Source organism: Humulus lupulus, chromosome X (genome assembly GCF_963169125.1).
Source record: "Humulus lupulus chromosome X, drHumLupu1.1, whole genome shotgun sequence".
Classification (NCBI taxonomy): domain Eukaryota; kingdom Viridiplantae; phylum Streptophyta; class Magnoliopsida; order Rosales; family Cannabaceae; genus Humulus; species Humulus lupulus.
In genome coordinates this window covers 31,431,923-31,504,011 of record NC_084802.1, presented here as the reverse complement: position 1 = coordinate 31,504,011, position 72,089 = coordinate 31,431,923, and the positions used below count along the sequence as shown (strand labels likewise).

Below are 72,089 nucleotides of genomic sequence, written 5' to 3'. Positions count from 1 at the left end.
AGAACACAAATGGTTCTCCGTCGAGGGGGAATCAAGGGAATTCAAATACATCTTCGAGTTCTAATCATGTGCAGGATTTTGGAAAGGTTGAGGAGGCGGGCGGGCCAAATCACGTTGCCATGATCCCAATAAAAAAACATGCAAAACTTTTGGGGTTTAGGATAATCCTAGGCAGAGCCTTAGTAAAACTGAGGAAATTTATGAGTTTAGTGTGTGGTGTGGTGTCGACGAAGTTTTGCTAATGTTGAAGAGGTGTGTGCTCTGGGGAACTCTGAAGGGCTTAGTTTACTCTATAAAATGGGGATTGGTTTTGGTGGTAAATTCGTCTAAAAGGTCTTACATCCTTCCAAAAGGTCCAGCAATCTTCCAAAGCAGACATGTTTTGGAGAGTTCTTACAGAGGATGCACAAATGAAGGGAGGGTGGGACTTGCCTTGGCAAAACTGACTCGTAGAAATTTTCTTTTCTGATATTTTCAAATATAGGATAATCTGTCAAAATTTAACAAAATACAGAATTTATGCCTACCCTTAAACTTTTGCATAGTTATTTTCAACTTTATTTAGTAATTATACGCTTCTAGTCTAATAGTTTGGTTACAATATTTCAGTTTGATCAGTAATCCTTTCACCTACGGAAAAGAAAAGAAGTGTGCCTTTTATATTTTTTCTACTAACAAATTAGTGAGATGAGAATATTTGATATCATCCCAAAGAAAAGATCTATGCTTGCCTTGAAGGCAACTTATCTTGTGTGTTACTACACTTGATATTTGATTTAGAGAAAAAGAACATGATCTTGAAAAGAGAACAAAACAAATATTAGCATTTATATATTTATACACACACCCTAACATATTTCCCTTTTCAGCATGAATCTCTCCCAACTCATGAGAAAGAAAAGAAAGATGATTATATCTTAAGAATAGAATAATTTGAAATCATTCCAATCTTTACACCAAAAAGAAGAGAAAAAAAGGTAAAGAATCATTTCAATTTGACCCTTTTGGAATTGTGAAAAGAGACTTGGATTTTAATATTAGAAAAATCTTAGACAAGAATATTTTGAAGAAAATCTTTATATGTATATTAAAATCCATAAAAAAAGGTGGAAAGAATTTTTTTTAAATTATACTCTCAAGGTAAATGCAAATTTGACACTAGATTGAGATTGTGATGAATATTTAAAATTAATCTCATTTGTGTGTGATTACTGATACGACACAGTTTCAATTCTAGATCATACTGGATCCCATGTATATTTTAATCATTCTTTTTATAAAATTAAAAAACATTGTCGTAACAACAAGATATCTAAAATTAAAAATAAAGAACCAAAGTGGTAAAATGTAAACATTCAAGAGGTGTAGATGTTTTGCAATATATGGGTTGGAAAAATGTAAAAATCACAAGAACCCAACTGAAAATGACTATTAATTTTACAAGAAAGTTGGGGGGGGGGGGGGGGGGGGGGGGGGTTATGGAAGGATCTCATCATTAGATCAATCCTAATATTATCAAATTAGTAAACACAGAACAATACACAAAACTTTCATTGCCAACTTTATTGACTGTTAATGATCATGAATTTCATGATAACAAGCTGAAGATATTAAAACCAGAATGCTTATTCTTTGAGGAAAATTACTCGAGTTCAAAGGGCTGGTAATGAAAGACTGAATAGAGAGCCTACGATTTTAAACATAAAAAGTTTCTATTGACAGCAAGTGTTCTTGTCAACCAGATTTATCATGTACTTTCCAAATCAAAGTTCGAAATAATCTAATCATGCACAAAATATAAATCCTGAAGCTCTTTCTGTATGCTTATTACATAGAAGAATTTTAACATATTTGTGAGAAAACTAGGAGGGAGCAAATAATGAAAAAAATTGACAGCACAAGATTCAACACTACTTAAAACCAAACTAAATAGTACGATTTGTCATTAGATTTAATGAAAAATGCATTAGAGGTCTTTGGTTATGCTCAAACTTTTTTTATGGTTAGAAAAACCAGGTCCTATTTTTTTTACTAGGGAAGCTTTACATTTTCTTTATTTCTTTTAAAGTTTCAACTCAAAAGTCATTATTCTAATAATGGTACTCCTCCTGCTTAAGTCCCTACAATCCTTGAGAAGCAGAGAACTCTAGCACGCTCTTAAGCAATTCTCATTGTATCATTCTGAAAAATTAACCATGGACTAAAATATATACATACATATTTCCCATAATATATCATCACCAATAAAATAACAACTATCCCATCTGTAGAGTCTGAAAATGATTCCTTATTCCCATATTTTCTCAGCTACCAAGCATGTCAACAAGTTGTTCTCTATCAAGAACAACACAAAATCCCCCATTTATAGATTTCAAGACACACATAATATCTAAGTATATGTATATAGCTGGAGGGTTACCTCAAGTTTTCAGGTTCATGATTTACTCCTACAAGATTTGAGAATCGAGATTTCGATTCATACTTAGAGAGCTACTAAGCAATTTAGCTAGCTCCCATAATATTCCAGATTTGGAATTCAAGTTTTTCTTTTCTTTTTTTACCGAAAATGGCAGGGAGCAACTTATGGAAAAGAATAATGTACACACCATTGTGTAAGCCTATATATGATTATAGGCATATAGAAAGAAAGAGTGAACATAAAAATTCAATTTTTATAATCCAAATATATACATACAGGCCTACAAACATTAACATTTCCAATTACACCATATCAAATACAGAATTATACCCAATAGAGAAAAACAGTCTATCGAATGAACTGACCTCACTACGAATCTGATACTTCCCGGCCCATGATTTCTTCTCTGTCGATGAATTAGTCGAGCATTTCCTTCTCTTGCAGAACCAAACAATCGTTCTCCTTCCCGAACCAGTCAAAGCGGTGTTTCGCAACATAATCATACACGGAATCTCTGATCGGAGTCGGAACAACCCCAAAAACGCTCAAAGCAGAGTACGGGAATGGCAAGTAGGAGGCCACTCTGAGCGCAGCCGCGAAGACTTGGTGGACACACCAGGACCCTCGACAAAGAGAAATCGACGAAGAACATCGTCTCGATCAAGACTGGAGAGGCGCAAATAAGGCTCGGCAGTCTCGGATTGAAGGCAGTAGAACTTGATTTTCCTGTACTTGTCTTCAGAAAATTGCAGAAAATTGTTTCTGGTTTGTGCATGGGTTTCAGAATAATGGTTGATTGTAGATCCTGATTTTGTGGCTGATTGTGTATGGGTCTATAGATTTTGTGGTTGATTGGTGTACTGAAATGGGTTTGAGTTTTGAACTGGGTTGTGTTCCACCAGTTTTCTAATAGGGAGAGACTAGAGGGTTTTTTTTTGTGTGAAAGAGTTAAATGAGAAAAAATATATTATAATGATTTTGTTTTTATAGAATTAATTTAATTTTAATTTTTGTTTGTGTAATGTTTGTTTTTAAGATGTGTACCATTTGTTAAAAATAATATGAATTGTTAAAAATAAGTAAGATGACATGTAGGATATTTTTAACACATCATCACACAACTCAACATCATTTTTAATAAAAAGTTAAAATGATAAAAGGGAAACATAGGCGCCAAATGAAAAAAAAATTTCCCTCCAATATATGTGTAGGGTAACACTCTTTACTTACCCATATTATTAGTAAATAATCATCCTTCCAAAATGTTATAATATTGGCAATATTTACCTACCAATAAATCTTAGGAATAAATATTGGTTGGTAAAGGTTTCCTTTACCTACCAATATATATTGGTAGGTAAAATATTGGTAGGTAAAGATCAGATTTCTTGTAGTGTGATGGCTTGATAAAATTTCTCATGCCATTCCTTAGGAGCTTATTTCAATCCATATAAGGATTTTACAAGTCTACATACTTTATGTTCATATTTTGGTAGGACGAACCCTTCGGGTTGTTCCATATAGACCTCCTCATTGAGGTCACAATTAAGGAATGCCGTTTTGACATCCATTTGATGAACATACAAGTTTTGTATAAAAGCTAAAGCGAACAAAATTCTTATAGAAGTTGCTCTTGCAACAGGCGCATAGGTATCGAAATAATCGATACCCTTTTTTTGCCTAAACCCTTTAGCTACTAATCTAGCTTTAAAGGTTTGGATAGTGCCGTCAGTGTGGTATTTTCTCCTAAATACCCACCTACACCGAATTAGCTTAGACCCCGGTGGGAGGTCTACCAATTCCCAAGTGTTATTGGAAAGAATGGAATCCATCTCATCATTGATGGCTTCTTTCCAAAATGTACTATCTCTCAATTGCATAGCTTCTCTATAAGTCTTAGGATCATCCTCAACGAGAAGTACAATAGGAATTTTCCTAATAACTTCCTCTCTATTGCCTTCTACCATGTAGAATGAAATTCGTTGAGAATCTATCTCATCCACTACTAGACTTTTATGATTTTTAAGCCTTTGACTTCTTCTAGGTTCAAATGGTTACTTTACGTCCTTTTGAGAATTCTCCTCTTGAGAATAAACTTTGGATGTAGAAGCTTGAGAATTGTTCTCATATAACAAATTCTCCTTTAGAGATGTTGAAGCTTGAGAATTGTTGTCACATAACATATTCTCAAAAAATTCAACTTCTCTAGATTCAATCACAATATTAGACTCTAAGTCTAATAGCCTATAAGCTTTACTATTGTTGGCATAACCAACAAAAGCACACTTTATGGCTCTTGAACCTAACTTTGTTCTACTAGGTTCGTTTTTCTTGCAATATGCAAGACACCCCCACACTTTGAAGTACCCTATGTTGGGTTTTCTTCCTTTCCATAACTCATATGGAGATATCTCATTTTTCTTCAACGGTATTCATATAAGAATGTGACAAGCGGTTAAAAGTGCTTCACCCCATAAGTTGAAGTTCAACTTAGAAAACACCAACATAGAATTTATCATCTCTAGATAAGTCTTATTTTTCCTTTTGGCAACACCATTGTGTTGTGGTGTATAAGGTGTTGTGCACTCATGAATTATACCATTTTCTTCACAAAATGTATTGAATTCATTAGATAAGTACTCTCCTCATCTATCACTTCTTAGCACCTTAATCTTTTTATTTAGTTGATTTTCAACTTCTAATTTATACAATTTAAAAGCATCAAAAGTTTCATGTTTATGCTTTAAAAGAAACACATAGGTATATCTACTAAAATCATCTATAAAAGTAAGAAAATACCTTTTACCACCTCTAGTTAAAACACCATTTAATTCACAAAGATCACTATGGATTAAATCTAGTAAATTAGATGATCTTTCTACACTAGGAAATGGTTTCTTAATCATTTTCGCATTAACACATGTTTCACATTTACCATAATTTTTAATATTGCATGCAATCATACCACATTTTACTACTCTTTTCATGGTTGAAAAACCTATATGCGATAGTCTAAGATGCCACAAAAATAAAGAATCATACTCAACAATATAGGCAGAATTAGCATTTTTATTGATAACATTAAAAGTTACATCATTGGTGCACAATTTAACCATACCCTCACAAGAGTACCCCTTTCCCAAAAATACATTTGATTTGGTAAGTATAAGTTTACCGGACTCAAAAATGGCTTTAATGCCGGGCTTGCCAAGCAAATCACCACTTACCAAGTTTCTACTCATTTCAGGAACATAAAGTACATTCAATAATGTAACTTTCTTGCCGGAGGTGAAAAAGACTTCAATGGTACCTTTGCCAAGTACCTTGGATCTGCCCTCATTGCCCATTTAAATCTCATGGTTGCCCTTTTACTCTTCAAAGGTCTTGAACAATGATTTGTCATAGGTGACATGGACGGTGGCACATGTATCATACCACCACCCTTTCACCTTGCCTTGGACCGCATTCACCTCACTAAGGGTAGCAACTATGTTTTTCTCTTGAGTTGCATTCACCTTAGGTCCTTGTTGGTCTTTTCTATGCCTACACTCTCTAGCATAGTGATCCTTTTTCCCACACACAAAGCAAGGACATTTCTCGCCCTTAAACTTGTTTGGGTTGGTTTTGGACCCAAAGGTTTCTCGTTACCCTTTTTCCCTTTGTTTTTGGGATGTTTTGGTTGTGACACCGCATTTTCTTTGGAAGTCTCTCCATTAGACCCCTCCACAAGTTTATCTCTACATATTGATTCCTCTTCGATTCAAATATGTTTTTGGATTTCCTCCAAAGAATAATCCTCATTTTTATGAAGGATTCTTTTCCTATAGCTCTTCCAAGTTGGTGGTAATTTAGCCACTATAGCACCAACTCGAAAGGCCTCGGGAAGCTCAATCTTTAAAACTATCAGTTTGTTAACAATTATTTGCAATTCATGAATTTGAGGAAGAGTAGGTTTGTCACCAAAAATATTTGAAATCAAAGTATTGAGATATCAAAAACTTTTTGGTACCTTCCTCTTCTGCCTTGAACTTTTTCTCAAGTGCATCCCATATCTCCTTGGCCGATTTGGTCTCGGAGTAGAGGTCATAGAGCCTATCAGATAGGGCATTGAGGATATGACCCCTACAAAGGAGATTGTCCTCCTCCCTCTTCCTTCTTTTCTCCACCTCCTCGGGTGTGTCCTTGCCAGGTGGCGCTGGGAGAGGTTCTAGAGTGGATTCTAGAATGTAGGCGATATTGAGAGTGGTCAAAAAGAATCTCACCTTGTCTTGCCACCTAGTGAAATTGGACCCATCAAACCTATCCAACCTCACTAGGTCTTGATTCATGATTTTGACGGTCTCACCTTCCATTGAAACAAACAAGGATAAGCTTTTGAATGTTATGAAAATATGTATTTGCCTCAATAGAAATGGTAAGATAATACAGCTCTATGCAATAATATTACAAATAAATATAGATTGATTAAAAAGAGTGTTACAACTCTATAACTTAAAATACAAATAAAAGGAGAAGGAGATGTAAGATGATAGAAATAGAAAGTACAACTCTATTACAAAAATATACAAGTAAACTAGAAGTGTTTGAACAAAGGAAATAAAAGGATTACAACTCTTAAACAAAAGTACAAGTAAATAGAACAAGAACAAAAACAATAAACTCTCACTCACACAAACAAAGTGAAGAGTGTTGGGGATGACCAACTTGAACAATGTTTGAAACCTTTGTCCAAAAGATTATTTCCCCCTAACTCAAGCACTAAGGGATCTCTCACAGATTTTGGAAATGCTTTCTGGAATAATCAAGCCTCAAGGTGTTTCTAGCCAAGTGCTCTAATGGATAGAAATGTTGTGTCTTTCAAGTGAGCTATAGGCTCCTATTTATAGAGTTTAGAGACACCCTTTGAATTTCAAATTCCACCAACCCCCATGATAGTTACCAATGTTTAATTGGATTAATATGGAATAAAAATTGAGATTTGGGAGTTATTTGGGTCTTTGGAACCGTTCAATACATTTGGAAAAAACTAAAAAATTGGCCTGAAATGCACTTGTGGCTGCGGCCAGGGACATCAGTGGCCGCGGCCACTGCTCTCTATCCCCTAGGTCGCGGACACAGCCCAGTTTCAGCACTTGAAAATGTGCTATTTTTCCAAACGGTTCCAAACCCTCCCAAATGATTTTGTAACTCCCAAAACAAATTATTGGGGTTTAAATCATATCTCTAACAGCCATTTCACATATGGATTTATGAAATTCATCTCAATATTGTGTAACACCAAATTTACACAATAAAGGGTAATATTTGGAGGTTACAAATTTGTAACATCAAATATGTTACATTATTTGGATATATCTAAATATTGTAACTCTCTATTATATGTTACATTATGTGACACTCTTTGTCACATTTATTTAATCTAAAACATTATATTATAATATAATATAATATTACATTATATTATAAAATAATATAACAATAGATCATAGGTCATAAGTCATAAATCATAACTATAGGTCATAGGTCATAAGTCATAATAACATAATCATAACTATAGGTCATAATAACAAGTCAGATATAATAAAAAGATAAGTGTTTATACAGGGGTGGAAATTAAGCCCCGGACATAAGCTGTCATACACCGGACATCACTTAGGTCCATCATAAAGTTTTGGCAACCGAGCCTACCAGACATAGTCCGTCATACATCATTGGGCACCTAAGGTCCAGACACACTTACCCCTTTATTGTACCTGAAATGTTAGGTCATACAAACATAAACTATATCATAAACTACATAAATTAAGTCATAATACTAAACTACCTAATTTTCCTTACCAAAAACTGGAATAGTGGAGACAAGAGCGGGATTGAAACTCCTAAAACTAAACATAAAGAAACCATAAGTTTCCTAAAGAAAATAAGATGAAGAGAAGATCTAAACCATCGAAATAGAAACTTACCAAAAACTTTATGTTTCAAAGAAATTGAACACCTAACCATAAGTCACTATCACAAGTTAGGATTTGAAGAAAAATGATTGAATAATAAAAACTATAGTGAACTAAACCTGAAGATAAAGAATACCTTGGATAGCTTAAAACCTCAATCTATACCTCCAACACCGACAATCACACAAAAACTTACTTCCCAAGTGTTTATAAAAGCTTTAGATTTGAAAGCTTTAACCCCAAAACCCTAGTGTTTCTCTCTAGAACGAACTTAGCAGCTTGGAGGCTCTGAACTGTGCTTGAATGATGAATAGAATGGCTTAGTGATGGGTCCTATTTATAGAGTTCAAGGAGTGAAACTAACTCCTTTAAAATGAATAAATATATGATTAAAAATGAATAAATTTGAATTATCTGTTCAAAAGATGCCCAGAACTCGGTCAAAAACGTTCAGGAACGAGTCAAGGTTGTTGAGGGTGGTTTCTAGTTCAGAATTCTACGAAAATTCAAAAATTGGTCATTGGAGTCAATATATCACCTAAGGTAGGCGATATATCGCCCCTCCCATGATATGGAGGGTCTGTGGTTTCGTTCGTGCGAAGTCGACGTGCTTTCCGTATCAATTATAGGCAATATATCAGCCCTTATAGCTGCAATATATCAACATACACTGATATTTCAAACACGTTTTTGCACATTTCAGGATAATTTGAAATTGATTGAAACTACCTTGACTGAGTAAAACGTGATCCTAACAGATAATGAAAGGTTCTAGAGCTTCTAGATCTTTCTGTTAATTAAACTATTCATCAAAAATACTTAAATCCTTAATAAACATGCTTGCCACGCTCTTATTTATTCTATCTAAACCTTAGGTTATAATCAATAATATTTCTAGGACTATATTCATTAATCAAACCTTATGATAAAATTAATATTTCTAAACCATAGGTTAAACTTATAAAATCCATAACTTTTTCTACGAGTTTCAAACTAAATCCCAACTTTGACCAATATCCATGAAAACTAAAATTCAGCTTCTGCTGCTGCTGCTACTGCCAGTCTGTCTGTTTCCTCAAATCTCGGATGATTCAATATAATTGATTGATTATTTAAGGAAACATTTCCTAGTGAGTTGTCTGCATTCAGACCTAGTAAAGGCTGTCTTATGTGAGTATATTTGTGTATAAATACTTACCATAGCAGTCTTGTCTAGGTTAACTCTTTGGTCTATTCTTTTACATGTTTAGAAAAAGAATGTTTATTTTGTAGAGGTTAGTGGTTCGAGTATACCTCTGTTATTTTGTCTTTGTATGTGTTTTGTGTATTGAAACAATTCAACAAAGAAAAGAACAAAGAGAAAACCTTCAGGAGAATGTTCATCCTAGTCTTGCCTCGGGAGGAAGCAAGCACTCTTCAAGCAAATCGAAGGGAGTTCGAGTTCTTGAAGTTTTAGCAAGGCTCATTCATTAAGTGGAAAATACATCAAGCTTGCGGAGTGGCCCCGTGGACTACTAATATCTGAAAGGATATTGACACCACATAAAAAAAAACTCTGTGTGTTTTTTTATTTTTCTGTTTTATCTTTCTATTGTGTATTTATGTAGTTACAAAATCTCTATCTGTAGCTACAAAATATCTGTTCCAGTACCAACATTTTATTCCGTATTTAATTAATTAATTTAATTTAATATAAAGTTTGTAACATTAAAATACGGAATTTCAATTTTTAATGAAATGTTTCATTGTTCAAAAAAATAAAAAAATAAATCTTTTATTTCATTAACAATTTTGAGACACCAAAAGTGAGACCTTAATACGTTTTGAAGGCACCCAAAACGCGTCTTTAAAAGGGCCATTGGAATACCCATATTCTACCTCCACATTTTTCTCATTCTTTTTTTAGGACTTGCATAATTAATTAGGGCATTCATGTGTCCTTAAAGGATTTTTTTATGGACTCTCAATGTGAGTCCTTAAAACTTCAATGCTCTTTTTAAGGGCACACATTTAAACGAGTGTCCTTAAAAAGGTTTAAGTGTCCTAAAAATGATATTTTGTAGGAGTGCTCAAAATACTACTCCAATGAATTAGATAAAATACATATTTTTTACATAATGCTATTTTAACTTTTCCACATTTTACATGATACTATTCATTCCCTAAACATTCTTTTAAATAATATTATTAGATGTAAAATAGAATTAGTAGGATTTTGATCATGTATTTTAAAGAAAAGAATCGAGAAGTCGTTGGAAATAGGCATTGGGAGTGCTCTAAGCTCAGTATTCTCTTCTTGGTTATCTACTTTTAGCCTACTAGGATATACTAATTAGACCAAGTGTATATATACATAAAGCATAAATGAGCTTGCTGCCCAAGAATCAAAAAAGCAAACCTCCACCACGATGACTGAAGTTGACAAACACAGCACAATCACAGAATCAAGAACAAAGAAAGAAAGAGCAATAGACACCAAGTTTATACTACTGATTCGATCCAAATAGACCATGTCCAGTCCCTAAGTGAAAAAAAGAGTACAAGTATTTACAACACTTTTCTCTCTTTCACAAAACTCTTTACATAAATGGCAGAGCAAATAGTTTACAACCACGGTAAATTCTCAATTCTCAAACACTACTCACTCGTACTGAGCAACGCCTTTCAATTATTCTCCACAAAGTCTGAAAACACTACTTTCTCTTGAATCTTGCACACTCTCAAAGATCACGTTTAAACATAATGAAAACTTGGCTTTTTAAGAAGAGGACAGCGAATGTATATAGGACCAAGAGTTGGGTAATTCTGTTATAGACACTACACAAGAGTTCGGTGTCGTTTTGAAAAGGGCAGTAGAAACGACTTGTGGTAATGTTCTTTGCTATTAGGATTATATACAACAGAAACAGATAGTATATCCAAGTATAAAAATTTGTGTGATACGGTAAGACTTTATTGAATAATATTTACATTTTAAATGCCAATTTTTTTTAACAGAATTAGTTCATCAAATATTTGAACTAGAAACTACATTTAATATTATGGGTAAGAGCTAAGCTAAAATAATATACAAATCTTATGACTATTATATATGGCCAATAATGCATGCATAATAACACATTAGGTGGGAACACTAACAATTCAGAGTTGAGAGAAAATAAGAGGAGAATTTTAAGAAACAATCTCAAAAGTTGAATATGAATTGTTATGCAACAACAACACCAGATTACACAAAACCCAGAAATGCACCAACACAGCACTTACACAAAATCAGAAAACAGAACAAGAACACACTCTTACGTGGTTCAACTAGAATTGATTAGATTCTAGTCTAGTCCACGGGGATAACAGCTCTCACTTATTTTATTACTCTAAAAAAGTTTCTGAATGTTACATCTGAAATAAAGGAACAAGAGACCTATTTATAAGACATAGGTTCAAGCTCACGTGTACAAGAATTTAACTATAGAATTGGTCAAGACAAGAAATTTGACCAAGATAGCAAAACCAATAGGATAAGAGTAAATATACAGCAAGATTATTAGTCACCATATACAACATATCTCCACCTTGACTAATAATATCACCATAAAAAATTTGCATTGAGAGTGAAATCCACTGATCACTATGTTCATCCAGCAGTGATCTGTAGCAAATTTAGACAGTGTCCAAATTTTGCTTTTGGAAGCACTTTAGTAAGCATGTTAGCTGGGTTATCTTCAGTAGATACCTTGCTAAGCTTCACACTTCCTTCTGAGATTACATCTCTGATAAAATGAAGCCTCACATCTATGTGTTTAGTTCTTTCATGGAACACCTGATTTTTGCTAAGATGTAGAGCACTATGACTATCACAAAATACAGTCACTATTCTCTTATTCAGACCAAGTTCTCTAGTGATTCCTTTAAGCCATAGGGCCTCTTTTACTGCTTCAGTACAGGCCATATATTCAGCTTCAGTAGTTGATAAAGCAACAGTAGATTGAAGATCAGCTTTCCAACTTATAGTGCAGCCATTTAGTTGAAATACAAAACCAGTTTGAGATCTTCTTGAGTCTAATCCCCTGCATAGTCAGAATCAACAAAGCCAATCACACTTGATGTATCAGTTTGTGAACCATATACTAAACCTGTAGTAGAAGTACCCTTTAAATATCTCATTAGCCACTTGACAGCCTTAAAGTGCTCAATTCCTAGATTATTCATAAATTTGCTAACAATACTAACCCCATGACACAGGTCTGGCCGACTGCATACCATGAGGTACATGATACTTCCAACCATGCTGGTATAAGGTATCCTTTTCATATAGTCTATATCAGCTTTAGTGATAGGAACTTGAGAAACAGAAAGTTTAAATTGTTGCCCAATAGGTGTACTTACAGCCTTAACATCAGAAAAACCAAACCTCTTCAGTACCTTTGAGATATACCCTTCTTGAGATAGCTTGAGCTTCCTGTGATGCCTATCTCTAATGATTTCTATTCCCAATATTTTCTTAGCTGAACCGAGGTCTTTCATTTCAAATTCCCTATTCAACAACTTCTTGACTTTGTCTATTTCCCCAAGGTTCTTGTTGGAAATTAACATATCATCTACATACAAGTGTAGATAAACAATAGCCTTTGAATTCCTCACATATACACAACTGTCATATGAGCTTCTCTTAAAACCAAACTTGGTAACAAACTCATCAAACTTTCTATACCATTGTCTAGGAGACTGTTTTAAACCATACAAGGATCTTTTTAACAAACAAACTTTGTAACGACCCAAATTTACTAATAAGGCTTAAGGGCCTTAATTAGTGTGTCGGGAGGGCATAATCAGAATATATGTGATTTAATGATTAAAATCATGATGTATGGCTATTTGAATATTTGAGATGCATGACCATGTGTATTAGTATGCATGTAGGCCCGGATTAGTTTAGAAAGGGCATAATCGTAATCTTGGCCCGATGAGGGCATAAAAGTATATATATGTGTGATAAATTTTTGAGACCACATTATTATGTGGATATATGTGTGATCTGTGATTCGAGACGATCCTAGTGAGCAGATTAGCGAAAAAGTCACGGCAGGGATTTATACCCGGCTCGGGACGAGCCTGGGGGTATAAATGGGAATTTAGTTAATATATTGGGGTCTATTTTTGACATCAAGGAATATAATTGGTGATTAATTAGGTATTGGGAAGTTAGCGGGAAATATTAGAGACACTTGAGGAATTAGTGGGAATTGAGTAAAATGACCAAAATGCCCCTAAGTGGATTAAAATACTTAGGATTAAAGGGGAGGGCATTATGGTCATTTGTCTTTCAAGAGATAAGTATGATGAGGCTTTATACTTAGTGGAAATGGTAGAATGATATAGAAGTCTAAGGTAAGAAAGAAAAGAAGGAAAAGAAAGAAAAAGAAAGGGAAGAAAACAGAGCAGTTTTTTCTAAGGGTCGGTTGGTGATCTCCTTCACCATTTTCTTGTGTTTTTCTTGGAGCAAAACTCAGAGGGGAGCTAGGTTAGGCTGAGCAACAAGAATTCAGAGCTAAGCTTGAAGGGTTGGCAAGGGAATAGCAGGAACACACCAATACTTAAGGTAAGACTTTGGAGTTTTTAGTTTCTGGTTTGGATTGTTTATGCTATGGGGTCTAAGCTGAGCTGATGGGAACTTTAGGGGAATTCAAGCCAAGGAATTGAGGCAGAACAAGCTAAGGAGGGCTAGAGGCTAACTTGAAATCGAATTTCCATCAAAGGTATAAAATTCTAAGCATTAAACTTTGAAGTTTTGATTGTGTTTTGCTGAGTTCTGAAGTCCAGGAGCAACTATGGTGAATTTTGGGATTAGGGGTGCATATGGTTAGATTTTGTATGGTTATGATGCTTGGGATGAGTTAGACATGTTAGTGAGCTTGATTTTGAGTTTGGTGATAGTTTGGGGAAGTTTTGGTTAAGTTAGGCTCGGGAGAAATCGCAGGAAGAAATTGAGCAGTTTGGCAGTCTATGACTAGTGCTACAGCGCTAGCCTTTGGGCTCTGTAGTGCTAGGCCAAGTTTGCTGAGGGCATGTTGGTTCTGTTTGTAGCGCTGTAGCACCCTCCAATGAGTGTTGTAGCGCTACCCTATGTTCAGAAAGGGATTTTAGGGTTATTTTCAAGGGTTTTTTACCAAGGGTTCGGGGCTCGATTCCATCACCCTGTTTGGTGGAATTAGGACTTTCCGAGGGCTCGGGATTGGTCCCGAGGCTAGGTTATAGACTTGAGGGTTGGTAATGACTTTGGGTTTATGTTTGTGGCTAGGTTCACGCTAGGGCTCGGGAAGGATCGTGCTTGAGGATCACAGTGAACAAGGCTAGCAAACCCAAATGTAAGAAAACTGAACCCGGTTATATGTTTGTGATGGGACTAAGAGCTCCCGATATCTGTGTAATGTCAATGATGGTATTATGCCATGGGACATGTGATAGCAACCTAAGGGTGCCGTACACAATATTTTCACACAGGATGCGGCTTGGCCACTGGTAGCCAAGGACAGCTTTATATTCACTGAGCTCAGTTTAAGCGGGCCGGAGTCAGTGGGATAACGGAGGGTGCGGCCTGAGGGTGCTAACCCTAGTTATCATTTGTGAATTGATGAATGATATGAGTTGATATGTTTGGTATGTCAAATACTTGGTTATTCTAAATATTTAAATGGTTGAGAACATGTTTATGGAATATGTGATATTGAATTGTCTGTTGATTGCTTATGCTCTGTTATTGTGTTTTCTTGTTGGGCCTTGGCTCACGGGTGCTACTTGGTGCAGGTAAAGGCAAAGGCAAGTTAGACCAGTCCTGAGATGGAGAGCTGCGGGGATGAATGTGCATAGCCAGCTGTTCGGTCACCTTGGCCAAGGAGTGGATCAGGACAGGGATCGCTGAACTGTCTATTTTGCCTTAGTATGGCTAATATTGTATTTAGATCGTAAATCTTCTATAAATGGTTTTAATTCTATTGTTTTTGGGATCTCGTGTGAACAGGAAATAATATTTAAAAGAAATGCGACTTTTAAGACCAAAATCTTTTAACCCTAGTTCCATTATAGTTTCAATAACACGGTTTTAATTAAATGACTTGATTAGCAAGTCTAGCACTTTTATAACCACACAGTGTAACGGTCTTGGCTATCCAGGGCGTTACAAACTTGCTCTTCCTTTCCTTTCACTTCAAAGCCATTTGGTTGCCTTATTAGGATTTCCTCTTCTAAGTCTACATGTAGAAAAGTTGTTTTTACATCAAGCTGTTCTAATTCCAAGTATTCTGTAGCTACAAGACTTAAAAGCATTCTAATCGATGTGTGTTTCACAACAGGTGAAAAAATTTCATTGTAATCTATACCTTCCCTCTGAGTAAAACCTCTAGCTACTAACCTTGCCTTGAACCGAGACTTCTCTACACCAGGAACTCCTTCTTTGAATTTCTATATCCATTTGCAACTCACTACCTTTTTGCCAGCTGGTTTTTCAATGAGTATCCATGTCTTGTTTCTATGTAAGGAGTCTATTTCTTCCTTCATTGCCTTTTCACATTCCATTTTATTAGCTGAGAGCATTGCTTCCTCATAAGTCAATGGTTCATTAGCACTCATTTCAGCTACACTTAAAGCATAGTGAACAACATCAGCAAAACCAAATCTTTCAGGAGCCTTCACTGCTCTTCTTTTCCTGTCTCTGACCAGCTGATAATCTTCATTTTCTTCAGATGTATCTTCATCAAGTTCAACCTGTTCCTGATCTTCTTCTTCTTCAATTTTAACTTATGTTTTGATACCTAGTTTGCCTTGAATTTCAGTACTTGTTTCCTCTACCTCCACCTTGAATTGCATACTATCTTTACTGCTATCTTTAGCTGCTATTTCAACATCTTTATTCTTAATTTTCAGAGTGTCCTTGTACAGAATATCTTCCTTAAATACTACATCTCAACTGATGAAATACCTTTTATGATCACCAGATTCCATACTCCACATCTTGTACCTTTTTACTCCTTCAGGATAACCAAGGAAAATGCACTTCCTTGCTCTTGGTTCCAACTTATCCTGTCTAACGTGGGCATAAGCAACACACCCGAATACCTTGAGATGTTCATACTTAGCAACTTTTCCAGTCCAGACCTCAATGGGAGTTTTGAAATCAATAGCAGTAGAGGGACATCTATTGATCAAGTAACTGTTGGAAATGTGCCCTGAAAGCATATGTAGTAGACATTGTTTTTATGAAATAAATAAATAAATTGAATTTGTTATGCATATATTTTATGGACTATATTATTCTGTGATAATATTAAGTAAATATCAGGAAAATTCCTAAGTTCATATATGTGATCTCGAACACGTATTGGTACGAGAGGATTGTGTTTGAGATAAATGAACTTGAATAGTTCGCAGTAAAATAAAGTTATGGAATCTTTAGATTAATTACTGCAAGTACGGTCCACTAGTATTATGAATACATGTGATCTAGATCCGGATCACTAGTGTGGTAGGACACTTTAGTGGAGGTGCTTTATAAATTATAGAATATATAGAACTGGACCAGATATGTTTATTAATACTTAGTTAAATACCGTTTCGAAGTATTAATTAAATATATCAACTGATGATCATATGCAAATAGATCTTAATCCTGAAGTTACTATGAACTCCTGTTTATGTTATATGAGTTCTTTGATTCACTTGTTAGGGACTGTCAGAATGATCAGGCTAGAAACTTTTGTTTTGGGAACTCATTAATATAGATGGCTGGGGACATAGTATACAGATATGGAATCTATGCCTTCTCGCAAGAGATTGAATAATGGTTCTCTTAAGGGTTGACTTTTGGGACTGAAAGGTTATTGAGCTCAAATTCATAATTTAGTTATGAATTAACCTTCACTAGTAGAGTCAATGGTACTTAAGGAAACAAGAGATAATTAAAAGGGTAAAACGGTAATTTTATTCCCGATTGATTATGAACCATTATTAGAGGCTCAAATTGTATGTAATGATTATATCAATGGACGATTTATGATTATAAAGTACTCAGTAAATGAAATGTCTATAATTACAAGAATGCAGTCTCATATTTATAGTGGAATAATCATGAGATTAATAAATTAAGATTATTTAATTAAAGAGTTTAATTAATAATCTCAAATTTATTGGAGCTTAGAATTATAGGTCCATAGGTCCCCATAGCGGCTCTATCAACAATGTTCAAGGTAAGAGATAATATGAAGGGAAAATAGTTTAAAGACATATTTAAGACGAAATTTGTTATTTAGGCCAAATATGCAACTATATGATAATAGTGATTAATTAATTAATTACAAATTAGTTGTAGTTAACAAAATTAATTAATATTTAATTATTGTATAATTTTCGAAATTATATTAAATAATTAAATTAATGTCAAAATTTAATTAAATAATTAATTAATTATAATTTTTGAAATTATAATAAATTAAATATTTATTTTCGAAAATTTTGGATTTAATTAATTGGTAGAATTAATTAAATATCTTTATTTGAGTGGGAGATAATAATCTGATAAGTTCAAATTGGATTTGAATTTGAAAGATTAATATTTATTCAAATAATTAATTATATTTGATAATTAATTAAAAAGATAATTAATTTGAATTAGTTATCAGGTTGTTAGATCTTATCTGACAAATTAATTTGAATAAATAATTAAATAAAAATTGAAAAACCAATTTCCCTAAAAATTAGGAAGCTACACGTTCACACACAGTCCATGGACTGTGTGTGGCGTGTAGGGCATTTTCAGGGATGGGTTTTTTCATTTTTATTTATTTATTTATTTAATTAATTAATGGATAATTCAAAAATTGGTTTTTGGTTTTTTTCATTAATAGAATAATTAATTAATTAAAAAGTAAATTGTAAAATGGTTACAGATTTTTTTTTTTAATTTGAATATTTTCTTTTAATTATGACTAATCAGAAAATTTTTCAGATAAGAGTGTGTACGTGAGACAACTCTGAACATTCGCTCTGTGAAAAATAGAACGATAGTTTTCTCTCCCTGAAAATAAAGAACCAATTCTCAGGCCTATTCTCTTGATCTCATGAGTTGAGTACATCAAGTAGAATCACAAATAAACTATCCTTCATTCTCTAAGTGCCCACACATTTCTTGAGGTGTACAGAACACTTTTGAAGATCTTGCTGTGTGTACGTGGGAGCGGCTTGGATAGGAAGATCGTTCTAAATACGAAAAGATAGCAAGGATACTTGATAGGCTTCAAGAGGTATGAATTCTATCCTTATCTTGTTTATGATTAATGTATGTATATTAATGGATCCACATATTTAAAGGTAGTTTAAATATGTTACAAAATTTTTGTTGTACACTGGGCCAACCACACCACCATTCCGCTGCGTATTAGGAAACTCGTTCCTAACAGTAACAAGTTGTAGTAGCGGCTTCTACCCAGAAATTTTTAGGTAATCTTGAGCAAATCAGCATGCACCTAACCCTTTCAAGAATAGTTCTATTCATCCTCTCTGCTAAGCCATTTTGTTGAGGAGCCCTCGGTACAGTTAAGTGCCTGCCTATACCATTTTTCTTGCAAAATAAAGTAAATTCATCTTCACAAAACTCCAGCCCATTATCTGTCCTAAACTTCTTTATTTTCTTACCCGTTTGATTTTCAAGTAAAGTTTTCCACTCTTTAAACTTGTTAAAAACATCATCCTTATTCTTTAAAGTATAAATCCAAACATATCTTGAAAAATCATCTACAAAGGTAAGAAAATACCTTGCTCCACCTCTTGAAGTGGTTCGAGATGGCCCCCACAAATCTGAGTGTATGTAATCTAAGATGCCCTTTGAAGTATGATGTCCAACACCAAATCTCAGCCTGGTGGATTTTCCAAAAACACACTGCTCACAGAAGTCAATTTCCTGAATCTTGTCCTTGCCAAACACACCTTTCTTCTCAAGAACTTTGAGTCCTCTATTGCTAATGTGCCCAAGCCTTCGATGCCATATAACTTTTGGATTCTGGTTTTTTTTACAGCAACACTCACATGTCCTTTGCATGTGTTTCCTTGAAGAATGTATATGCCATTTTTCTTAACTCCTCACATGACTATTCGAGCACCTTTCATTATTTTCATGATCCCCTTTTCAATCTTCACCAAGTAATCATCTTGATCTAACATTGCCACAGAAATTAAATTTCTCTTTATGTCAGGAACATGTCTTACTCCTTTTAGTTCTGTGACAATACCATCATCTAATTTAATTTTTACAGTTCCAATCCCTATAATGGAACATGAACGATTATCCCCAAGTTTAACAGTGCCACCATCAAATCTTGTGTATTCACTGAATTGAGTTTTATCTGGACAAATATGAAAAGAACACCCAGAGTCTATTACCCAATCTACATTCAAGTAATCTTTAGAAACAACTAAAACCCCTGCACTTTCATATCCATCATCATCTTCAACTTCAGTGGTCACATCTGCACTTCCATGTTTTTGATTGTAGCTTTTCAACACTGGACAATCTTTCTTAAGATGAGAAGTCTTGTTACAAACAAAGCACCTTGTCTTGAACTTAGAGCCTGCATTTCCCTTGTTCTATCCTTTTTTATCCTTGTTTTCTTTCTCTTTCTTGAATGATTTTCCCCGAACAAACAATCCATCACCATTAGGCTCTTCTTTCAGTTCAGATTTCCTCTTCAATTCTTTTGACATTAATGCATTCTGCACTTCCTTAAGTGTCAAATTTTCTCTACCATACACCATGGTTTCCACAAAGTGTTCATAACTTTCAGTGGGAAGAGAATTCAGAACAATGATTGCTTGATATTCACATCAATCTTAATATCTATATTTTCCAAATCAAGAATTATCTTATTAAACTCATCTAAGTGGTCTTCAACATTCTTACTTGGTGTCATCTTGAATGAATACAGTTTCTGCTTCAAGAACAATCGATTTGCCAAGGATTTGGTCATATACAGACTTTCTAGCTTCAACCATAGCTCAGCTGCAATCTTCTCCTTTGAGACCTCATGCAGTACCTTGTCTCCCAAACTCAGAATGATAACACTGTGGGCCTTCTCAAGAATATCAGTCTTCTCTTTCTCAGACAACCCAGCTGGAAACTTGGATTCCCCCAATAATGCTGACTGAAGTCCTTGCTGAACCAACAAAACACACATCTTGACTCTCTGTAATCCAAAATCGTTCTTGCCTGTAAACTTCTCTAGATCAAACTTTGCATACCCCATTTTCTTGGCTGTTCACCGGTATCTTGAATCTGAGATCAACACTACTCCACCCTTCGAACAACCTAGCTCTTGATACCAGTTGTTATGCAACAACAACACCAGATTACACAAAACCCATAAATGCACCAACACAACACTTACACAAAACCAGAAAACAAAACAAGAACACACTCTTACGTGGTTCAACTAGAATTGATTAGATTCTAGTCTAGTCCACGGGGATAACAGCTCTCACTTATTTTATTACTCTGAAAAAGTTTCTGAATGTTACATCTAAAATAAAGGAACAAGAGACCTGAAAAACCTAAGTTTTTGCCTATCTTTCCAATTTTCAAATATTCATCTAGATTTTATCTTGATTTATGCTTGAACATTAACAAAAAAATCATAAGTGTCAACACACGAAATTACAAGCTTCGTCTGCACTGAAAACTTATTCCAGCCGACTAATGCTTGGGTTCCCTGAACCAGGGTAATAACTCTCACTATATTAAGAAGTAATTTTACTATAACCAGTTCAAGAATCAACCTGTAAAACTATACAATCTATCTCAAAATACAGTGAAGCTTTTTACCCTAAATAACCAAATCCCTTTGTCATAGATGCAAGATCCCCTTGCTTCAATGTTGAACTCCCTTAAACAATATCTCATATCCGAACACCTTCGGATCTATGGCATCAAGACCCAGCTGAACTCCTTCAGCAATCACGGCTTGATTCCAGAACTTGCACACAAACCTTCAACCACCATCAATGGAGTTTCTTGCAAGAACCTGCAAAAATCAATAGAAGAGAGAGAAGAGAAAATACCAAGCAATATCCAATCATCCGATCTAAGAGAGTTGGTTATAACTAATTAACCAGGCCAATATATATCCTTAGCTGCAATTAGGTATAAACCAGAAGCAACCAACAGCTGTTAATCACTATCAACCTTGCTGTACACACAGGCTGACGTGGACACTTACTAAAAATGAATAAACTCCAGACATAACATAAGACCATTCTAGACACGACTGGACCTAATTTGTCATACTGAAAATATTGGTCCTTACAATCTCCCCCTTGACAAATTATGGTCAATGACAAAAAAAAAATAGTGTAAATAAAAAGATTAACCATGCAACCAACAATAGTCTGGACAAACAGTAAACAGAGTCTTAAATAGCCAAAATATGAACAAAATATAAAAGAGTCTGTAGAAACAGTAAACAAAGGTTTAAATGACCAAAATAACAAAGAGAAACACGTGAACAAAACAACAAGAGAAGTAATATAAAATCATCTCCCCCTTCATTGAGCATAATCTTTGACCACAATCAATTGATAGCTGCATCAGATTGCTCCCCCTAGAGAGGTGCAGTTGAATCAGGAGCCTGAGGAAGGGCATCAGGAAGCTTTGGTGGAACGGATGTGTCCAACTCTATGTTAGTAGGAGGTACTGTTGATGAGACTGGGGGCACCGGAGCAGGACTAGTGGACTCCCCCTGAATAGGAACAAAAGACTCAGGAGCAACAGAAGACTCGCCAAAGGAGTCCCGATGAAATGCAGGTGGAGAGACATCAATCGAAGGTGATAACTGAGAGCCATACGCAGTCTGAACTACCATAGTTTTGACAACCTGAACAAGCTTGTACATAGATGCTTGAAAGGCCAATTGCCGCTTCTGATCTTTCTTGTAACGCTTAGTGAAGTCCTTGAACTTGATATACAACTGTACTTGCCAACTAGAATCAGACAAACCTTTAAACAAGGGAGCTTTGAGCTTAGACAGCTTCGAAGAAGAAGGAGCAGTGGAAGAAACCTTCTTGTTGAGAACTGCCAGAAAATTTTTAGACAAAACAGGATTGGCTTGATAACGGGCACATAGACCAACACTAAAGGAAATGTCAGGACGACTAGCTGTGAGATACAACAGGCTTCCTATCATGCTACGGTACAGGGTTGGATCCACTGGGTCACCAGATTCATCTTTATTCAGTTTAGAGGTGGTGCCTATAGGAGTGTGTGCATGTTTGACTTGAGTGAAACCAAATTTTTCTAACATGGTCTTGGTATACTTAGATTGAGAAATAAACATTCCCTGATTTGATTGCTCAATCTGAAGTCCTAAAAAATAAGATAGATCTCCTATTAGACTCATCTCAAACTCACTTTGCATAAGTTCCACAAATCTAGTAACCTCATGCTCACAAGTTGACCCAAAAATTATGTCATCCACATATATATGTGCAACAAATATTCCATCAGTTAGATACCTGATAAAGAGAGTATTATCTGCACTACCATGGGTGAATCCATTTGACACAAGATAGGCAATAAGTCTATCATACCATGTGCGAGGAGCTTGCTTTAACCCATATAGAGCCTTTTTCAATTGGAAAACATGGTCAGGGAACTGAGGGTCCTCAAAACCTTGAGGTTGTTTCACATAAACTTCCTCTTGGAGAATCCCATTCAAAAACGCACTTTTTACATCAATTTGATGCAATTTTATTCTCAGATGGCATGCTACTGTAAGAAGTAGCCGAATAGATTCCAACCTAGCAACTGGGGCAAAGGTTTCTTCAAAGTCAACTCCTTCCACCTGATTGTAGCCCTGTGCTACTAACCTTGCCTTATTCCTTATGACAGTTCCACACTCATCCGATTTATTCTTGAAAATCCATTTAGTTCCAACAACATTAGCTCATTCAGGTAAGGGTACTAAGATCCACACATCATTTCTTTTGAATTGGAACATCTCATCTTGCATAGCAGCAAGCCAGAACTCATCTAAAAAAGCGTCCTTGGCACTTTTTGGCTAAATCTGAGATAAGTAACAGGAAAAAGCAATCAGATTTTGTATTTTTCTTCTGGTGACCATGGTGGCATTTGGATTTCCAATAACAATATCAGGTGGATGAGCGTTCTGAATCCAGGAAGGTGGTCTGTTCTTATAAAGCTTTGCATGTTGAGTCTCCTTTGGCAGAGCACTGGTGACTTCCTCATCACCATTTAAGCCGCTAGGACCTGCTTCTTGTTCCTCTGATGTTGTTGGTTCAGTATGAAGTGATCCAGACGAAGTGTCAGGAAACATTTAGTTTTGTCTAGCTGTAACTGGAACAGGTGTAGTTAATACTGGAGCTTCATCATCTACCACTAGCTCTTCAGAGTTTTCAAAGTCATCAAATCGAACATTGATGGACTCAACCACTAAATGAGTTCTTTTGTTGAACACACGATAGGCACGACTGTTAAGTGAAAATCCAAGAAACACTCCTTCATCACTCCTTGGATCAAATTTTCCTAAGTGTTCTCGATCATTTAGGACATAGCAAACACATCCAAAAATGTGCATATGACTGACATTAGGAGACCTTCCTTTCCAAAGTTCATAGGCAGTCTGTGTTCTGCCAGTTCTAAGATGAACCCGATTGCAGATATAACAGGCTGTATTAATTGCTTCAGCCCAAAAACATTTAGAGATGTCCTTAGCATGCATCATTACTCGAGCCATTTCCTCTATGGTCCTATTCTTCCTTTCAACAACCCCATTCTGTTGAGGTTTTTTTGGAGCTGAAAACTCATGTTTTATCCCTAACTGATCGCAGAAATCTGAGAACACAGTGTTCTCAAACTCCTTTCCATGGTCACTTCGAAGCCGATAGACTTTCCCAATCTTAGATTCCTTTTCATTTTGGATTCTGAGAACTAAGGCTGAAAAGAGTCCAAAGGTGTCTGACTTTTCTTTGAGGAAATCTACCCAAGTGCACCTAGAGTAATCATCAACAAGAACCATGACAAATCGTTTACCACTTAGACTTTCATTCTGCATGGGTCCCATTAAATCCACATGAATCAACTCTAGCACACAAGAGGTGAGTAGCATGTTTATAGGAGGATGTGAGGCTTTTGTCTGTTTTCCCAGTTGGCAAGACCCACACAACCTATCTCTAGTGACTTTCATCTCTGGTATCCCTTGAACAGCTTGAAGTTTCACAATTCTCTTCAGGTCTCTAAAGGTTAAGTGCCCCAGTCTATAGTGCCACGGGTCTGGCTTATCAAGAAAGGATCTGTTGCACAAAACTTGATTTCTTAGCGCATAGCAGTTGTCGCTGGTTCTACTACCTGTCAAGACTGAGCACCCATTAGTTGCAACAAGACAATGAGTTTTAGTGAAACTTACAGTGTAGTCATTGTCGCAGAGTTGGCTGATGCTAATAAGGTTTTCCTTGAGACCTTTAACGTACAACACCTCAATCAATGGAGCTACTCCAATTAGCACCAGATCACCTTTTCCAAAGATCTGACCCTTGTTCCCATCACCGAAGGTCACATCTCCCGCCTTTCCTTCTTTATATTTCACCAACACATTTCTGTTGTCGGTCATATGTCGTGACCATCCACTGTCGAAGTACCATTGATCTTCGTGAAAAGCTTAAAGAGAGGTGTGAGCAACTAATCCAACATTCGTGCTAAGATTAGTTTTTGGTTTCCACTCACTATACGACAACTTCCCATTAAATCGATTTAGTTGTTGAAAGCTATTTGGACTATCGATTATAGCTTTCAAATACGTCTGGAACTTGTAGCATCTGGGTCTAATATGTCCTCTTCTGTTACAAAAGTGACAAATGGGAAAAAATCTCTCCTTCTGAACCTGACCATCCAGGACAGTCTTCCTCCCTTCGAATCTCAATTTGGTAGGTCTAGATGAGACACTGACCTGTTTAGAGGGATCTGGGAAACCATGGCTGAAAGTATTGTGCAATGAGCCATCATGATTCTTGTCTTCATTGTTCTTGGATGAAGAGGGATCATTAATTCCCAAATTTCCCCCATTCTTGTAAAGCATTTTGTAGCCAATGGATGTTCTATCTCCGTATGGTTTTTGAAGTTGCAAGGTGTGGTTAATTCCTGCAGTTCTTGGAGGGATAAACTCAAGAGCCTGTCTAGCCCTTATTAAATCTGCAGTCAGTTTGTAAATCTCACTATCCTTCTCATCAAGCTGTTTTGTGAGCTTTTTAACAGTGCCGTCCAACCCATCCTTCTCAGATTCAAGTTGTTGTTTGGCACAAGTAAGACCTTTGATCTATTTAGCCATATACTCCCATTGAGCGAACATCTCCTCATATGCATGTTGTCTCCCATCACTGTCCACATCAGTTGAGCTCGAGTTTCCATCTTCCTTTGAACACATTGATTGATGACTCTTTGCCACAAATGCCACAACTTGTTTCTCTTCATCAGACCTGTCACTTGAGCTGGAGCTCTTTTCTTCATCATTATCACTCCAGGTAGCTGCTAAGGCTTTCTTCTTCTTAAGAGTGTTGGCAAACTCAGCTTGAATATGTCTGAAATCATCACATTCTCAGCACTGTATTCCCTAATTTTTCTTGTCACCAGAGTGCTGGGTTTGCTTATTGTTTCCACCAAAGTTTCCTCTGGGACCATTCTCTTTTCCTCCTGGAAAGTTTTTCTTGTAATTCCTTTTCAAGAATTTTGCATAATTCTTGGTCAGCAAAGCAAAAGTCTCATCCGTGAATCCATCAGATGCATCTGAGATCGACTTCTTTTCCTCCTTATGCACAAATGCAAGACCGTTATCAGTTTTTTCTTTTTCGAAATCCTTCTGTAATGACCCATTTCTTCCACCGTGTGAGACTCATTTCATAGTTCTGCAATGACCCAATTAACTCATCAAGATCAAGTTCCTCTACATTTCTCATTTCTTCTATAAAGGTAACTTTTGACATGAACTTTCGAGGCAGAACTCCAAGCACCTTGCGAACCAGTTTTGTGTTTGAGTAAGTCTTTCCTAGTGCATAAGATTCATTCGAGATATCGCACAATTTGGCATGGAACTCCGCTACAGTTTCTTCCTCCTCCATAGACAGATTTTCAAAGGCTTTTGCCAAAGCTCTCAGTCTGGACTTCTTTACAACATCAGTTCCTTCATTTTTTATTCTTAGTTTCTCCCAAACTTCTTTGACAATTTCACAGTTGGCTATAACTTTCAGCTGATTTGTAGAAACTGCATTAAAGAGAGCATGCATAGCCTTTGAGTTAAAGTTGGCCCTTTCCATCTCCTCTGGAGTCCATAGACCCATTTGTTTAGGCTTAACAACCTCATCTTCAATAAAGGTTGGACACTTCCATCCATCTTCGACTGCCATCCACACCCGTTCGTCAACAGCTCTCAAGAATGCACGCATTTTTGTCTTCCAGTAAGGATAATTTTCCCCTTCAAGCATTGGGGGTCGAGATGTGGAACCTCCTTCTCTGAACATCTCCATTCTATACGAACAATCAAACAAAACAAAAAAAATATACTCCCAGAGTTGGAACTCAGAGAGAGTTAGTGCCAACTGGAGAACCCAAAAATCAAGAATCGTGAATTACACGAAGACAAATCAATTATCAATTTCAGTATACAAAAGATAGGAGGATCGAAAGAAAAAAAAATCAGAACAAACAACCTGGCTCTGATACCAATTGAAAAACCTATGTTTTTGCCTATCTTGATTTATGCTTGAACATTAACAACAAAATCATAAGAGTCAACACACGAAATTACAAGCTTCGTCTGCACTGAAAACTTATTCCAGCCGACTAGTCCTTGGGTTCCCTGAACCAGGGTAATAACTCTCACTATATTAAGAAGTAATTTTACAATAATCAGTTCAAGAATCAACTTGTAAAACTATACAATCTATCTCAAAATACAGTGAAGCTTTTTACCCTTAATAACCAAATCCCTTGGTTATAGATGCAAGATCCCATCACTACAAAACACCTCAATTTTGCTGGCGCAAATTTGCATCGACAAAAGTAAGGTTTTGCGCTGGCAAAAGTCCACGACGTACCCCCGTCGATAATGGCACTTTTGCCGACGCAAAACGTAATGTGCCGGCAATGGTATCTTTTGGCGACGAAAAAATGCGCCGGGCAAAATAAGGATGCGCCGGGAAATTTTTTTGTCACGTTGTTGTGGAAAACACTTTTAGCGGCGCAAAAATGCGCCGGCAAAATATGGCTCTTTTAGTGGCACCAAATTGCGCCGATAAAAGATGTGTCTTTTCGTGGCGCGTTTTTGCGCCGAGAAAGGTGTATATATGCAGTGAGGGTTAAGACTTTTGCCGACGTAATTTTGCGCCGGTAAAAGTATTTTATAAATAAATTTTTTGATTATATTACTAATTTTATTTTCAATATATTAATATTAATTAATAAATTTTGATTTTAATATATTAATAATTATTTAATTTTTTAGTAATATTATTTAATTAGAAATAAAATTAAAATTAAAATTTTATAAATAAATAAAAAAAATTACAACTATTAATATTTATTGTCTCCACCAAACATGAAAATATAAAAGTAGTTTAGTAAATTAAATGTCTAATAAATTAAACTTTAAATAAATAAATAAAAAGTTCTACAAATGAGTACTGCCCGCCTCATCATCCATGCCCCCGTCAGCATCATCGTCCTCGTCCGGATCCTGTTCTGGTAAGTCGACATTAAAACCAGGAGCCAATTCACCAACCTGCTTCAACAAAGCACTGAGCAGAACATCTTGACGTCGTTGACGACTCTCAAGTTTAGTCGTATGCTTCTTTAGGTTCTGATTTTCTAACATAATGTCCTGATTTTGCTGCAAAATGGTGTCCACTTCAGGTGGCAATTTCCCAGACATTTGAGAAGTTGACGAAGATGCTGCCCTCTTTGCGCCAATTGCCTTCAACCTAGGCAACCCCCAAATCCTTTCTTATAACGCGAGCGGGGTCCAAGGACATCCGTGACAATATCCATATCAGGCGGGAACTGACCGTCGACATTATCGCCGACACAAGAAGCAGCAGATGATACAGGGGCCATACTCTGCGATGCTCGACGCTCGGTCATCTCAGTCTGCACAATAAAAAGCACGTATCTCGAATTCCAATATAACATTATTTGAAAACCTAACTTATAAATTTTTAATATAACAACATATAAAATATAACTTTATTATCTATCTGCCAACATCCTATCAATAATGACTGCAAACCAGTGATTGAAAAAAAAATGTAATTAATTTTGTTCCTGTATCAGAGAGCAAGTGAGCTAAAGTAAATTTGATCATGAAAATCCACATCTAAATCAAAATCATAAAGATGTTGTTGATATATACAGTAAGTGCAGTTAATTCCATTCATGGGGAATTTACGTCTCTAAACATATACATCAATTATATTTGCATGTTTTTTATTTAGATATGGATTTTCATGACCAAATTTACTTTAGCCCACAAGCTCCCTGATACGGAGACAACATTAGTTACATTCTTTTTTTATCTTATACTCCACAATCATTAATCATAAAAATATTGGCACATAGATTATAAAGATTTAATTGTTAAAAATTTAATTAATAATTAATAAATAATTACTAATTGACAACAACCAATTAATAATTAATATTTATTAATTATTTACAAAACTTTTTTAAAGTTAAATGATCATAAATTAGTTAAGGTTATGCAACTTACATGTTTTGTCGCCTCTACATCACTAATCCACTTATCCTTCTTCTTGTGGAGGTGCTCGAATGTGCCGATCATGCTCGGGAGCTCGCCAGTAGATGGGTCCATCTAAAAAAGCAAATTATTTAAACATTGTGACCTTTATAATATTTTCGTAAATGTAAGGATATAGGTTATTATAATTTATGTGATCATAAACATGGGCAACGATGGATTTGGAACCGTGTCCTCTTGGTATGGTCATTTTTGCTCGAGCTTCTTTATTTTTCTTCGATATACGCTTCAAACAGAAAATAGTACTCATTAATCTAGATTGTAATTTTATATTTAAAAATTCATGTAAAATCTACGGCATACCTACTGAGAATCAGAAGCCCAAAAATCGCATAGAATTGCCCAATCAGAAGAAGTAATCGACCCAAAAGGTTTTGACTTCGCTCTCTCGTTGTCCACCTCTCCTCCAACCTCTACCCAGTGTTTCTTCATCGTGTGGCGCCAATCAGTCAGATGTTTTTGCATTTGTCTTACCATGGCATCGTTGATTACTGGATTGTCTTGTGGATAAATGAATTTGTCCTAAAATCACAATTAAATTTGGAATTTGTTAAAATATTATGAAGATAGACAAAATATTTAATAGTGAGTTATTAAAGGTTTAAAAAATTCTTACTGATAGCCTCTTTCGAATAACTTGGATATCAGCTGGTTTTACTTGTTCCCAAGCTAGTGTAGTTGGGGGTACGGTGTTACGCAAATAACGAGTCACGGAATTGTTGAACCACTTGCTGTACGTTTGAATAGCTTTTCCAGTTTGTGCATCAAACTCTACTTTCAAATGGCTAACTTTTTTGGTGGCTAGCTCCTTCTTGATATTGGCACCGTAATAAGCTCCCCTGCCCCTCTTGGAGCCACCACCTGTGTCATTACTTGGTTCGGCCATTCTACATTAAAATATTCATTAATTAACTAATTCAAATTATGTATGTCTGTTGTTTTTTGTTATAAAATTAACATTTTATTCGTTATGGTCTTTCCCAACCTACCCTATTCCAACCTAGTGGATCCCTTGGAGATAATAAGCAGTCATGTACTTTTCAACATTTTTTCAAGATGTTTCTCAAACATCTTGAAAAAATGAGGAATAGTACATGAATACATTGGCTATCCCCAAGGCATCCACTAGGTGCATCACTATTGTTTTTTTGTTATAAAATTAACATTTTATTACTTATTGTCTTTCCCAACCTACCATATTCCGACCTAGTGGATCCCTTGGAGATAGTAAGCAGCCATGTAGTAATTCTCATTTCTTCAAGATATTTCATCAAATATCATGAAAAAATGAGAACCAGTACATGAATACATTGATTATCCCCAAGGCATCCAATAGGTGCATGTGTACCTATATCTGATACTATCATTAATTAATGATAATAAATAAAGTTTTCATTGAATTAAATAAAAAGTTACATATACTTGTTTAAATTACATATCATTGTCCTCATCATCACTAACTACAATATCATTACGAACATCACTATCACTATCGACTAGAACATTGTCGTCACCCTCATCGTCTTCATACTCGGCAAACGTGTCGTCTTCAAATTCAACTTCATCATCGACAACAAATTCATCTGAACCTTCGCCAACCAAATCATCGACGTTGTACACTTCAGTGGCATTGACATCAACCCGATCATAATGAAGATTATCAAAAATTGGAAGTTCTACCCACAATTGAAATGAAGAAGAATTAACTTCTTGCAATATTGGTATATCATTTGTGGTCTTAGTATCATCAACATCGGAATTTGTGAAATCCCATACATCCCTCGGAATGTATTCATTAACGAGCCTCCAATCATCCTCATTTTTCACATCTCGAAGATAATACACCAACTTCGCTTGAGATGCGAGAACGAAAGGATCATCTTTATAACATTCTTCCTTCACATATACGCTCCGCGACACTGAGGGTGTAACTAGCGTGCAATTTCTTCCACTTATTTCCCTCTTTGAGGAGGTGGAGTTTTTTCCTAATTTTCATGTCTGCTAGATCAAGTCTCGTCTTGTCAGTGTCTTTAGATTTTCCCTCTAAGTTCAACAAAGTTCCCAAGACACTGTCGCAAACATTCTTCCCAATGTGCATTATGTCCAAGTTATGCCTCAACAATAATTCCTTCCAATAATCAAGCTCGAAAAATATGCTCTTCTTCGACCAATTAAGTTCAATCGGAGCCCTTTTGCGTTTCACACCACCAAATTCTTTGTGTTTCCCAGGATGTCTAATCTGCAAATTCTCTAATTGCTTCAACACATCATCATCGGAGTAATCTTTCGGTGGTGGCCTAAGTTCCTTATTACCGTCGAATAGTGCTCGTTTGCTCCTCCATTCATGATCCATATCAAGAAACCTCCTATGGCCAATGTATGCAATTTTACTTCTAATCCCTACAAAGGGAGTTTCTTCATTCCATGTGGGGCACGCCTTGTACCCTTTTGTGCTCCACCCAGACATCATAGCATAAGTTGGGTAGTCGTTAATGGTCCGTAAGATTGCTGCACGCATATTGAACAAGGTACTATTGTATGCATCTCGTGTCTCGACACCATTCACCCATAACTCCTTCAACTCGTCAAGCAAAGGTCTCATATAGACATCAATATCTTTTCCAGGTGAAGGAGTACCTGGAATTAGAATAGACAACATTAATGACTGTGGTTTCATGCACTTCCACGACAGCAAGTTGTATGGGACAAGTATCACAGGCCACATGAGTAAGAGTTGCTCATGTTCCCAAAAGGATTGAAATCATCTGTAGCCAACCCAAGCCTAACATTTCGAGGTTCGGCTGCGAAAGATGGGTACAACTAATCAAGGTGCTTCCACGCCTTACTGACAGCGGGGTGCCTCATCACACCATCTTCCTTTGGCCTTTTAGAATAGTGCCATCTCATATCATCTGCAGTATATCTGGAACTGTACAGCCTTTTCAATCTCGGCGTCAACGGAAAGTACCGCATGACCTTATGGGCCACTTTCTTCCCATTCCCACGATTATCTTGCCAGCGACACTCACCACAAACCAGACAGAATTCCAAACTCGCACCCTCCTTCCAAAACAGTGCACAGTCATGCTTGCAAGCATCGATGGACTCATATCCCAATCCAATACTCTGCAACTTTGCATTCGCCTCATAGATAGACTTAGGTAAAATTGTTCCGTCAGGCATAGCGTCGACTAACAATTCCAGCAAACCATCAAAGTAATGATTGCTGCACTTGTTAATAACTTTCAGATGCATCAGCTTCACCAAGAAGTTCAATGCGGAATACTTTCGGCAACCCGGGTACAGTTCACTTGACATCTCCTTAAATAAATTGTCATACTTGTCGCGATGTTGAGGATCATCTTGGGGAGAATCATTATAGTTTCCAGCGGGAACGTCATCTTCAGCGTAAACATCCTCCAGGATATCCGCTATCTCATCTCTATCATGATCTCGTACCACAGCTGGTGGCGACGGCAGCGCCTCTCCATGGTAATGCCACACTTTGTAGGACTGTATGATGCCATTGTTGAATAAATGCATCGAAATTGCATTTATAGGTTGGAACTTAACATTCCCACATTTCTTGCACGGACAGCGAACCAAACCCCGATCGTTCAACTGATTTTTAGCGATATCGAAGAACTCCTTAACACCATTTCTATACCCCAGAGACCAACGATTCCTCGCACTCATCCAGCTTCTGTCGCTCGCCATCTTTAAGCGAAATAATTAAGAAAATATTAATAATTGTCTTAAAATGAGGGAAATGATAGTCAAAATATTTCATGACTGTTTATCTCCCTAATTATCACTAACTGATAATAATATCCTATCTCTGGCAAAAATAATTATTTATATTTACCAAAAAAAAATGTAGCTAATTATTAATTATTACAATTTTTAAATCATTTACTTATTTATTACTTTTATTTTAAAATTAAATTAATTATACATTAATTGCATTTTGTAATTTTGTATTAAATTCTTCAATTTGTATTGGATTATTTACTTAATTAATAACAATTTTATTATATTTAGATTTTACTTAATTATATTTTATTAAATCATTTATATTTTTAACTTTTTCAATTACAAAACATCTAATATTAATGTTAAAATTAATTATTAATTATTACGATTGGTAATTTTATTTTATTTAAATTATAGTTAAAAATTATTTTTTTTGGTGTATTTTTTAATTATACTTAAATTTTTATTTAATTAATTATTAAATTTTTATTAATTTTACTAACTCTAACAAAATTAGGGCAGCATAACGACTATATTTCAAACTATCCCAAAAATTTAAAAACCTACAAATTAATCACATATATAACCAGAATATTCTCAGATAATACAAAACATATATATACATTAAAAAATACATTAATTTACATATATACAAACATTTAACCACACAAAAACATATACCAAAACTAATTTTTTTATTAATACAAAAAATATTATTAAATACATATTTACAAACATATCACATTTAATATAAAACAATTAAAAAAATATAAACATACATTATTAATCTAATTTTTTTTTTAAATTCATACTTTAACTAAAATACATATATCACAAAATACAATATAATAAATATTAACAAGCAAAAATAAAAATATTACAGTGGGTGAAGTGGCTCCGCTCCGACAATGGTTCCGCTCTGACTGTTCCGGCAGTGGCTCGGGGACTCCATAGAAACAAAAAAAAAATTCATTTAATACATAAATAAAATACAAAAGTATATTAAAATACTTACAGTGGGCAACTTGGAGGAGGAGGGGGCGGCAGTGGTGGCTCGCGGTGGCGCCGAGGTGGGTCTCAGGTGGGATGGCCGTCGGGGTGGGTGGGCTCGGGTGGTGTGGGGTGGCCGTCGAGGTCGGGTGCCGTCAGGGTGCAGCTGGTGGGGGTGCGGCTGGTGGTGGTGTGGCTGAAGTGTGGAGGAGGATTGAGAAGAGAAGAAGAAAGAGAGAAAAAAAAAGGAAGAAAAAAAATGGGGAAGAAGGGCTCACGACTGCTGTAATATCGCTATGACTTTCGCCAACGCGTTTCATTACGCCGGCAAAAGTCTTTAATAAAACCCTAGGACAAAACGATGTCGTTTTATTTAGTCCAATTTTTACCGACGCAAAGTAGACTTTTGGCGGCGCAACGAAACACGCCAACAAAAGTCTAGTCAACTACTTTGTTGAAAACGTGCACAATTTCAAAAATGCACGTTGACTTTTGCCGGCGCTTTAGGTGAAATGCGCCGGCAAAAGTCTATGGTATTTTTTTTTAAAATCTGATAGACTTTTGTCGGCGCAAAGTGCTTGTTTTTGCCGACGCAATTCACTAAATGTGCCAGCAAAAGTTTTTTTTACCGACGCAATTTCGAAATGCGCCAGCAAAAACCTTATTTCTTATAGTGCCTTGCTTCAATGTTGAACTCCCTTCAACAATATCTCATATCCGAACACCTTCGGATCTATGGCATTAAGACCCAACTGAACTCCTTCAGCAATCACGGCTTGATTCCAGAATTTTCACAGAAACCTTCAACCACCATCAATGGAGTTTCTTGCAAGAACCTGCAAAAATCAATAGAAGAGATAGAAGAGAAAATACCAAGCAATATCCAATCGTCTGATCTAAGAGAGTTGGTTATAACTAATTAACCAGGCCAATATATATCCTTAGCTGTAATTAGGTATAAACCAGAAACAACCAACAACTGTTAATCACTAACAACCTTGCTGTATACACAGGCTGACGTGGACACTTACTAAAAACGAATAAACTCCAGACATAACATAAGACCATTCCAGACACGACTGGACCTAATTTGTCATACTGAAAATATTGGTCCTTACAAGACCTATTTATAAGACATAGGTTCAAGCTCACGTGTACAAGAAATTAACTATAGAATTGGTCAAGACAAGAAATTTGACCAAGATAGCAAAACCAATAGGATACGAGTAAATGTACAGCAAGATTATTAGTCACCATATACAACATGAATTAATTGAACGTCTTACTAAACCAGCTTTACATATATAATAAGAAAGATAGAAGAGAAAAGAAGCTACTGGAGTGACAGAAAGTAGTTAAAGAATCTAAACTAACAGAGCACACTAACTAAAGAGACCTACAGAACACTTTTAACTAACAAGTAAAACAGAGTTGATCCTAACTAACTCTTCAAGTTAATGCCTAATACAAATTTCAAATTCATCAAAAACCAGGATCCAACAACGGTGGCACCTACCGTCGATCATTAAAGATATAGAAAGAGAGAACGATGGTCATGGTGGTAAGACTTTTCCACAGGATTATTGGTGTAGCCTTAGTTTATCTTTGAGAATTTTAGACTTAATAGTTTTAATTGGTGCTATTTTACACATGTGTTAAGAGATGATGGCCTTGCTAAATGGTTTAGGATTTTTAGAACTATTTCTGAATCAGTTCAGTGAAAGGGAGAGACCCCCAAATGTGGTATTCAACTCTTTTCCTTCCCTAAAAAAACTTCAGAAAGCAGGTGTGGGAATAGTTTCTCCAAATCCCAACTAATTCTGTTAATGAGTTGTTTGGTTCTCAACAATCATAACAACCTCATTAGCTTTCAGTCCTTGGTCTATAAAAGGACTTGTGGGATTCACTTGTGAACATACAGTAGAAGACACAACAAAACAGAGAGAGAAAAACGTAGAGAGAAGAACACAGTGAAGAGCACTACACAGATGAAACTACAGAAAAGCCAGATTAGACGAGAGAGCTCAAGTGTGGAAATCAAGATTGAGTATTGAGAAAGGTTGTGAGAGCTAGGTTTGGGGAACTGTATTGAGAAGCACAACTGTTGGAAAAGTGCTTGCTCAGGGATTGAGAGGAAAACACCTGTGAGATTGAGTGTTTAGAGAGTTTGATCCAAGATTGTTCCAAGAAGCTCCATTGAAGTCTTGTACTCATTTCATTGATTGAATAAAGAAGAGATAGTGGTTCCTAAAATTGGATTAGGTTCAAGATCACATTGATCTTGTTCTGAACCAGTATATGTACTTGTGTTGATTTATGCTTTCATATTTTTCGTTTTCTAATTGTTTGATAATTAGTCTTACTGATTTGTGTTCTTAGATTCATCTCTGATTTTCCGAGATTCATCTGAGGTTCTTGAACTGGGAAATTTATCCTCATTTCCAACAAAATCAGAGCTAGGTTTCAGATCAAAACGGGAGAAGAAAGTTCAAGATCCTAGAGCTTCCGCATTACAACTAATACAGAGCACAAGTTAGAAGACTATGTCAACCATGGCCAAGTTCGAGCTTGAGAAATTTGATGGTACAAACGATTTCTCATTGTGGAGAGAAAGTCTTAAAGGAATTTTGGTACACCAGAAAGTAGCCAAGATTCTTGGAGATCAGAAGTTGCTGGCTGATAAGAAACCTGAAGAAATAGATGAGATGGAAGAAATGGCCTATTACACCATAATCATGTACCTATCAAATGGAGTGCGAAGGAAATTGACATCAGAGACTACGGCAAAGGGATTATGGGATAAGATGGAAAAATTATATTTAAAGCCTTCTGTTTCTAACAAGATTAATTTACTTGAAAGGCTTTATGGTTTTAGAATGAATCCTGTTATGTCTCTAGATGAAAACATTGACAAATTCAATGAAATCATTGTAGGTTTGGAAAATATCGAGCACAAGGTGGATGAGGAAAGTCAAGCAATAATCTTGTTGCGCTCATTACCAATGGCATACCAAGAAGTGAAAGCTGCAATAAAGTATGGAAGAGATATCATCTCACTAGATGGAGTTCTTGGAGCATTGAAGTCCAAAGATTTTGAACTTCAGTTGGAGAAAGAATCCAAGAAGGATGAAGCTTACTTTGTTCGTGGAAGATCAACAAAGAGAAGCTCTTCAAGAAGCCATACACCATTTCACTCACGTTCTAAATCAAGAGGAAAGGATTCAAGAACATGTTACCACTGTGGAAAGGCACGACATATCAAGAGATTTTGCAATCTGTTAAGAAATCAGCAAGGGTCCAGATCAAACCAGGACCAGAGAAGACCCATCTACAATCAATTTCGCAATGAGAACAAATACCAGCAAGGAATGAAATCTCAAAATGATTTAGCTGCTGTAGTAGAAGGAGAAGATGAACGTGTCTCAGAAGGAGAACTGTTCTCCATCTCAGAAACCACCATGACAAGGGAGTGGATTCTTGATTCGGGATGCACATTTCATATGTGTCCCAATCAAGAATCATTTTTTGATTATAGAGAAATTAATGGTGGTAAAGTACTAATGGGTAATGATGTTTCTTGCAGGGTCCATGGCATTGGCAAGGTAGCTGTTAAAAAATTTAATGGTGAGGTCAAGGTATTGACAAATGTGAGGCATATACCAGAATTGAGGAGAAACTTGATTTCTCTCGGATCTTTAGAAGATGAAGGATACAGCTACAAGTCTACAAATGGCATCTTGAAAATCACTAGTGGTTCTCTAGTAATGATGAAAGGGAAGAAAGTTAATGGACTGTATGTACTGGAAGGAGAAACTGTAGCAATTGCTGAAGCATCTGCAGTTAAGACCCAGGAAAGTGAGATGCATCTGTGGCACCAACGGATGGGACATATCAGTGAGCAAGGGCTGAGAGAGCTTCACAAACAAGGAAGCATAGACAAGTTGAAGACCTGTGCATTACCTTTCTGTGAAGCATGTGTATTTGGAAAGCAGCATAAAATTAAATTCACTGCAGCAAAGCACAATACCAAAGGAGTCTTGGAGTACATTCACTCAGATTTATGGGGGCCTAGCAAAATACCAACACACTCAGGTAAACATTACTTTTTATCTATAGTAGATGATTATTCTAGATGTGTTTGGGTATATTTACTTAGGACTAAAGATGAATGTCTAGAAAAATTTAAAGTATGGAAAAATCAGGTGGAAAATCAAACAAACTCTAGAATTAAGACTCTTAGAACCGATAATGGCTTAGAATTTATAAACCATGAATTTGACATGTTGTGCAATGAGTATGGTATCACTAGACATAGGACAGTAGTTAGTACTCCAGAACAGAATGGAGTTGCCGAGAGGATGAATCGTACTCTACTGAATAAGGTTAGGTGTATGCTAGTAAGTTCAGGGTCGTCTAAATCTTATTGGGGAGAAGCACTTGCTACTGCTTGCTATTTGATAAATAGGAGTCCTAATAGATCTATAGATTTGAAAACTCCATATGAAATATGGTATAGAAAAGCCCCAAGCTTGAAACATTTGAGAGTTTTTGGTTGTGCAGCATATGCACATCAGTCCAATGATAAACTAGGCACTAGATCTGTTAAGGGAATTTTTCTTGGTTACCCTATAGGAACTAAAGGTTATAGACTTTGTGTTAATCAAAATGGTAAGCCTAAAATTATAATTTCAAGAAATGTTATCTTTAATGAGCATGATTTTCCTCACTTGAAAGCCGAGATTGGTAGTGTTTCAAATGATGCAAGTGGAACAAATAAAAGGAACATGGCTGAGTTTGAAGTTAAGCTGAGAAACTTTGAAGGAAATACTCAAGCTACTACTGATATGAATGACCAAGGTGAATCTGAAACTGAGCTAGATGCAACAAAACAACATTTCTAAATGGTTATTTGGAAGAAGAGGTCTACATGCATCAACCACCTGGATTTCAGGTGGAACAAGAGGGAAAGGAGCTTGTATGCAAACTGAAAAGGTCCTTGTATGGCCTTAAACAATCTCCACGACAATGGAACAAGAGATTCAACAATTATGTCCAGGAAATTGGTTTCACAAGATCCAAGTTTGATCACTGCTTGTACTATAAGCATCTTGAGGAATCAACAAGAGTATATTTATTACTGTATGTAGATGATATGCTCATCATGGGCAAAGACAAAACAGTGATAAAGGGAATCAAAGACAAGCTTAAAGAGGAATTTGAAATGAAAGAGCTCGGGCATGTTAAAAAGATACTTGGGATAGAAGTGACAAGAAACAGAAAAGATGGGATTCTGAATCTTAAACAAGCAAGTTATATTCAGAGGGTACTTTAGAGATTCAACATGCAGGATTCTAAGAGTGTGTCAGTACCTCTAGGAGGACAATTTGTAGTTTCAAAAGATCAAAGTCCAAAGACTATCAAGGAGACAAAGGAAATGGCAAAAGTCCCTTATGCTATGGCTCTAGGATGTTTAATGTACATCATGGTCAGCACTAGACCAGACATAGCACATGCTCTAAGCATTCTTAGCAGGTTTATGTCCAACCCCGGATTAGAGCATTGGAATGCTCTTAAGTGGTTACTTAGATATCTAAAGGGAACTACTTAGATAGGACTGAGATACAAACAGATAGATCAGAAAGTTACACTTGAAGGTTTTGTAGATGCAGACTATGCAGCAAGTAAGGATACAAGGAGGTCAACTACTTCATATGTATTCACAACAAATGGAGATTGCATATGTTGGAAGTCCCAACTACAGTCAGTGGTGTCACTATCAACAACTGAAGCTGAGCTCATGGCCACCACTGAAGCATTCAAAGAGGCAATATGGTTACAAGGAATGCTACAAGAGCTGAAGATGATGAAAGGTAAAGCTAAGATATACTCAGATAGTCAATCTTCAATTCACCTCTGCAAAAATCCAGTATACCACGAAAAGAGCAAACACATTGACATTCGTTTGTTTTGGATAAGAGAAAAGATAGAGGAAGATGTGATATCTTTGGACAAAATTGGTACTGAGGATAATCCAGCTGATATAGGAACTAAGGTGCTACCTGTGAACAAGTTTAAGCATTGCTTAAACTTGCTCAACCTTGGTAACTAATGCTGGAACTCTAGGATCACTATCTCTACAAGTGGAATTCTATTTAAGTTGTGATTTGAAGAATCTAGGTGGAATTTGTGGGAATAGTTTCTCCAAATCTCAACTAATTCTGTTAATGAGTTGTTTGGTTCTCAACAATCATAACAACCTCATTAGCTTTCAGTCCTTGGTCTATAAAAGGACTTGTGGGATTCACTTGTGAACATACAGTAGAAGACACAACAAAACAGAGAGAGACATACGTAGAGAGAAGAACACAGTGTAGAGCACTACACAGATGAAACTACAGAAAAGCTAGATTAGACGAGAGAGCTCAAGTGTGGAAATCAAGATTGAGTATTGAGAAAGGTTGTGAGAGCTAGGTTTGGGGAACTGTATTGAGAAGCACAACTGTTGGGAAAGTGCTTGCTCAGTGATTGAGAGGAATACACCTGTGAGATTGAGTGTTTAGAGAGTTTGATCCAAGATTGTTCCAAGAAGCTCCATTGAAGTCTTGTACTCATTTCATTGATTGAATAAAGAAGAGATAGTGGTTCCTAAAACTGGATTAGGTTCAAGATCACATTGATCTTGTTCTGAACCAGTATATGTACTTGTGTTGATTTATGCTTTCATATTTTTCGTTTTCTAATTGCTTGATAATTAGTCTTACTGATTTGTGTTCTTAGATTCATCTCTGATTTTCCGAGATTCATCTGAGGTTCTTGAACTGGGAAATTTATCCTCATTTCCAACAGCAGGCAATAGTAGAATATAATTGTATATTCTTATGGTTGAAGAAGACATCGATGAACAGCCCATACTATTGGGCCAAATACCCGTCCCGGCCGTGCTTAAATAAAAACTCACCCACTTGGCCTTAGATTTCAGTGTTATTAGAAGTTTTTTTTTCTTTTTTTTTGTACGTAGTAATAATATAGTATGTTCAAGAAACATGGCATTTTACAGTATATATATATATATATGTAATTCTAACACACCACTAAATTAATAATTTATTATACTAGTTCACAAACATTGATCGATCCTTAATGGATCGACTCAGAAAATATTATTACACAACTTCAACAAGATCACATGTATGTATACAAGTGATCTATATAAGGATAGTCTTTCTTCACTTCTACAATAGAGAAAAGAAATAGATATATAGAATAATAATAATAATTTAAACTTCGAGACAAGAAAACGTGATTGGTAGTGGTTGAAATCCATGACGAAGAGTGGCCTGCCAAACTTTATGAATATCGGCAGTGGTATAAAAGCCACACTCATGCTCATTCCAACCTTCAAAGCCATGTACTATTCCTGCTATACGCCATGCACTCATCACCCTTCTTGGCAACCAATTCTGCCAATAAATATAATTTTAATTTTTTATTAACTACGTACAAATAAAATTAAACAATTTTCATGCATGAACATCGTGTATATTCAAATTAATTAAATTATATACCTCACAAGAGTGAAGATTCTCAAGAGATGCAGGAGTGTACATTGCTGGTGTGCAGTAGTAAAAGCAATCTTTGCGAAATGGTTGAGGTGGAAATTGAGAGAAGGGGATGAATATCGTTCCCTTTGGAGCTTTTACTTGTTCTTCTTTATTCATTCCATCTCCCACTAACCAAACCTACATCCATTATCTATTATTAATAATATTTTATATATATATATATAAACATATTATATAGCATAATTATCATGATGGAGAATATGCTGACTGAGACACCAATAATTATTTATCTCACGTGCATTTGTTCATATATATATATATAGCAACACTCTAAATTAATTATTATTACCTTTTGAAAATATTTTTTGGAGAGAACCAAATTACTAGTTTCTGCAGAACTGGAGACATTGATAAATGATTCCTTGAGTTTCTTGTATTCATCATCCTTAGCTGAAGCCACCTGAAAGAATGATCATATCATTATATATATAAATATATACATATATTAAGATTATATTAGAATATCACAATAATCTTCTATTTTTAAAATATGTATATTCTGTGTATATCTTTATGATCTGGTCAATGGTATAATAGCCCTATTATAGCCATAATTCTAGCTTATATACATACTTGTAGCCAGATTTTAGCTTGTAATATTGTGTATATATATTACCAAATTTGACATGGTACCAGATCCCTAGCAGCCTAGCAAGCTCACACCATTTTTTTTTTACTTCCCTACCACGACAGAAATCAGACAACTCCTAGTTTCCCAGATTTTTTTTTTCCTTTAATCGCACTACTATCCCATCCTCTTCCATCTATCTCTCTGTCTCATCTACCATATACCATATATCCCATATACCCCATCCCATCTCTCCTCTGCCTCTAGTCGATCAACCCTGCCTCATACCCCATATCCCATATACCCCATACTCCATATCTCATTTGCCTCTCTGCATCTATATATATATATCTGAAAAACCATTCTTTATATATATCTACCGTCCTCCTTTTCTTCAGCCTTATATATATATATATATATATACATACTATCAGGCATATAATAGTCACCTACTCCATACCGAGTTGTTTTTTTTTAACCACCATCAATTCTTCTCATTATGGCCGATGATGGAAAAATCGATCCCCACTCTCCCTATTATCTTGGGTCTGGGGATCAACCCAGAAATATGATCACCCACGTGATCCTCTCTAATGACAATTATATTGCATGGCCACGTGCAATTAAGTTGTCCTTGAAAACTCGCCGAAAGTTTGTGTTTGTTGATGGGACAATCACCAAACCAACGGAGAAGAAGAAACAACTCAATTCGGACACTGTCAATTCTATGCTTGTCTCATGGATCATGCAGACTCTTGATCCAAAATTGGAAACCTCCATTCCTTTTTATGATGAAGCCAAACGACTTTGGGATTATCTTGAGAAGCACTACAAGAAAAATAGGCTTCAACGAGGACAAATTTCGTCAGTGAAGGGTGCTTCTTTCGTCAGTAGTGGCTATCAATGGCGACATGTCGTTAGTGATCAGTCGTTGGTGATACCTCGTCGGTGAAAGTCAATATCAATGACGACTTTACAAGTCGTTGGTAAAAAAAAGTATCACTGACGACAATATCGTTGGTGATAATTTAACCTTTTTTTTTTTAATGCTTTTAACTATTAATGACGACTATGTCGTTAGTGTTATTTATTTATTTATTTATTTTTAAATTATTAATTAATATAAAAATAATTAATTATTTCATTTTTTTATAACTAATTAATATAAAAAATAATTTAATTAAAAATAAAACATATAACAAACTAAAAATGTTCATATTAAATTTTAAAAAGTCATACATGGAAATATAAAATACTAAAGTGTTCATAAAACATAAATAAATACATAATCAATAGTCCATAAAACGTATATAAAAATACTAAAAGAAATTTGTAGTAGCATCGTCATCGTCATCATCACTAGCATTTCTCGGAATTTGTTGTTGAGGAACATTTGGCATCTGTGGGTAGTAGGGCAGCACCTGCGAACTTGGCATCATCGGCGATGTTTGCTGCCCATGTGGTGTAGGCATCATTGGCGATGTTTGCTGGCCATGTGATGTAGGCATCATCGATGATGTTTGCTGCCCATATTGCTGCCCTTGTGGTATCGGCATCATCTGAAAAGTATGCGGCATCTGAGACATTTGTTGTGTCGGCATCATTTGTGGCGTCCGTGACTGAGAAACTTGAGACGTCTGAGGCGATTGTGTCATCATCTGCATCATTACTTATGAACTGTTTGGTGACTGTGACATCATCTGGAAGAATGACTGGAACATCTGATATTGTTGAAATTGAATCATGTGTTCAGGGGTTAAAGATGCAGACAAATGAATAGGAGGTTGTTGTAGTAGTTGCTGAAAGGAAAGAGGAGTCTGTTGCGATTGCTGATGCTGAAAACCCATTGGCTGAAAAGATGGACCAGATCCATCTCTAGGCATATGAGAATGAGATGGTCGTGGATGCGTTGGTTGCGTTGGAGCTGCATTATTCATCTCAAGATCCATTTCAGCATGTTCCTCAGGAGACAGTTTTTGAGACAATATCTGAACTTGTCTTTGCAATTGAGCTACTGTCTGCTGTAAGTCGAGCTGGTTAGTAGTTGTTGGTTGTGTACGCCGTTTTGATGATTGTCCTTTCAATTTGCGACCCACTCCTCGGTTATGGCCACGCCTCTCTCCAAGAGTCTCATGGAGTATCTCAATCTCAGAAACTTCTGTAGAGTCAGAAGTACTAGATCGGCTGTCATAAGTATTCTTCATCCGTTCCTATTTTAAGAATAAGTCAGAAAGTAAAATCAAATTATAATTATTTGAATATATTTAAAAGTAATTAATTTATATAATCTTACCCATTCATTTTTGGCATATTCGTTGACAAAGGTGTTTGTGCATTTCTTTGTATGACAATCCTTCCAATTCTCAATGTAACCCTTGCTTTGCTGATAAATATAAATTGTAAGAAAATTATAATTAAATTAAACATCATTAAATATATATTATATATACATTAACTTACATTTTCATGAAGGGTTTCGACCATTGTTATCGACCCTTGTGTTGAGAGTATTTCATCTTCTGCCGATTGAGAGAATTTTGCTTAGAACGAGCAATAAACTGAGGAGATGTGAACAACGGACATATTAGTCGCCATTGTTCTTCATTGAGTTCATTGGGGGGGTTTTTGACAGCGTTTTCGAAGTCTTCTGGTTTTGTGTAATATTCCTTGAAATGTGCCAGCCTAATATTCTTTCTCGTCTTGTATTTTTCGGCCATCTCAGCTAATGCTATTAATGTTGCATTGTCGTCAATCTGATAATAATACTGCATTTGACAAAAAAAATATGTTAATAACATACTAATAATAACATTTATTAATTTAGATATAAATTTTTAAAAATTTACTTGAAGTTTGGTTAAGATAAGGTGTTCGTATTGCTCCGGAACATTTGCCCAACTCTCAAAATGTCCAGGAACATGCAATGTAATCTCCCTCCCTACCAAACGAGGGAAAGCTTTACTCTCCAACCCTACTATTCTGTTGGAGGTGTTATCCACTAATAATGGCAACGGGGCCCCAGCTTTTTTTCTTCTATCTTCCAAATTTGCTAAAACATTCCTCCCGCAACCTTTCTTCGATTCACTACCTATATTGTCATCGAAAATATATAAATAAGTGTATTTAAGTTAATAAATGAAACACTTTACTTAAAAAAAATACCAGAATACTCGCACGAAGCAGGTACCCTAGTAGGATCTAGCGGGTCATTACCACCACCATCTCCACCATGATAACTAGCAACATCTGCAGACATTTTATACTAAAAAAGAATAATAAAATCATATGAGCCCTTATTTTAAAAAAATAACAACAATTCCTTATCCTAGCAATATCTACCCTTAATTTAGTCAACTTAGATTAAATAATAGTAATAATACAATATTCGTTCATCGAATCAAAATAAAATAAGAACAATTAGTATTAAATGTACTAAATACAAATAGTCATCAATACAAATAGTACTAAATACATTAATCACAATCATCATCACTAATCAAAAGTAAATTTGTTGGGGACGAATCTTGAATTTCATCTTCAAGATGATCAACTAGCAAGTCATCATCCACATCTTTTACAATGTCTTCATCTTCGTCGTCTCTAATATTATCAACATCTAGCACCATCTCGAAACTTTGAGAGACATCTAAAATCCTTGGTGGTTGATTAGTTCGTTGCACAATCAATTCCCCCAAATCCACAAACAATGTAAAATTAGATGAGTTTGTGTCATGTACAACATCAACATCATTAGTCTCATCAGAAGCATCAATATTTTCCCAAATTTGGCGATGATGCACATTATGAACAACTCTCCAGTTTCGACCTCTAACAAGATCATCCACAAAAAAAACTTGCTTAGCTTGATTAGCAAGAATGTACGGGTCATCTTTGTACCATATACCACTAACATTTATGCTAGTGATATTATTTTCAGTAATTAATTTCTTCTTTCTCGGATCTGCATTGAACCATTTACACCGAAATAATACTACCGAATAGGCACCACTAAAAGTCAAATGCAATATTTCTTCAAGCTCCCCATAATAGTCAAAACCTTCTATCCCTACAGCAGACACCCCACTGTTTTGAGTATTGCGATCTTTGTCTCGACTGTTTACAACAAATCGTACCCCATTAACTATACATGCCGGATATGAATACACAACGAAATCAGACCCAGATGCTAAAGCTAGCAATTCATCACTATGTTCTAATGACCCGAGCTTATACAAATTGAAAATCTGAAGAAAGAAAAAACAATCAGGATTTGAGAGATTTGAAGATCAGGAATAAGTATATATTAGGATAAGGAACACTTGTATACCTTCTCATGAAACCACGACTGAAATTCTTTTTTATGTAAAAGGTTATGGTTAGCGTTCGGGTCCCTCTGTCTGATTCCTTCGAGATGCTCTCTATTAAATAAAAAATTATTATAATTTTAATTAAAAAGAATTATACAATGTTATTCATTAAGCAACATGTAATCATTTGATTAACTTACTTCATATAAAAATCGATCTCAGTACAATTCTCTAGTATGTACCACTCAGCTCTTTTGCGAGTCTTCTCGTCGAGAGGTATTATTGTTTGTTTTCCAAGTGGACGACATTGAGATTTGAAAACTGTTAGGTACCGAGATAGAAGAGGAGCATCTTCATTGTGCTCAGGACAATTGAATTTTGTATGCACACCTTTGAAGTACATGGAGCAAAATGTCAAAGCCTCGTCTATAACATATCCTTCAGCAATAGATCCTTCTGGGCGTGCTTTATTCCTAACATAATTTTTCAACTTTTTCATGTACCTTTCAAATGGGTACATCCATCTCATAAAAACTGGCCCACCCAATATGGCTTCCTCAGGCAAATGTAGTACCAAATGTATCATGATATCAAAAAATGCTGGAGGATAAATCCTCTCCATTTTGCATAAAATTTGAATGAGGTCTCCTTGTGCCTTCTCCATGTCTTTTACATTCAATGTCCTAGAACATAAAATTCTGAAAAAATTACACAATTCTATTATGGTGGTTGATATTTCCTTCGATAAAAACTTGCCAATACAAACAGGAAGTAATCGTTGCATGATAACATGACAGTCATGGGATTTCAATCCAACAATATTGTTGTCAGTTACTTTCTTCTTCAAGTTCGAACAAAACCCATCTGGCAATTTAACTTCTTTCAAAAATCTACAAAATAATTGCTTATCTTCAGCAGTCAACACATAAGGGGCATGGGGTTTTAGCAACCTTTTGTGAGCATCTTCGTAAATCCATAAGGATTGACGAACTCCCATATTTTTCAAATATTGTCTTGCATTGGTGGTGTCTTTAGACTTGTCATTATCCAAGAGGGTGCCAAGGATACTATCACAAACATTCTTCTCCACATGCATAACGTCTATGTTGTGTTTCAGCTCATTGGTACTCCAATACTCTAGTTCATAAAAGATGCTTTTTTTCCTCCAATTACTTTCAGTCTCACCTCTTTTTCGTTTCCCCGGAGCTCGTTCTGATATAGCATTCACTTGTTCTAATATCTCTAAACAAGTAAATCGTCTTGGAGGAAGCCTCTTTTCAACTTTTCCATCAAATTCATGGTCCTTTCTCATACGATGATTGGATGGCAAGAAACGTCTATGGCCAATGTAAGAGGTCTTACCAATCACTCGAATAGAACTAGTATCCTCATTGCATGTAGGACAAGCTTTATATCCTTGGCCACTCCATCCAGACAAGCTACTGCGAGCGGGAAAATCATTAATTGTCCAAAGAAGAGCTGCACGCATCTTGAACATTGAATTGCTTGTCGCATCTCTTGTCTCAATCCCGTTAGTCCACAATTCCTTCAGCTCGTCCACCAAAGGCCTCAAGAATACATCCATGTTTTTACCAGGTGATTTAGGTCCGGGAATAAGGAGAGTCAACAAGAAATTGTTATCCTTCATACACATCCATGGTGGCAAATTATAATTCGCCAAAACTACAGGCCACATACTATACGATAAGCTCATGTTGCCAAAAGGATTAAATCCATCGGCAGCCAAGCCTAAGCGCACATTCTGCGGATCTCTTGCAAAGTCTGGATGTCTGCTATCAAAGTTTTTCCACGCGGCGGAATCAACAGGATGACGCATAACACCATTTTCTTTCACACGCCCAATACGATGCCATACCATCTCTTTGGCTGTAATTCTTGAACTGTATAATCTTTTCAATCTTGGAGTTAATGGAAAGTAACGCATCACCTTATGCGCTATCTTTTTTCCACTTGTGTTCTCATTAATCCATCTACTGGTCCCACATACCGGGCAAAAATCTTTCGATGCATGGTCATTGTAAAATAAACAACAATTGTTCTTGCACACATGAATTGATTCATACCCTAGGCCTAATTTACTTAGTTTCTTCTTCGCCTCATAGAATGTTGGAGGGATTTTGTTTTCCTTCGGAAATGCAAACTTCAACAATTTCAACAATTCATCAAAGATATAATTTGGTATTTTTCCCAAATTTTTTAAGTGCATCAACTTTGCTACAAAGTTGAGGGAGGATATCCAATCGCAACCGGGGTACAACTCTGCCTCGATCTCCTCAAACATCTCATCATAATATTGACCCCTCTGAATTCCATCGTCGGTTGCTCTTCCATCGTCATTTATAGGAGGAAAGAAATCTTCAATGACATCAACCATCTCATCGGCATCGGCATTGTTAGCCTCGATTGGTTCATCTGGCTCCCCATGGTAAGTCCACCTCTCATAACTGCTTTCAAAACCCTTGGTAAAAATATGTGCCTCCACAGTATCTAAAGGATGCAGTCTGGTATTCTTGTATCTAACACAAGGACAGAAAATTCTTCCGTCACAATCTTTGTGTTTAGACGCGAGTGCCATAAAGACTTGGAGACCTTCCCAGTAAGCAGGATCCTTACGATTTCTCATGGTCACCCAAGTCTTATCGATTGTCATCTACCAAAAATTTAAAATAAATTAATTTTAATCAAATTGGTTTGTGAGGTACAAATTTTATGATTAATGTACAAGTTGAACAAAATGTGTTTTATGTTATTTTATGATTTCTTTTTAACTTTTATTTTAAATATTATTTAGATAATTCTAAAAGAAACATTCAAATAATTAAACTTATAATATATTTATTGATTTTAAAAAATAATATTAATCTTTTTTTGAGCACAAAATTTTATTATGTTAAAATTAAATATTAAATCATTTAAATTATTATTTATGATTTATTAAATTAATTGTCAAATTATTTATTTTTATTAAATATTATTTTTTATAGAAAATATGCAATAATATTTTCTTACTTAAATTACTAATTCTGAAATTAATTTTATCAAATTTTTTAAATTGTTAATTATTTAAATAATAATCCTTTTTAAAATTAAACTTTTCAATAATTTTTTATCAAATTACTAACTTATTATAAATTGTCTAATTAACATAATTTTTTTTAAATGTCTAAAAATTCTACTAAAATTTCGGCAGCATAACAGCTAATTTTTAACCTATCCAAAAATTTTAAAACCTGCACTAAACATTACAAAAATTTCTAAATACATCACAGATTCACAGAATTTCAAGATACACAATAATTACATATATATATATGCAGAAATAATTAAACAACTAATTAATAATTATAAAAAAAAATCATATATAATTTGTTTTTTTTTCAAAACTATACAAAATTAAATTACATCTGATTTTTTTAAACCTACACTAAAATTAATACTAACATTGATAATAAAACACAGTAATAATTTGCAACAGATAAAAGAAAAAAATACTAACAGTGATTTATGCGGCGATTCCCCGTTCTCTGTCGGCTCCCTTTATATCTGAAAAATCAAACAAAAATATAAACATACATATATATATACATAAAAAAAATTAAAAAAAAATTAGTATGCCATAGTGGTGGTGCGTACTGATCTATGCCACGGAGAGGGAGACGACGGCGGGAGAGGGAGAAGCCGGCGGTGAGGGAGAGCACGGCGGCAGAGGGAGATGGCGGCGGTGGTGCGAGTCACGGGAGACGGGAGGGGACGGGACGTGGTGATAGGCGGGAGGGGAGACGACGGCCGTGGTGATAGGCCGAAGGGGACGGCGGCAGAGGGAGGGGACGGGAGGGGAGGGGACGGCGTTCGACGGGAGGGGAGGAGAGGAGAGCTTAGATCTTAAAAAACTGATAAAATGGGTTAAGGGGAAATGGGGGCTCGGGGTTGAAGAAGATGTTTTTTAATGATTTTCACCAACGACTATCAATGAGGATAAAGTCGTTGGTGATTGGACATCACTGACGACGTGGCAGAGTATTATTAACGACAAAGTCGTTGGAAATACTTTTTAGAGGGAAAAAGCCCGCCTCTTTAACGGTTCATTTTCAAAAATAGTAGAAAACATCAATGAGGACAATGTCGTCATTGATAAATTTATCAATGACGACATTGTCCTCATTGTTGTAATTTTCGTTGGTGATGTTTTATTTAACCAAAAGAAAAAAGTATTACTGACGACAGTGAAATGTCGTTGGTGATACTATGACTTTTACTAACAACATTTTGCCGTCAGTGATAGTGCTGTTAGTGATATTAGTTATTCTTGTAGTGAAGCGTTTTTGCGTGGCCAACGGTCCTTGCCGTCAACAACTGCGGGCTGATATTACCAACTGTAAGCAAACTTAAAATATGTCTATTGATGATTATTATACTTGTTTGATGGGATTGTATGATGAATTGGATCGTCTCAAGCCTCTCCATACGTGTGACTGTGGTAATTGTACTTGTGATGTTGCTGGCCGGTTCACTACAGATCAGGAGGAGGAGAAACTCCATCAATTTCCCATTGGCATTAACGATGAGTTATATGCAAAGGTACGTTCTAATTTGTTGACCACTTATCCTTTACCTGATCTCGATTGTGTGTATCAAGCATGTCTTCAGGAAGAAAAGTGTTGTGGTATTGCTCGAGATAGAGCGAACAAGGAGGAAATCCATGCGTTTGCTCTCCAAACTGCACGACCCAAGGCTCGTTTTACCGGTCCCGATAAATCAAAATTGTATTGTTCTGTTTGTAAGAGATCGGGTCATGATGAAAATTCTTGTTTCAAAACGCATGGATATCCAGATTGGTGGGAAGATCGGAATCGTGGCATCCAAGGCAGTGCACGACCCAATGCACCACTGCCTCCTGTGGCTCCTCCGACTGCTCCTCATGGTCGGCCCAAAGTCGTGGCCGCCACGGTCGTGGCTACCAATGCTGTGGCTAGTGGTGGGACCGATTCAATGGCTTCCTCTCATGAGCCTTCTGGCATTTCTTTGCATGATTTAAAACGGGAGCAGGTTCAGATTTTATTGAATATGATAAATAATCGCCAGCATGATCAGATGATGGGTAAGTTCTCTACTTTTTCCTAGATTATTGATACTGGCGCTTCTCACCATGTTACAGGCACTGAATCATGTTTGACGGTCCTTCATCCTATTTCACAATGTTTTGTTGGGTTACATAATGACGCATATGCCATTGCTACTAAGGTTGGGCGCATTTTGTTGACTGATGGGTTGATACTTGAGCATGTTTTATTTGTACCACAGTTCCATTGTAACTTAATCTCAGAGTCACAGTTAATTGATGATTCTAAATGTCTTTTACAATTCACTGATTCTTTATGCGCTATACAGGATCTACGCTCGGGGAGTCTAATTGGAGCCAATGAACGTAAGGATGGACTCTATTATTTTCGACGGATTCCTACAGTGTGTGTGGTCACGGTTCTAGAGATTTCAGATTTTGAGTTGTGGCATCGTCGTCTAGGGCATCCATCAGATAGAGTCGTCAAGTTAGTTCCTGCTATTTCTTCTAGTACTGTTAGAAAGAAATTGAATAAAGAATGTGATGTTTGTCCTCAAGCAAAACAAAAACGTGATAGTTTTCCTGTTAGTGATAGTAAGGCTAGTCGAATTTTTGAACTTATTCATTGTGATTTACGGGGTCCAAATAAGATACCCTCTTCGCGTGGAGCTCATTATTTTTTAACTTTGGTGGATTATTTTTCAAGAGCTGTATGGGTTTATTTATTGCGTTCAAAAATAGAAGTTTATCAAATTTTTTGTTCATTTTTTGCTATGATTGCCCATCAGTTTGAAACACATGTCAAGTTAGTAAGGAGTGATAATGGTACGGAGTTTAAATGTATGTTGGATTATTTTGATACAAATGGCATTATTTTTCAAACCTCCTGTGTTGGGACTCCTCAACAAAATGGTCGCGTGGAACGAAAACATCAACATATTCTTAATGTGGGTCATGCTTTGATGTTTCAAGGCAATCTTCCTATTACTTTTTGGGGAGAATGTGTGCTTGGTGCAGTGTATCTCATTAACAGAACTCCTTCTGGTTTACTCCAAAATAAAACTCCCTTTGAAATTCTCTTTGGCCAGGCACCTGATTTTGATGAACTTAAGGATTTTGTTTGTTTAGCTTTTTCCCACAATCAAAAGGCCAAAGGTAATAAATTTGCTCCTCGAAGTAGGAAGTGTGTTTTTAATGGTTACCCACATGGGAAGAAAGGGTGGAAATTGTATGACCTTCAGACTGGTGACATCTTTGTTTCTAGAGATGTAAAGTTCCATGAAAATGAATTTCCTTACGAGATGTTTCTGCTTCTCAAGTGCCCACTTCTTCCTCACCGCCACCTGATTCTAATGTGGGGATTGATGTAGATTTTTTGGATGACTTGGAGTCTGTTTTGGTTGATGACCATGCAACCCTTGCGATTGGGACTGATAATGTGCTGGAACGCCCATCGCCACCTATGTCCCCTGCCCTTCTGTCGCCGCCTCCATCCGCCGATGCCTTGGGGTGCGAGTTGCAGGATAAGCGTCCCTCCGTTCTTCTTCATGACTTTGTTACCCACACTGTACAATCTTCAAGTCCATCCGAGTGTTCATCATCTTCTACCAGCTCCTCAAGTACTTCTTATCCTATAGCACATTATGTGAATTATAATAAGTTTTCTCCACGACACCGTGCTTTTCTTGCAGCTATCACTGACGGCATTGAGCCTCGTTCTTTTAAAGAAGCTATGCAAGATGAAGGTTGGTGCGAGGTTATGCAGAAAGAAATTATTGCTTTAGAAGCTAATGGCACTTAGAAAATGGCAGTTTTACCTCCTCATAAAAAGGCTCTTGGTTCTAAATGGGTATACAAAATCAAATATCATGCGGATGGGAAAGTAGAGCGTCTTAAGGCTCGTCAAGTTATTTTTGGCAATCATCAAGTTGAGGGGTTGATTATAATGAAACTTTTGCTCCTGTTGCGAAAAATGGTCACTGTTTGTGTCTTCTTAGCAGTTGCAGCAGTCAAGAAATGGGTTTTGCATCAGATGGATATTCATAATGCGTTTTTGCATGATGATCTTCATGAAGAAGTTTACATGAAACTTCCTCCTTACTTCCTTGTTCGCACTCCTGGTTTAGTATGTCGTCTCAAGAACTCTTTGTATGGTCTACGACAGGCTCCGCAGTGTTGGTTTGCTAAGTTAGCTACTTCTTTGAAGACCTATGGTTTCCTTCAGTCTTATTCAGATTATTCTTTGTTTACTCTACATCAAGGATCGATCCAACTTAATGTTCTTGTGTATGTTGATGATCTCATTATTTCTGGTAATGATGCTTCCGCTGTTGACCACTTGAAGGCCTATTGGCATGAGTGTTTCCATATGAAAGATTTGGGTGTCCTGAAATATTTTCTTGGTATTGAGGTTGCTCGTCATTCAGAGGGCATCTTCTTGTGTCAACGAAAATACACACTTGATATTGTTGCTGAAGCTGGCTTATTGGGGTCTCGTCCCGTTGGCTTTCCCATTGAGCAGAATCACAAATTGGCTCTCGCCAAAGGCCCTTTGCTCGTTGATCCTGAAAGGTATAGATGACTTGTGGGTCGTCTCATTTACTATCATTCACACATCCTGACTTGGTTTATACAGTTCATATCTTGGCTCAGTTTATGCAACACCCTCGTAAAGATCATTGGGATGCGGCGCTTCGTACGGTTCGCTACTTAAAAGGGTGTTCGGGTCAAAGCCTTCTTCTTCGCACTGATTATGAATTATCTCTGATAGGTTGGTGTGATTCAGATTGGGCTACATGTCCTTTGACTAGACGATCTCTTACTGGTTGGATAGTGTTTCTTGGCTCTTCTCCGATTTCCTAGAAGACCAAGAAACAACATACAGTGTCCCGATCTTCTGCTGAAGCCTAGTATCGTTCCATGGCCGCCGTCACTTCGGAGTTGAAGTGGCTCAAAGCCTTGGTTGCAATTTTGGGTATCACACATTCACCAGCCATGCACTTATACTGTGATAGCCAATCGGCCCTCTACATTGCTTAAAATCATGTCTTCCATGAGCATACCAAGCATATTGAAGTTGATTGTCATTATGTGCGTGATGTCATTCGTGATGGTATTATTTCTACGCCTCATGTGTCTACTGATGATCAGCTTGCTGACATCTTCACCAAGGCTCTTGGCAAGCGCAAGATTTTGTATCTACTTGGCAAGTTGGGCATTTGTGATCTCCATGCTCCAACTTGAGGGGAGTATTAACATTATATTAGAATATCACAATAATCTTCTATTTTTAGAATATGTATATATAGTGTATATCTTTATGATTTGGTCAATGGTATAAAGCCATATTATTGCCATAATTCTAGCTTATATACATAGTTGTTGCCAGACTTTAGCTTGTTATATTGTGTATATATATTACCTAAAGGTGAATAAATAAAGGTCAAGGAAACACAATTTACCTGTAAATTTGACAATATATATATATAAATGCTCATCAGTATGTGTAATTTTTACATTTAAACAAAAGTAATTTTATTACCTGGATACCCTTCTGGCAGAGAGCAAAAGCAACGGCATAAGCAACCTTAGTAAGATTTCCAGTTAGCAAGATTTGGGTCGTTCCTTTTGGTATGGAGTTTAGTATTACAGTTGCTGCTAGGCTGCTGCCATCTACAACCTTCACTTTCAACTTAGGGTGTCTTTTCACGTAAACCTCACCATATGCATTCAACTCTTCTGTCTACATGCATACATAACAGAAGGAATAAAAGAAAATGTTTGTATTCCTTGAATATTCACCAAAATAGTACAGAGATATATATGGTCCAATAAGGAGGGGACCAATACATGGAAAATGGACACCTGTCCTTTACATATAACCACTGTAACTAATCAAAGTAATACAATATTATAGGAAGATTAATTTATTTTTTAACACCCCCCCGCAAACTCAACGGGCAAGGAAGGACGTTAAGTTTGGTGCGCAAGTCATGAAAACAAGGCGCCACAAGTGGTTTGGTGAGACAATCAGCAAGTTGGTCTGAAGATGGAGTGAATGCGAGACGAAGACTGCCACGATTGACCCGTTCACGAACAAAGTGACAATCGATCTCCACGTGCTTTGTACGAGCATGCAGAATCGAATTAGAGGCCAGATGAAGGGTGTTGATATTATCACAATGGAGCACAGACAGAGAAGAGACAGGGAACCCAAGTTCAGTCAGTAAAGTTTCAAGCCAAGAGACTTTAGAGGCACCATTGGCAAGGGCACGATACTTAGATTCTGTACTAGAGCGTGAGACCACTTTTTGCTTAGAAGAGGACCACGAAAGAAGGTTGAGGCCAAGGAAAACACAATACACACTAGTGCTACGACGATCATCAGAACAAGAGGCCCAATCCCCATCCGTAAAGCAGCGGAGTTGGGAAATAGTATCTGGCTGAATGAAAAGCCCCAAGTGAGGAGTGCCTTTAAGGTACCACAGAACCCGTTTCGCAGCTTGGAGATGAACTGTAGTAGGAGAGTGCATAAACTAACAGAGTTTGTTAACCGAGTAGGAGATATTGGGTCTTGTGAATGTGCAATATTGGAGAGCACCGATGATGCTGCGGTAGGAAGTAGCATCGGGTAACAAATCACCATCATGGATAGATAGAGATCCCAAAGCAATGGGAGTAGGTACTGGTTTGGACTCCAAAAGGTCGGTTTTGGTGAGAAGATCGCGGATGTATTTGGTCTGTGAAAGATGCATGCCGTGAGCAGAACGAGAGACCTGTAAGCCCAGAAAATAGTGAAGCGATCCCAGATTTTTTACTGCAAATTTCATGCGAAGATAACCAATGAGATCAGAAATAACAGCGGATGTAGACCCCGTGATGATAATATCATCCACGTAGATAAGGACAATAAGCATAAGAGCACTGGATCTGTAAATGAACATAGAGGAGTCGGCTTTAGAGGCTTGAAAGCCCCAATCCAGTAAGGCAGTAGTTAGTTTAAGAAACCAGGCACGAGGGGACTGCTTCAAGCCGTATAGTGATTTAGCAAGCTTGCAAACATGTGAAGGGGCAGTAGGACTGACAAAATCGGGCGGCGGGGCCATATAAACTGTCTCTATTAAGTCTCCATGTAAGAAGGCATTTTGTATATCAATTTGTTGGACAGGCCAATGAAAAGAGACAGCAATGGAGAGAACCAACCGAATTGTTGCAGGTTTGATGACGGGACTGAATGTCTCATGAAAATCAAGGCCAGCAGTTTGATGATATCCCTTGGCAACCAAGCGAGCCTTAAAACGATCAACTGAACCATCGGCGTTGAATTTAATCCGATAGACCCACTTGCAACCAATAACTGTGCAATTCGGAGGCGGTGGGACAAGAGTCCAAGTACCTTGAGATTGAAGAGCATCGAACTCGTGGCGCATAGCCAATTGCCATTCCGGCTGAGAATTGGCCTCCTTGAAATTAGACGACTCAATGGGTGTACCTGCAACCACACTATAAAATAATCGGGGTTTGTGAATCCCGAATTTAGCTAGAGTTACCATAGGATGCAAATTATGATGGGTAATGGTAGGCGCATATGGACCATGAAAAATTACTGCAGAAGGTAAGGAGGGAGGAGACACAATGGGAGTGGTGGGGCAAGGGAAAGCCATGGGTTGGGTAGAGGTCGTGGGTTGGGAAGAGGAAGGGGAGGCCGTGGGTTGGGCAGATGGTCGAGCTGAAACAAGGGGAGTAGAGATGAGGGATGGGGAAGGGACAGGGGCAGGCCGAGAAAAAGGGAAGGGGAAAGTATGGATAACGGTGTGAGGCGGGGCCGTAGGGGGAGAAAGGGAAGGAATGGGGTGAGCATAAGGAAAGCGGAGTTCATTAAAGACAACATGTCTAGTGACATAAAGACGACTTGTGGAAGCATTTAGACAAAGCTAACCTTTGTGATGACTACTATACCCAAGAAAGACACATGAAGAAGAGCGAAATTCCAATTTATGAGAGTTGTATGGACAAAGAAAGGGAAAACATTCACAACCAAAAACACGAAAATGAGAGTAAGAAGGATCCTTGTCATAAAGAACATGAAAGGGACTACGAGATTGCAATAGACGAGTGGGGAGACGATTGATAATGTAAACAGAAGTAGAAAAGGCATAGGGCCAAAAATGAAGAGGCATATGAGCATGAGCCAATAAGGCAAGACCGGTTTCAACCACATGGCGATTCTTATGTTCGACCCGGCCATTCTATTGGGGAGTATAGGGACAGGCCAATTCATGGTGAATACCAAGATGAGAGAAAAAAGTAGACAGGGAGCGGAATTCACCGCCCCAATCCGAGCGGACACGTTTAATAGTGCATGTGAATTGAGTAGAGACCATGGATTTAAAAGTGATAAAATCTTGATAGGCCTCATCTTTAGTTTTGAGTAAGTAACACCAAGTAAAATGGCTATAATCATCAATGAATAATATAAAATAATGAACACCAGTAATAGAAGAAACAAGGGAAGGACCCCAAATATCGGTATGTATTAATTCAAACGGCATTAAAGCCCGAGATACAGAGAGTGGGAATGGAAGTCGGTGAGATTTAGCCATTTGACAAGAGGAACAAAAAGTAAAATGTTCTTTCTTAGAAATGAAAAAATTACATTGAGAAATAACACAATTGACAACATCAAGAGAGGAGTGTCCTAAACAAGAATGCCACAGATTGAGGTTAGTCTTGGAGGAGAAAAACAGCCGTGGGGAAGAAGACGGAATTGGAGAAGGAGTAGAGACACAGTATAGACCATTTTCAAGAAGACCCTTGAGGAGGATTTTGTTGTTTGCCTGAGATTTAACAAGAAATAGGTGAGGATGAAATTCAACATAAGCAGCATTATCTTGGCACAACTTGGAAACACTTAATAAATTTTTGGTCAGAGAGGGTGAGTAATAAACCTGACAGAGTTTAAGGGCAGTAGGATAAGCAGGTAAGGATGCATGGCCAATATGAGAGATAGAAACTTGCTTACCATTACCCACTGTAATCGTGTCACCACCATGGAATGGTTGAGCCGAGTCTAACAGATTCATGTCTGGAGTGAAATGGTGAGATGCCCCTGAGTCCATGTACCAATTAGGATCCATCACAAAATGTGGAGTGGCCAAGGGAGTAGGGAGTAACGGTGGTTGAGATGTGTGATGGGAAAAATAGGCATTATATGGTTTGGGAGGTGGATAGGGGCTATACTGAATGTTGTTGCGATGATAGCATGTAGCGGTTGTATGTCCCAAACGAAAACAAATCTGGCACTTAGGGCGGTAAGGGGGACGGGTAGGGGAAAATAAGGAGAAGAAGGTGAGGGGGAAGGAAACTGAGGGTGGGATGGGCGATTTGGAGAAGGGCGATGGGAAGACAAGGATGATGAGGGAAATGGTTTATGTTTGGGTTTGGAGAAGGGGAGATTGGCAAAATTGGCTTGAAGGGAGCTAAGGGTGGCAGCGGAAGATTGACGATCTAGCCGGACATCAAAGCTGAGGAGGAGAGAATGAATTGATCGGGTCTAGCTTGAACAGAGCTCACAAAGGAGTTGTACTCTGGTCCTAGACCATTGAGGAGATAAATCAAGTGATCTTTGTAAGAGACAGGGTCACCCACAGAAGCCATAATATTACAAAGGGATTTCAATTTCTGCAAATAACCCATAGCAGTGAGGCCATCCTTCTTCAATGTTTGCAGAGAGGTGCGCACCTCAGAAATTTTGGCAAAGGAGGCAGCAGTGAAGATTTGCTCCAGAGAATGCCAAATATCATAAGTAGTGTTGAAACCCACAATTTGACCAAGAAAGGAATCAGAAATAGAAGTATACAACCAGCTCATTAGTAACCGACTGTACCTGTGCCAAGAGGAGAACTTAGGATTAGGGCTGGTGGAGGCAGCATCAAGAAATTGAGAGGGACACACCACAGATTCATCAATGTAGCCGTCAAGTCCATTAGCAATAATGATATTCAGCAGCTGCATCTTCCAAACTAAATAGTTTGAGTCATCAAGTTTGATGGTGATGGTCTGATTTACCGAAGGAAACGCCAGGGAAAGGGCCGGAGCAACAGAAGAGGGAGGATCGACAGGGATAGAGGCAGGGGGAACCAGGCGGAGCTAGCGGTGGCGGGGAACCGGTGGAGCCCGTGCTAATTGTAGAAGCCATAGAGGCGTATTACTAGTACTCTGATACCATAACAGAAGGAATAAAAGAAAATGTTTGTATTCCTTGAATATTCACCAAAACAGTACAGAGATATATATGGTCCAATAAAGAGGGGACCAATACATGGAAAATGGAAACCTGTCCTTTACATATAACCACTTTAACTAATCAAAGTAATACAATATTATAGGAAGATTAATTTATTGTTTAACAATACATAAATAATCATTATATATGAAAATTAATCATATATACATATATTTATATATATATATATAATATCAATTACGAGTTAATTAGGCCAATAAACATGCCTGATTTAAGAGACCTAGACTCAGTACTTTGACACCCTTCTCCTCAGCGTTAAGTACGGCTTTCTCAATCAAATTGTTAATGGATGATTTTTGCCATTGTAGAAAATACTGAAACAAATACGTGGATATATATATATATTAGGATGGTTACCATAAATCAATGATTATGATGATGATCAAAATAAATAAATAAAATATATAAAATTAATAATTTTGAATTTTTTAGATTAATTAAGCAATAAATATTAGTTAGAAAGATAATAGTCACATTAATTATTCTCATTAATTTCAAAGTGGATTTTTTTTATGGAATAGATAAAATAAATGAATCAAGAATAAAAATAGAACGAAAAATAAATATTAAATAATATTTTTTATTCTATAATTAATAAATATGCAACTGTCATTAGGTAGTCTTTTCAAAAGTTTGAAAAAGTCCAAATTTATTTTTAAAAATATTAATTAATAATTTTAAATATGGATAATTGATATTAATGCAATAGATAATATTAAAGTAATTATCCATTTGTAATATCCATTAAAATGTCATACCATATATGTTATGTTATAGTATATATTAATGTAATATTTGATCATCATGATTAATTTATAAAATTTATGTAGTATGCATACTTGCTTCTTGTACTTTGGTACAACCCAAGTTTGGACTGTGAGTTTATGAAAACGGTGGCTCTCAACCACAAAAGTTCGGCCATAAATCCCAGCCAATAGAGAAGACGAAGCAGTGAGAGGCCACATGAACCAAAGGTACCATTTTGAGGAAGAGTAGTCATGAGGCCTAGAGGCCAAAGCAGGAAACCCTATCTGCATATAGTATATGGACTCTGGTGTGGTCATATGTGTTAGATACACCACATTTGGTAATTCCTCTTTCCTTTTCAGTGACATTTCATATAAATCTTCCAAAGATTTGTCTACGGTTCCATAGATATGTAATCATACATTGGCATGAACAAGCTATAATTGGTTCGAAATTGAGTGTGGTGCAACGAATGAAACCTATAAAATATAAAAAAATATATATATACATTCAAATATGTGTATATATAGACATATTTTTGTAAAAATCAATAATTATTTTTTTAAAGGAAATCTTTTAGCATACGTACGAGGGGGTATATATAAGGTACTTGAGAGGAGGGAGGACAGAGAAGAACCACTTAGGAATGAGCTCGAAGTTGCAGTGACCCAAATTGTTCATGAAATCAATATAAATGATATAACCAAATAACACAGCTATGGAGCCAGTACCGGTGAGTAATGTTGTTAATAATGGGATTGCGAAGAGAAGGAAATAAGCCACGTGCTCTGCAAATGGATGAGTCACAGCTGCAATAATACAGATATAATGAAACATGTCACATATTACTTACTCTTGAAAATTTAATGAAATTTATATATATATATAAGTAATTAAATTATAGCTTTATAAATCGAATCCAATTTTTATATTATCTATTAAATTTAATATAAAATATATTTATATGTATAAAAATAATTCAATTGGATTTTTAATATTGTACACACAAAAAAACACATATAGCTTACAAGTAATGGGCTCTGTGACAATGGAGGAATGGTGATGAGAGTGATAATGAGAGTAGAGAAAATGGTGGTGAAGAGCTCTGTGAAGCCAATAATATAAGAACTCCACAACACCAGCATGGAGCAGAATAGCCATTATTACTCCTTCTGTCCTCCATGTAGGCACGTTCGTACCATTTGGAAGTATATGGGTTCCCAAGAAGTACAGTATTCCATTGAACAATATTTGGTCATCCCTAACAATATAATACATGTATATATATGTATGGTCAAACAAATTAAAATAAAAATAGACAATAATATATATAAAAAACAATAAACATTTAATTATTATACGTATATATATATATATACCAATTTCTTTCTCTATCGACTTGGTCAAACTCAAGACTCTTGTCCACGATTCGATTGTTTCCTTTGACTAATCGGTAACGAGAAAGAGAGATCCAAATCTGGTTGTGAAGCATTCTTGACAATAAAAATGGGAAAATAAGAAAAGTTGACAAATCTCTCTCTCTTGGATCCTCCTTTGTTACATACATGTACGTGCTCCTAATCACCCATGGTGCCAATATTAAGTACTGTACAAAAAAACAAAATGTTTGTTAATTAATAGGAGTGTATATATACATACATATATCATTAGCTTATACGAAAATATGCACCATATGTATATAACAATATACTTATTAAGTATAGTTTGTAATTGATTAACCTTGAATTTCCCAAGTGGCTTCCAAGGCCATTCGGAAAGGATCCCAGGAGTAGAAGCCATATATAACACAGCACTTTACTAAAATTTTATTTTCACTTTTCTTCAACTATTTGATGAAGAGAAAATATAACACCTCATGTAAGTGGTACTTTATATAGAGCATTTCACGCGCAGTACTATTGAATTGAATTCACGTCGCAATCAAGAAAGAAACTACTGGATCGTATTCCTAAATTAATTGGTGAGAAATTTTTTCTTCTTTCATTCTCACAACTTAAAATCAAATTTTCATTTTATTTTATTTATAATTTTAATAATGTCTTTTCTAAACTATTGTTTGAATTTTAATATGTAAGTGAACATTCAGTTTGAATTTTAATTTAGACCCACTAAATTATCTAAAATTTCCTGAAAATTACATTATCTATAATAAAAATATTTGACTTACAACTAATCTATATGTTGAAAACAAAAAAAGTTCCTACCTATAGATAAAACAGAGCTCCTACCATATAAGCCCCCATAGATGTAAAGCATTAATATTAGAGATATATTTTGCACCCAAAATATACACAAATTAAAAATGTAACCTCTCCCATAAAATAATATGGTCATCTTATAAATTCATAATATGTTTGTGTAATTCATATAAAATATATCATTTTAGTATTATATTGTTCGTCTTGGAACCAAACTTAACACATTATATTATTTAATTAATACTATTTTAATACAATATATAAAATAAATTAGTTCAAAATTATTGTAAAACCCACATTTTTTTATATTAAAATTTTTTATCTCTTTTTCTTTTCTCTCCCCCGACACTACCTCTCTCTCTCTTGCTTTCATCTTCTTTCTTTTTATTTTCTTCTCCTCGGCAACCATAGAAGACACCATGGGTGACCATTTTTTTTACCACCATTTGCTGACACACACCGCCCAGAAGTGTTCACCAGCCGTCGACGAAGTCAGCCACCAAGGGGCAGCCTCTCACTCGCCGTCATTATTTTCCCAGAGTCGCCAGTCAAAGTTTCATCGTTCAATATTTGAACGCATTTTCCAGCCAACCCCGGCCACCCCTCAGTGAATGGTTGGTACCATTGGGACCAGCATGAAGAGGGGAATGTCGCCTACTAAGTCATTCTGGTCAACTTGTCATTTTTCTCTGATGAGATTTTGGGCATCTCCACCCCTTTGTAACCGTTTTCCGATGACACTGGTGACTATTTGGGCAAACGGGTTGCACATCTTTGATGTACTCATCTAGAGGATCATTTTGATATGTGTCACACCTATCTTTGTCGAAATTTCTGGTGCACCGCTCATTACCGCCAACCGCTATTGTGCACCGCTTGGGTGAGGTTCCAGAACTTGAAATTTTAAATATAGTCATATTATATGTTGTTGGACACAATTTTAAATAAGGAATGCAATGATGACAATCGTTTACTCATTTAATGCACATAGAAAAAACGTGATATTTTAATTGGATTAATCACACTAGGATCATCGTTAAGCTCGGGAGCGTCTCGAAGAATTATCAAATGATCATATCTAGAGGTAGGGACTCACACTACTACAAAAATAGGCTTTAACTTCGATTTTTTCGCTTGTTATTCTTCGGATCTCGCGGAGATATTAGCCGAAGTTAATCCGAGCGAAATTAAAAGTATCTAAAAACCGAAGTTAAAGGGTACCCTTTAACTTCGATTTTTATTTAATAACCGAAGTTAAAGGGTATCTTTTATCTTCGGTTAAAGGTATTTTTTCCTAAAAATATATATATTTATTTTATTTGTATTATTAATTTGGTTTTTTATAGAATATTTTAATAATTCTTTTTTTAATTCTAATTTGCAATTATTTTAATAATAATAAATATATTTAAACATTCCAATAAACTTAAAATAAAATAAAATTCACAAACTATATAGACTTAATGTACATATATATACACATTCATACAGAAATAAAAGCTAAGTACCACATAAAATTCTAAAGTGTTCATACAACTAAACATGTGAAGTTCACCTAAGTAATTATTTGAAATATTGAAATTTCTTAAGTATTAAATATTTTTCAAAAAATTTAGCAGAATTTCCTCTATAAATAGGACTACCCAAACCTGTTGAAATTCAATTTGCAACTAAAATTTGCAACATTTCACAGAGTAGATAAGCATAATTATGTCAAGTTTATCAGAAATTCGAGGAATACCTCATACCGAAAAGCAAAGCTTAGTCTCCAATTACAATAGAACTCATGTTAATCCATTTTTATCTTGAATGCTTGCCTTGAATTTTGACGGTATCCATAAGCCGCGAGGTCAAATTAACACATGATAAGGTTACTTCAAACTAGGGACTTATGGTTATATCACCACGCACACAAATTCCCGGTATCCTATTCAAAACCTACCGCCAAACCTAAAAAATTTAAATTATAACTCTATGAATAAATACTACATATTTAAAAACATGTTCAATTAATAAATCATAAAAATTTGGGCAGAGTTTCCTCTATTTTTATAACATATCCCAATTTTATAAGTACCTATTAATTTAACACAAACAAACACAATAATCAACATGCATAATTTCATCCTTGTGCCACCGCAACACACAAATTTCTCAGAACCTACTTCACTAATTTTCAAACCTAATTTCAACTAAATTCAATATGGTTTAACTATAATTCTATAAATATGTACAATAGTAATAAATAGAAATAAAATTATCACTCACCTTAAAATTAATCTTCAAGCTAGTAACCACCAATGAAAAACCAAACTACCTCCAAAACAATAACCATCCTAAAAATAATATAAACAAAATTAAATATTATAATTATTGAGTTTATAATAACTAGTACCAAACATTAAAGCATATTATACAAATAAAACTATATTTTGAAATATTAACTTGAATTTTTTTTACAACAACAACATATCTAAACATTAAAACTATATTTTACAAATGAATTTTTTTTAACTATATATTAACTTGATCTTTTTTTATTATAACAACAACATATTAACTTTTTGTAACAACAAAATATTAACTTCATTAGTTTTCTAAATAAAAACATATTATAAAATACAAAAATAAATCAAATAAATTATAAATTTAGTAATACATTAATATTAAATTCGGATTAATAAAAAAAATTATGAAAAACACATTTTTTAAGATTCATACGTTCTTAAATAATCAAATGCAACTCTAAAACATTATTATCAACCATAAACACATATACATTATCAATATATTATCAAAAAATATAAAAAATTTGAAATAATATATATATATATAAATCATGTAAACATCTATTTAACGATCAATACATAGTACAAACCTCAAAAATTTGTATAGATGCTGAAAATCCGTTGAAAAACCCAAAACAATGGGTATTTCCAACCACCACGTGTCACCATTGTCAAGACACTTTTTTTCACTCAAAATTGAAAATAACCAAGTTTCTATGATAGATTTGAGTTTTCTAGAAAGATTGATGGAAGAAAATGAGGGAAATTTGTGCTAAATGGTAAAACTCTCGTTTTTCTCACGGTGGAAATGGAGGTTTTTGCTCTTTGTTTGGGGGGTTTCAACGTTTCGAAAATGAGGGAGAAGTCGAAGGACTTCAGATATAAGCACATTTAACTTCAGTTTTTAGCGAAATACCGAAGTTAAAAGGTTCTGTCCTTTTTTCTTGCTTCGCCTATTACCCTTTAACTTCACTTTACGTAAATAACCGAAGTAATAGGTTAATTCCTATGAGTGCTAAACCAAAAAGCGAAGTTAAAATTCCATCAAAAGCTTTAACTTCGTTTTTATATGTATTTCCCAAAAATTCTATGTATAAAAACCTAAGTTAAAGCCTATTTTTGTAGTAGTGTCAACTTGGTTCTTAGACTTATTTTATTGTATTGGAGTGCATTAAGCATATTCTGATTTTGATATTTATAAAATGTTTGAAAAATGGAAAACTTAATTTGCATGTTTTTCTGGACTGTTCTAAGGGCACTATGTGCCAACTATACTTTTTATATACATATTGATGCAGGTTATGATTTTTGGGTTTTATTCAAATGCAGTCGTTATGCTACCTAATTTTCTAAAATAAAAGGGAATATGTTTCTTGTTATTCATGTTTACCTACTTTTGGTTATATTGTTGAGAGCCATAGTGATCATGATTTGTGCATGTCGTTGTTTCACGACCTAGTCTCTGTGTCATCATAAGTAGATTAGTTATCCACTCACCTGTAGGTGTAAAGACCTAGCATCTGTAAACATGGAGGGTTATGAGCCTCCCCATTGTGGTGGTTATCAGGTCCGGCTATCCGGTTTAGGATGTCGGTTTTCTATGGTGGGTAACGGGAACTGGGGATCTAGTGGACAATGTGATGTGCACGTGTAGCTATGCTCTTGTGATATGTTTTGTCTTAAAAGCTAACCGTGCATTGTAACGCCCTGAGTAACCTAAATCGTTACACTGTGTATTTGAAATAGTGCAAGACTTGCTAATCAAGTCATTTAAATAAAAATATGAATCTAACGACACAAACAGGTTAGGTTTAAAAGACTTTGGTTATAAACGAATAATTTTCATTAAAACAAATATTTGGTACATGGGATCCCAAATCACGGTTTAAATAACGTAATTACAAAATTTCCAAAACAAATAAATAGCCAAGCCACTCTAATGGAGAAATACACGTTTTAGGTTCCTGTCCCTGTACAATTCCTCGACCGTGGCAGCCGAGCAGCTAACAATGTACACCTCGCCCCCAGAGCTCTCTAACTCATGGTCAACTCATCTTACCCTTCCCTTTACCTGCACTACGTAGCACCCGTGAGCCGAGGCCCAGCAAGAAAACATAACATAACCAGTATTAACAGCTAAGCAATTTACAGAGCATAACCAAATAATCTACAAGGCATTAATCAATTACCCAGCAAGCCATAGCATACATTCAATGTAGCACACAAGTCAATAACCAATGATCTAGTTCCAGAAACTCATCACATCACACACAATAATTAACAATAGAATACATGTCAAGCAACAACTAGGGTTAATGCCCGTAGGCCGCACCCTCTATTTAATCCACTGTCTATGGCTCACTTAGGCCATGCCCAGTGTTATACCCACTGACTCCGGCCAGCTTAACCGAGCTCAGTGATTATTAAGCTTTCCTCGGCTACTAGTGGTCAAGCTGTGCCCTGTGCGCAAGTATTGATTTCGGCACCCTTAGGTCGTTTATCACATGTCCCAGTGGCACAATACCACCTCATGACATTCATACATTTATAGGGAACTCTTAGTCCCAACATATTCACATGGTTGATCACAGTCATATAATAATGCATACAAATATAGGGAACACTTAGTCCCATCCTATCCACATATACAGGTGCAGTTTTCTTACCTTTAATTCCAAGTGCTTTAATTAGGAAAGACGACCCCCGAGCACGATTCTGCCCCGAGCCCAAGCGTACACCTAGTCACAACCATGGTAAAGGATTCCATCATTAATTGTATAAGGGTTTTTAGGTAAAGTTCTAGCCTTCGAGACCTCGAATTCCACCAAACACAGTAGTGGAATCGATCCCAAGCACCCTAGGTTAAGTTCCCATGCCTTAAAACCAAAAAACACAAATATCATTAAGGGTCGCGGCTCAAGCCTCCTCATGCCACAGCATGGCCCCAAACAGAGCTCAACCTCGCCTAGAAATAGACACAGGTCGCGGCCCTACATGCCATATGCCGCAATCCGCCCTCCTTCTCCAGCACCCATCAGCTTCGAAAGGTTGCGGCTCACCAAGAACTATGCCGTGGCCTGACCCCTTCGAACCCATAAAAACCACCATTTTCAACTCTCAGACCTCACTCAAAACCTCTCATAATCATCCCAATAACATACTCCAATTATCACAAACATTCCTACATGATTTCAGTAACATAAGCTAGTATAAATCTTGTTTAGAAACCCATCAAAACACCACTTTAATTTCTGCAACCCACACATACAAGAATCCCAAAACCAGTCAAGAAAACACTAAAATTCAAACATTAGATCATCAATTCAAGCTTACCTTCACTGAAGACTCAATCCTCCAAGCAATTCATGAGCTAACACCCAAGCTTTCTGCCTTAATTCAACCTTGAAATTGAGAACCTAAGAACTCTTAGAACTCAGCCCCAAAACCACATAATCAATTGATCAAAAATGTCATTCACTGCTTACCTTAGTTTCTAGTTAGATTCCTTAGCCTCCACTTAGTTAATCCTCCAAATCTTCCATTCAATTTCTCTGTGTTGCAAGCTAATCCCCTTAGTTTTCAATAGTTTCCTTGAGAGAAAAGAAAAGGGAGAGGGGAGGGTCGGTTCTTGATGTTTCCACCAATTTTTAAGTTTTGTCTAACCTATCCTAACTTAATCAAGTCAATCCCGAGGCTCGGGGTACCAAAAACGTCCCCGAGGGAAAAATAGTAAAATTCCCTGGTATTCCCACCTAGGCTTCCTAACCTCAAATATATATCAAATTATTTATTTCCATAACCCAAATGACTATCTAATATCCCAAATACCCCATGACTCACCCCGAGTCGAGTATCGGGTCTTGTTGTGACTTTTCCTGCTTCTTGCTCCCTAGGATCGCCTCGTGCCGAAAGCTGCAAACACATATATCCACATAATAATGTGGTCTCAACAGTTTACCACAAATAATAACGTTTATGCCCTAACGGGCCAAAATTACAATTATGCCCTTACCAGCCAAAAAGGGCCCGCATGCTTATCCAATACTCATGAATATGCATTCTCACACCATTAATTCACATAACCTCCAATTGTGCCCTCCCGGCACACTAATCAAGGCCCTTAAGCCTTATTAGTAATTTTTTGGTCGTTACATGCATAGTTGTATTCCTACTAGACTTTATAAGCTCACCCCTATTTATCCCTTCCAAAAGAACACTAAATTTGAGATTAATGGATAGGGATCCAAAGTCTGGATTTCTCCTAGTTTAGTCCAATCTAGTTTTCTTTAAGGTTTTAGGTTTAAGGTGAAGTGTATAACTTGTGAATTATTCCTAATTCTATTAAGGTATATATTATGTTGGAGTTTAGCTATGCTATTAAGTTTGAGGAATTATGGATGCTAAGTATATTTTTATGATTTGTAACTCATTAAATTTAACTATTTGGTGATTACATAACTATGGGAATATTATTGTGTTTATGTATAATGATAGATGATCATGCTTTTATCACTAATGTTTTTCTATATAATTATAGGAGTTATTCCACTATTTTGGACTTATAATTATGATATTATTTAGTATAAACTAAATCATCATTTATTAAGGTTATTTTCCAATAATGGTCAAAGTTTGACCTTTGACCGCCCAAGTTATGAATATTACACATCTGCCATTGCCTAGGGCTCGGGTCATGACAGAAAAATGGTATCAAAGCACCGGGTTTAAATACCTCGGAGTGTGTCACCAAATATAGAAAGTATATATTCCTCACTAAATTATTAGTTATAGAATTATAGACTAAGGTGATGTCAGTCGAAAGTACCATTGCCTCCAAGTCTTTCGGCAACTTTGGATGTCATACATTCATGAGGGATAAGTGTTGGGAATAGTGCCCTTAAAGCAATTGTAGTTGACAAATATTTTAAATGAAATAAATAATTGAATTAAATTATTATTATATATATAAACTATGTCCGATATTATGTTGATAATATTAAGTAAATATCAAAAAATTCCAAATTTTATCTATGTGGTCTTAATCTCATATTGGTATGAGAGGATCAAGATTAAGATAATAAACTTGAAACAGTTCGCAATAAAATAAAGTTATGGACTCTTTAGATTAATTACTGGTAGTACAGTTCGCTAGTATTATGAATACAAGTAACCTAGATCCGGGTCACTAATATAGTAGGACACTTTACTGAAGATACTTTATATATAGTGATATATAGAACTGAACCAGATGTGATTTGTTAATACTTGTTTAATCACTGTATCATAGTATTAATCGAACACATCAAACGATGATCATAGACACGATGATCTTAATCCTGAGGTTATTATGAACTTCTATATATGTCATCTGATCCTTGATTCATGCGTTAAGGTTTGTCAGAATGATCAGGCTAAGATCAATTGTTTTGGGGACTCAATGATATATATGGTTGGGGACATAGTTTAACAGGTATGGAATATGTACCTTCTTATAGATCAAATAATGGTTTCCTATTGGGTTGACTTTTGGAACTGAAAAGGTTATGAGCGTTCATGACGCAAACTTGTTGTGACATAACCTTCACTAGTAAAGTCAATGGTACACTAGGAACAAGATATAGTTAAAAGGGTGAAACAGTAATTTTATTCCCGTTTAATTATGAACCATTAATAGAGGATTAACATTGTATGTAATGATTATATCAATGGACACTTTATTCTTTAGTAAAGTACTCTATAAATATATGTCTATAATTATCAAGAGTTCAATTTCATATTTATAGTGAAGTAATTATGAGATTAATAAATATGATTATTTAATCAAAGAACTTTGATTAATAATCTAATATTTATTGGAGCTTGATATTATAGGTCCATAGGTTCCCAGGGTGGCTTTATCAACACCATATCAAGGTAAGAGTTAATACAAGGGTAAAATTGTAATTTGAAAATTTGAGAAGAATTTTATTCTTCGGGTAAAAAATATAATTATATGATAATTGAGGTTGAATAATTAATTTGGAATTAATTATTAAATTTTTTAAAATATGTTTATTAATTTAAATATATAATTTCAAAATATATATAAATTAATTAATTAATTTTTGAAATTAATTATTTTATTTGAGTGAGATAAAATAAAATTGGTAAGTCAAAATAGTCTTTGATTTATTGAATTTTAAAAAGATGATGATAATAATGATTATCAATTTGAATTTTGATTTTGAATTTAAAATTTAAATATTGAAATATGGTTGTGATATTTTCCTTAAAAAGATGATACTATATTTTGTGGAATAATTGATTTTAATTAAATAAATAAATAAAAGAAAAATGCAATGTCCCTAAAAAGGGAATACTGCTACACGCATGACACAGTCCAGGGATTGTGCCATGCGTGTAAGACAGTGCAGATAAAGTAACTGCGTTGTTTTTATTTTATTTATTTAATTAATTAATAATTTAAAAATAGATTTTTCAAATTTGGTAAATTATATATTACCTAAATCAATTCCTATCATCATTATATTATTATTATTATTATTATTATTATATTACTATTATTGTTAGGAATAGTAATAATAAGGTAATATATAATCTCTATATATTATGTAATAATAAGGAAAAAAAAGGTGAGTAAGGATTCCGAAAAAGTTTCAGAATTTGCCAGGCAAGAAATTGTCATCTTCTTCTTCTTTTATTCTAACACTCTCAATCAATAATCCAAGTTCTCATATGTCGAGATCAAACTTGTGATTTCTAAATTACAAACCCATGTTCTCTATGTGCCCACACACTTCATGAGGTGTGGAGAACACTCTGAAATATCGTGATTTGAGTACTTAAAGCATTGGATAGGAAAATCAATATATATATATGTATATATACGAAAAGACTCAAGGACAATTAATAGGCTTCAATAGGTAAATATTTATGTTCTTGAATATTTGTATACATGTGCATATGATATATATATAAGTATATGTATATT

General features: G+C 35.8%; 1 pseudogene; it reads right to left on the bottom strand.

Annotated features, from left to right (window-relative positions):
* Positions 1–41,081: 41,081 nt before the first annotated feature.
* LOC133803247 (very-long-chain aldehyde decarbonylase CER1-like) lies at positions 41,082–62,433 on the bottom strand (annotated as a pseudogene).
* Between the last annotated feature and the right edge of the window lie 9,656 nt (positions 62,434–72,089).